Here is a 72,089-nt window from a genome sequence, read left to right on the forward strand (position 1 = left end):
GGTCAGCCATGTGTTTGTAATACGGAAACATTCTATAATTTTTGTAAAAATGATTTATATTACTGTTTGGTTTAATTGCAATGGGCCTGCAACATGAGGAGATTCGAGAGAACAGACAATCGAATTACAATCATTTAAACCGTGATGTGTATTTCTCAATGAGCTCTGCTTTAGGTGGACATGGAACAGAGGCAATGTTGGGTGGCAATGCAGTTGTCCCCTGCATAGGTTCGTTCACCACTCCATGTATGTGCCTATCGAGGACATCTACGATAAGTCTCTCAATAAACTCATATTGCATATCCTCAAACACTGGTTTGATCACCCATTGTTTACTTCTTTTAGTGAAGGCCTTATTGTAGCGAAGCGTCCCTAAAGTTCCGGTCGTCCTACTTTGTTGACGGCCAACATTATGGTTATGTGCCAAGACCGCTAGAAGAGTCCGATTTATCATGCCTTCCATGCCAAAATGCAATCTTTTGGGCCTGTACTTTAGGCACATATTGTGGAACACCTCCAAATCTCCTGTGTGGCAGAATTCCGTGAGTCCCCTCAAATCTCTTGTTATAGTTTTATCAAATACAATCTTTTCAATGGCCTTGTGAGTGGGTGATGAAGGAATCAACCACTTCTTCTTCCGTGCCTCCTCTGTGGACAAATGGCCATGTTCACATTTGTGGAAATGCTCATTTGTCGACCATCGATGTACGTTGCTACAGTGCAACATTACTGACCGCCATTTTTCCAGTAGAATTTCCAACGACCCTTCACATGTTTTTGAGCTCCACCAAAGATGGTTGCTGATTGACTTGGACCACTGTGAAATACCTTGCATATCTTTTTTTTTTCCTGCAGCCGACAATTTTTTATTGATTGATTTTGCAAGATGCCAAACGTCAAATTGGTGATTTATATTTTTGTACTGTTCTCTCATTGTCTTGGCAATTGAAACGTGTCTGTCCGTGGCTATCAAGTCGATCACCATTCCCCGCGATTGTAGTTCTTGCAATGATGCTACAAAGCCAACTTTCTCCATGGCCACTGAGGATGTACTTTGTGACACCTGCACGACCACCGAACTCACAATTTTCTTACTTTCCATGTCCTGAAAGTGGTAGGTGCAGTACTTGGCTGAAAATCCTGGACTGTCGCATTGTCCATCACCGGCTAGCCTGAAGCGTTTGCCCGCGAATGTACTTTCCATTGACATTTTTTCCATTCTCCAAGCTTCGCTGATGGCTGGAAATAGATAATCGGTTTGGTATTTGTAGAACTGACTTTTCGCAATGAAATGGATTCCCACAAACTGAAAGAAATACTGTAACTTTTTAAAACTTGAACCACTAAAAAGTGCGGCCGCTGCACAAAGTAGATTGCCTGCTGGCAGTTGCCCCAGCATGGGTTGTGCAGACCATGCGAACGGATGATATTGTGTACAGGTGGCATGTATTTTAAGGTTAGTGCCTCGAATTGCACGAGTCACATTAATCAATGGCTCCCCACATACTTCCCCACCAACCCAATGCCCACATTTCATCATCATAATAATATCCATCAAACAGCTATCGAATACAATGAATTTGGCCTCTTTCCTTATACTGTCACTCTGCATCCCAGCTGGTTCGGCCTGTAACGTTGAGGACATGTCACTCGCATGAAAGGTACAATCTCTGATATCGTCTTCCGCTATGCTGAGTGATATTGATGGTGTTTCATTGTCGTCCACTTCATTCTCTTCCATTGCAACATCTGTTCCTTGTCCGGAGATGGGAGAAAAAAACAATGTCTTCAACTTTCGCGTGCTCTTATTTTTTGCGGGTGTGGATTCTGTGAATTGATCTACGACTGCATCCAAACTACCAGGAGGACATTCACTATCAATGGCTGGTGGTGGTATAGCTCCGTTGTCAATCACTTCATATTCTTCCCATTGGCACGATGCATCTCCAGTCTCAAGTCCCTGCCAAAAGGTTTGACAAGCAACATCTCTCGTTCGCTTCACTGTCTGTGTAGATCTAGTTCTTACACCCACTCGCAACTAGAGGACAGATTAGAAAAGGGATGTTCAGTTTAAACACAACTTACAGTATTGAACTATTGACAGTGAAAGACAACATAATATAGTGAACAGGACACTAACCTTCTTTTGCTTTCTTTTCTTTGAAACTTTCTTTCCTCGAACTTCAACATCTGGACGCTGTTGCTCCGACTCGTGTGTGCATGTCTCCACTTCCTCTCGCGCTGCAACGACTATACTTTCATGATAAGCACATCCATCACTCACTGAGGCTCCATCGACTCGCTGAAACATAGAACTTTCATTAGTATGTATAATAATATTGAAAACACAAAATGTACTTGGGGACCAATACCCATACGTACATCTCAATAGCAAAACACGAATGAACGCATTGTGTAGAACATTCAAACGACAATAGTTCACGCATTGTTGATCTAGTTAGATTGAACTGTCAAGATCCATACCTCGGGCTCCGCATAGACTTCCATTGATGATATTATTGAAGATGAGGCTTCAGCAACTCCCTGAAACACAGTAATTGCATTAGTATGGTTTTGTATTTTGTTTAAAAGAACATAAACTTTCTGCAGGCGTCAACGGCTCATCTAAATAGACCTGCACAAATGATCAGTTGTCTAAAATAAATAATGGATATCTAAATATGATTCGATTTGCTCCATCGTTGGAAGTGTCACCACCCAGAGATCTGCATCAACTACTAGGGGTGATGTTCTTGTTGAAGAAGCTCCGTCAGCTCCCTGAAACATAGTACTTGCGTTAATAAAGAAGGAAGTATAGCGGATGTAATCACGTCATTTGATCTCGCATGATTGATCTGTCAGTATCCATACCTCGAAATGCATAAGAACATCAAGGGACGCTGTAACTGCGGTGCACACTTCTGCAAGCTGTTGCGCCGACCCGTAACTGCATGCTCCCCCTTCCTCTTGGACTAATGCTCCATCGACTCCCTGAAACATAGGACTTTCATTAGTAATGAACACAATATTGAAAAAAGAAGACACATAGGAGGGCGACGACAGAAGGACATACCAATGGCTAAAAACGAAAGAAACATTGTGTGTAACAATCACGCTACAAGAATGCAAGATCTGATGATCTCCATCGATGGAACTGTCCGGAAACGTACCTCGAGCATCTGAGTGACATCTACGGTTGTCGTCAATGCGTTGGACTCCTCAGCATCTCCCTGAAAGACAGTACTTGCATTATTTTGGATAACAATAATTATAACTGAAAACAAAGACTAGAGGACGAGTACTGTGGTGTACCATTAGGTAAAATAATTACACGATCAATTAAAACTATTGATTTACATGCCTAAAACAAGTCAGTGTCAGAATAGCTAAGTAAGATTACCCGATAGGCGCTTGAAGTGGCTGATGACTGCAATAACGACACGGATGGAGAATCTTCAGCCTTCATATTGAGTGGATACATAAATGGGGAAATTATTGTTAGCTAATGCTACACACTACCGCAATGCCGAGAGATAAATACGTAAACTTGACTCACCAGTGGAGGGATGTGGACGAATAGAGTGGGAATAGCGGTTGAGAGCAATTTTCGCCTCGCTCGCGGTGTTTTCGTCCTTATTAGCAATGATGTGGAGTACATGTCTGGGCTAAAGTGCCTGCTGCAGATGCGGTATCGATCACCCCTCTTGTCCGCAAAGACTTCTAGGACTCTACTTTCTATCTCAGAGGCTGGATATCCGCAATATCGGACCCATTCTCTTATCTGATCTATTGTCTTAGGGAAAACATGCATTATAGTACCTTCAGATTTGTTATGGGTCTTCGAAGGGCAACCGCCAATGGAACAGGCAGGCATTATGGAAAGTTCTGAAAAGTAAAGATCAACAATTCTCTATGAATACCAATGTGTTAAAACATTAAATGACACATAAAAGGTTCAATGCAAGGTCCGTTTTGGTTCTTGGAACTATACACGTTATTCACATGCGGATAAGTATTTCAATAACTTTCAAAAAATAGAAAAAGTAATTTGACTAAACTCAGAACATGTGACTAGTTCCTTGCATGTACTGTCGTGAACGAAAAGAAAACATGGATGCAATTTGATGACTACTAGCAAATAGATATAAATTAAAAAATTGGACGCAAAATGATTATGGTACATGGACTTACCTTGACGAACAAACAGTTAGATGCAGGGATCAGAGTAGTTTCTTGTCGTAGAACAGGGAGCAGTTCACAGGTTGCAAACTGACGAGTTTGCTCAAAGTGGTCACGGAAGTTCACAGAGACGAAGAGCAGATAACCAGCACCTTCACGGGTTGACTAGCAAAGCGCAAAGAAGTTCTCATTAGAAATATGAAGTGGGTTATAAAGAATTCGAAACAGGGGTGTGTTTGTGAATGAATGACGTGTATATGTCGTGGCATTATGCGGTCTGCAGGGGGCCGTCCAGCGTGAGGGGGGATGCTTGGCAGGAGACACGGGGTCTGTAGGTAGACATGGGAACAACAACCCATGCTCTATAGACCACTTTGAAGTGTACATGGTCTTTGGCACCTCTTGGCCTTTATCGCTCCCTGACAGCTCCACTTGCCAGCACAAGTACCCCGGTGCGAACTGCCTTTGATAGGGCGGGGGGTGGATCGGGGCGGTGGTCGTGCAGACAAGACACAGGAAGACTCGTGAATGGAGACACACTTATGTGGATTGCAGGGGGCCGTCCAGCGTGAGGGGGGATGCTTGGCAGGAGACACGGGGTCTGTAGGTAGACATGGGAACAACAACCCATGCTCTATAGACCACTTTGAAGTGTACATGGTCTTTGGCACCTCTTGGCCTTTATCGCTCCCTGACAGCTCCACTTGCCAGCACAAGTACCCCGGTGCGAACTGCCTTTGATAGGGCGGGGGGTGGATCGGGGCGGTGGTCGTGCAGACAAGACACAGGAAGACTCGTGAATGGAGACACACTTATGTGGATTGCAGGGGGCCGTCCAGCGTGAGGGGGGATGCTTGGCAGGAGACACGGGGTCTGTAGGTAGACATGGGAACAACAACCCATGCTCTATAGACCACTTTGAAGTGTACATGGTCTTTGGCACCTCTTGGCCTTTATCGCTCCCTGACAGCTCCACTTGCCAGCACAAGTACCCCGGTGCGAACTGCCTTTGATAGGGCGGGGGGTGGATCGGGGCGGTGGTCGTGCAGACAAGACACAGGAAGACTCGTGAATGGAGACACACTTATGTGGATTGCAGGGGGCCGTCCAGCGTGAGGGGGGATGCTTGGCAGGAGACACGGGGTCTGTAGGTAGACATGGGAACAACAACCCATGCTCTATAGACCACTTTGAAGTGTACATGGTCTTTGGCACCTCTTGGCCTTTATCGCTCCCTGACAGCTCCACTTGCCAGCACAAGTACCCCGGTGCGAACTGCCTTTGATAGGGCGGGGGGTGGATCGGGGCGGTGGTCGTGCAGACAAGACCAGTTTGCCGCAGGGCCTCACCAAGGAGAGGCCATCTAACTGAATGTAAGAGGATGGCTGCAGGATCTACTACATGGAATGCAGGGGGGTGAGTTTATAAATACCTCACCCTCCCAGGAGAATATACACTAGATTCATTTAAAAAATCAAAACAACCATTGTTAAAATATATGTTGGGCTTTATTTTAGATTTTAATTAAACATAAATAATAAACATTACACATTGTAAAGTTGAGGTTGCAGCACATCGAGGGAAAATCCGCGGTATTGTCCACTGTCACTGGGGAAATGTTGTCTAATGGCAAGTACCGCACAGGCAGGTATTACTCTCCGAACGCGGTGTCCGAGCCTCCCGTGAAGCCACCAAGTGAAGCAACGATAGGCCACCAGCCTGTACCACCTGTGAAAAAAAAAGATGCAAACTGTATTAAACTGACCAAACTTTCTTATCAATGTCGATTCAGGTAACACATGTCATTTTTCTTAGAAAAAAATTATATCTAGAAAATGCACTATATGGAACAAATTTACATGCGTTCGAATGATATGTAAATGTAATTTTATATGTGGGAGACGACCATGAAATAGTGGTGGCATCACTGACATCACAAACAGAGTATACTTACTCGTTACTCGGATTACGCGGACGAACAGTGCCGCGAAGTTCGTGCATAAGCACCATCATCATCCTCAACACGGTCCGTGAGAGGCAGGCTTCCCTGAACTCTGGCAGCTCGGTGATGCATTGCGGACTTTGCTCGCCTTCCTGCAGACTTTGCTCGCTTTCCGAAATGTAGGCCAAGCACCCGGAATTTTCACGGCAGCAGCAGTTCTCCTCCTCAGTTGGCATTAGCTCGCACCGATTGCACGTGCACCAGGTGGAGACGCCGTCCATGCGACATGGTCCAGGCTCTTCATCCGTTGACTGGTCCTCCCAACTGCCGTCCGAATCCCCATCGTTTTCGCGTGCTTGACTTTCCAGTAGTTCTTCCTCGGTGTACTCGGGCTCGTACATATACGGCATTATTGTGGCCATTTCTAGATATAATTTTTTTCTAAGAAAAATGACATGTGTTACCTGAATCGACATTGATAAGAAAGTTTGGTCAGTTTAATACAGTTTGCATCTTTTTTTTTCACAGGTGGTACAGGCTGGTGGCCTATCGTTGCTTCACTTGGTGGCTTCACGGGAGGCTCGGACACCGCGTTCGGAGAGTAATACCTGCCTGTGCGGTACTTGCCATTAGACAACATTTCCCCAGTGACAGTGGACAATACCGCGGATTTTCCCTCGATGTGCTGCAACCTCAACTTTACAATGTGTAATGTTTATTATTTATGTTTAATTAAAATCTAAAATAAAGCCCAACATATATTTTAACAATGGTTGTTTTGATTTTTTAAATGAATCTAGTGTATATTCTCCTGGGAGGGTGAGGTATTTATAAACTCACCCCCCTGCATTCCATGTAGTAGATCCTGCAGCCATCCTCTTACATTCAGTTAGATGGCCTCTCCTTGGTGAGGCCCTGCGGCAAACTGGTCTTGTCTGCACGACCACCGCCCCGATCCACCCCCCGCCCTATCAAAGGCAGTTCGCACCGGGGTACTTGTGCTGGCAAGTGGAGCTGTCAGGGAGCGATAAAGGCCAAGAGGTGCCAAAGACCATGTACACTTCAAAGTGGTCTATAGAGCATGGGTTGTTGTTCCCATGTCTACCTACAGACCCCGTGTCTCCTGCCAAGCATCCCCCCTCACGCTGGACGGCCCCCTGCAATCCACATAAGTGTGTCTCCATTCACGAGTCTTCCTGTGTCTTGTCTGCACGACCACCGCCCCGATCCACCCCCCGCCCTATCAAAGGCAGTTCGCACCGGGGTACTTGTGCTGGCAAGTGGAGCTGTCAGGGAGCGATAAAGGCCAAGAGGTGCCAAAGACCATGTACACTTCAAAGTGGTCTATAGAGCATGGGTTGTTGTTCCCATGTCTACCTACAGACCCCGTGTCTCCTGCCAAGCATCCCCCCTCACGCTGGACGGCCCCCTGCAATCCACATAAGTGTGTCTCCATTCACGAGTCTTCCTGTGTCTTGTCTGCACGACCACCGCCCCGATCCACCCCCCGCCCTATCAAAGGCAGTTCGCACCGGGGTACTTGTGCTGGCAAGTGGAGCTGTCAGGGAGCGATAAAGGCCAAGAGGTGCCAAAGACCATGTACACTTCAAAGTGGTCTATAGAGCATGGGTTGTTGTTCCCATGTCTACCTACAGACCCCGTGTCTCCTGCCAAGCATCCCCCCTCACGCTGGACGGCCCCCTGCAGACCGCATAATGCCACGACATATACACGTCATTCATTCACAAACACACCCCTGTTTCGAATTCTTTATAACCCACTTCATATTTCTAATGAGAACTTCTTTGCGCTTTGCTAGTCAACCCGTGAAGGTGCTGGTTATCTGCTCTTCGTCTCTGTGAACTTCCGTGACCACTTTGAGCAAACTCGTCAGTTTGCAACCTGTGAACTGCTCCCTGTTCTACGACAAGAAACTACTCTGATCCCTGCATCTAACTGTTTGTTCGTCAAGGTAAGTCCATGTACCATAATCATTTTGCGTCCAATTTTTTAATTTATATCTATTTGCTAGTAGTCATCAAATTGCATCCATGTTTTCTTTTCGTTCACGACAGTACATGCAAGGAACTAGTCACATGTTCTGAGTTTAGTCAAATTACTTTTTCTATTTTTTGAAAGTTATTGAAATACTTATCCGCATGTGAATAACGTGTATAGTTCCAAGAACCAAAACGGACCTTGCATTGAACCTTTTATGTGTCATTTAATGTTTTAACACATTGGTATTCATAGAGAATTGTTGATCTTTACTTTTCAGAACTTTCCATAATGCCTGCCTGTTCCATTGGCGGTTGCCCTTCGAAGACCCATAACAAATCTGAAGGTACTATAATGCATGTTTTCCCTAAGACAATAGATCAGATAAGAGAATGGGTCCGATATTGCGGATATCCAGCCTCTGAGATAGAAAGTAGAGTCCTAGAAGTCTTTGCGGACAAGAGGGGTGATCGATACCGCATCTGCAGCAGGCACTTTAGCCCAGACATGTACTCCACATCATTGCTAATAAGGACGAAAACACCGCGAGCGAGGCGAAAATTGCTCTCAACCGCTATTCCCACTCTATTCGTCCACATCCCTCCACTGGTGAGTCAAGTTTACGTATTTATCTCTCGGCATTGCGGTAGTGTGTAGCATTAGCTAACAATAATTTCCCCATTTATGTATCCACTCAATATGAAGGCTGAAGATTCTCCATCCGTGTCGTTATTGCAGTCATCAGCCACTTCAAGCGCCTATCGGGTAATCTTACTTAGCTATTCTGACACTGACTTGTTTTAGGCATGTAAATCAATAGTTTTAATTGATCGTGTAATTATTTTACCTAATGGTACACCACAGTACTCGTCCTCTAGTCTTTGTTTTCAGTTATAATTATTGTTATCCAAAATAATGCAAGTACTGTCTTTCAGGGAGATGCTGAGGAGTCCAACGCATTGACGACAACCGTAGATGTCACTCAGATGCTCGAGGTACGTTTCCGGACAGTTCCATCGATGGAGATCATCAGATCTTGCATTCTTGTAGCGTGATTGTTACACACAATGTTTCTTTCGTTTTTAGCCATTGGTATGTCCTTCTGTCGTCGCCCTCCTATGTGTCTTCTTTTTTCAATATTGTGTTCATTACTAATGAAAGTCCTATGTTTCAGGGAGTCGATGGAGCATTAGTCCAAGAGGAAGGGGGAGCATGCAGTTACGGGTCGGCGCAACAGCTTGCAGAAGTGTGCACCGCAGTTACAGCGTCCCTTGATGTTCTTATGCATTTCGAGGTATGGATACTGACAGATCAATCATGCGAGATCAAATGACGTGATTACATCCGCTATACTTCCTTCTTTATTAACGCAAGTACTATGTTTCAGGGAGCTGACGGAGCTTCTTCAACAAGAACATCACCCCTAGTAGTTGATGCAGATCTCTGGGTGGTGACACTTCCAACGATGGAGCAAATCGAATCATATTTAGATATCCATTATTTATTTTAGACAACTGATCATTTGTGCAGGTCTATTTAGATGAGCCGTTGACGCCTGCAGAAAGTTTATGTTCTTTTAAACAAAATACAAAACCATACTAATGCAATTACTGTGTTTCAGGGAGTTGCTGAAGCCTCATCTTCAATAATATCATCAATGGAAGTCTATGCGGAGCCCGAGGTATGGATCTTGACAGTTCAATCTAACTAGATCAACAATGCGTGAACTATTGTCGTTTGAATGTTCTACACAATGCGTTCATTCGTGTTTTGCTATTGAGATGTACGTATGGGTATTGGTCCCCAAGTACATTTTGTGTTTTCAATATTATTATACATACTAATGAAAGTTCTATGTTTCAGCGAGTCGATGGAGCCTCAGTGAGTGATGGATGTGCTTATCATGAAAGTATAGTCGTTGCAGCGCGAGAGGAAGTGGAGACATGCACACACGAGTCGGAGCAACAGCGTCCAGATGTTGAAGTTCGAGGAAAGAAAGTTTCAAAGAAAAGAAAGCAAAAGAAGGTTAGTGTCCTGTTCACTATATTATGTTGTCTTTCACTGTCAATAGTTCAATACTGTAAGTTGTGTTTAAACTGAACATCCCTTTTCTAATCTGTCCTCTAGTTGCGAGTGGGTGTAAGAACTAGATCTACACAGACAGTGAAGCGAACGAGAGATGTTGCTTGTCAAACCTTTTGGCAGGGACTTGAGACTGGAGATGCATCGTGCCAATGGGAAGAATATGAAGTGATTGACAACGGAGCTATACCACCACCAGCCATTGATAGTGAATGTCCTCCTGGTAGTTTGGATGCAGTCGTAGATCAATTCACAGAATCCACACCCGCAAAAAATAAGAGCACGCGAAAGTTGAAGACATTGTTTTTTTCTCCCATCTCCGGACAAGGAACAGATGTTGCAATGGAAGAGAATGAAGTGGACGACAATGAAACACCATCAATATCACTCAGCATAGCGGAAGACGATATCAGAGATTGTACCTTTCATGCGAGTGACATGTCCTCAACGTTACAGGCCGAACCAGCTGGGATGCAGAGTGACAGTATAAGGAAAGAGGCCAAATTCATTGTATTCGATAGCTGTTTGATGGATATTATTATGATGATGAAATGTGGGCATTGGGTTGGTGGGGAAGTATGTGGGGAGCCATTGATTAATGTGACTCGTGCAATTCGAGGCACTAACCTTAAAATACATGCCACCTGTACACAATATCATCCGTTCGCATGGTCTGCACAACCCATGCTGGGGCAACTGCCAGCAGGCAATCTACTTTGTGCAGCGGCCGCACTTTTTAGTGGTTCAAGTTTTAAAAAGTTACAGTATTTCTTTCAGTTTGTGGGAATCCATTTCATTGCGAAAAGTCAGTTCTACAAATACCAAACCGATTATCTATTTCCAGCCATCAGCGAAGCTTGGAGAATGGAAAAAATGTCAATGGAAAGTACATTCGCGGGCAAACGCTTCAGGCTAGCCGGTGATGGACAATGCGACAGTCCAGGATTTTCAGCCAAGTACTGCACCTACCACTTTCAGGACATGGAAAGTAAGAAAATTGTGAGTTCGGTGGTCGTGCAGGTGTCACAAAGTACATCCTCAGTGGCCATGGAGAAAGTTGGCTTTGTAGCATCATTGCAAGAACTACAATCGCGGGGAATGGTGATCGACCTGATAGCCACGGACAGACACGTTTCAATTGCCAAGACAATGAGAGAACAGTACAAAAATATAAATCACCAATTTGACGTTTGGCATCTTGCAAAATCAATCAATAAAAAATTGTCGGCTGCAGGAAAAAAAAAAGATATGCAAGGTATTTCACAGTGGTCCAAGTCAATCAGCAACCATCTTTGGTGGAGCTCAAAAACATGTGAAGGGTCGTTGGAAATTCTACTGGAAAAATGGCGGTCAGTAATGTTGCACTGTAGCAACGTACATCGATGGTCGACAAATGAGCATTTCCACAAATGTGAACATGGCCATTTGTCCACAGAGGAGGCACGGAAGAAGAAGTGGTTGATTCCTTCATCACCCACTCACAAGGCCATTGAAAAGATTGTATTTGATAAAACTATAACAAGAGATTTGAGGGGACTCACGGAATTCTGCCACACAGGAGATTTGGAGGTGTTCCACAATATGTGCCTAAAGTACAGGCCCAAAAGATTGCATTTTGGCATGGAAGGCATGATAAATCGGACTCTTCTAGCGGTCTTGGCACATAACCATAATGTTGGCCGTCAACAAAGTAGGACGACCGGAACTTTAGGGACGCTTCGCTACAATAAGGCCTTCACTAAAAGAAGTAAACAATGGGTGATCAAACCAGTGTTTGAGGATATGCAATATGAGTTTATTGAGAGACTTATCGTAGATGTCCTCGATAGGCACATACATGGAGTGGTGAACGAACCTATGCAGGGGACAACTGCATTGCCACCCAACATTGCCTCTGTTCCATGTCCACCTAAAGCAGAGCTCATTGAGAAATACACATCACGGTTTAAATGATTGTAATTCGATTGTCTGTTCTCTCGAGTCTCCTCATGTTGCAGGCCCATTGCAATTAAACCAAACAGTAATATAAATCATTTTTACAAAAATTATAGAATGTTTCCGTATTACAAACACATGGCCGACCCATAGGGACAATAAAAAAAAGGCACGCAGACAAGATGCCCTTACACTAACTGGAGCTAACTAGAAATGTGTGCTCGCTCAAAGTGAAGGTCAGCTGCTTTGATGTTTTGCTCGGGTGGCGGAACGGCCCACGACCCAATATAAGGTTCTATTGTGATTTGACCTTGACAGGCCGGGACCATCCTGAAAGACTAAGAAAAGATAATGAATAAAATTTCAGAAACGAAACGATGAGCCACGTTCATTAGAAGAAGTAACGTCGGCAAAGAAGGAGTGGTGTTTCGGGTCTGCCCTACACAGAGACACAATGGAAAATGCAAATATAATGTAAGTAACTTTTGATGAGTTTATACCGCAATTTCATTACTATACAGTGGCTTTAAAGACGGGTTCAGTTGTACTTGTTCGTTCTATGTGGCATAGTGTTTTCTACCGCGCACTATCTGGAGGAGAAACATCTGCTTTTACTGAAGCACCTCAAAACCTTCCTCTTTGCTTCTGCTTTCTCTCTCCCTCTCCCCTGCTACAACTGGTCCACTGTCTGCGACCTCGGTCCTGGGCCCTTCCACTCTCCACCTGCACTGCCTCCCTGTCAACCCCTGCACTGGGGGACTGTCTCAGTATCCTACAGCCCCCCCTTCCCAGCACTTGTTCTGCACTTACCTTGCACTTGCCACCAGCTGGCCCTATTTATTTATTATTTTATGCTACTTACCTTGTACTCCACTCCCCCCCCTCCATGCCTCGCCACGCCTTTAAACACTTGTGTACACCCAGTAGCGCTGTCCTCGCTATGAAATGAATAATTTTAATAAGGATCTGATGGTGAGACTAATTTCATTTTTTATGTTTTTAGGTACATCATTCACTACTGTCTGTGTCACGAGTACCAGACACCGGCGGACGGCTTCTACAGCCGCCAGTTGCTTCTCCGCGTGAACAACGTTACCACCCTGACCATTTTATGGGACGATCGCCAAGTACAAGTATGCCCTTACGCGGTACTAACGGTTAGATGCAACATACCTACCGTTGTGGTGGCCTAGTGCCTCGTTGTTGGAACAGCCATGCGATTATCAGTGCGACAGAAGAGCTTATTTTTATCGTAAACCAACACCCTGTGTACTGCACACGAACATCGCTTCCCTCAAGACGAACTAATTTGGATCGAGAGCAAAGAAAAATGCAAATCGCTGAATATTCTCTAAACATTTGATGTCCAATAAACGTACTTTGCCAAATGTACAATCTTGCCGTTTGCTTTTAAACCACGGTTTCACATTCCGAATTGTGGTGCTGTATTGTGAGATGCTCTAAGACCCTGTGTACAGCAAAGGACCATCGCGTTCCTCAATACGAACTTTTTGGAACATGAGCAAATAAAAATGCAAATCGCTGAATATTCTCTAAACATTTGATGTCAAATAAATGTACTTTACCACATTTACAATCTTGCGGTTTGATTTCAAAGTACAGTTTCATATTCCGAATTGTGGTGCGCTGTATTGTGAGCTGATCTGTGTTGATTTCCGGGGTCTGTGTGGAGTCGCGTAGAAGACGCCTGGGCGCGTTTGCCTACGCAGCTCAGTCACGTCACGGATAGAGGCGGGGAATATGAATGTTTTGATAAAGTCTGTTTCAGGGGCGGGGGATTTGATTTAGTGCCGCAAAGGCAGGTGAGCCAGGTCGATGCGGCGGAATGATAGGATTATCACAAAATGGAGGCTGATTTCGAGTGCGATAATGGGCGAAAAGTCGGGTAAGGTCCATAGGAAAGTTTCCTACGATCTACCGATTTATGCTTACAAACACATGGCCGACCCGTAGGGACAATAAAAAAAAAGTCCCGGAACTATCCTTTAATTAAAACTTTTTTTTAAAAGCTCAGGGGAGCACACGCTCACCATGCGGATAGTCAAATTATCACAACCATGGATAACCACTTAAAGATGCTTTGGGGAAGCATTTGGAGGCTGACAATTAAGTTTTCCATCTGCAAGCAACATGCAAAAACACAATATAAATGTTTAGCACAGATTATGATACTCCTGGTGGACTCCACAGATTGCACCTTAACAAGTTATATTAGTGCTGCAGGTTGTACACGGAGATGGGTCATTTATCCACATATGGTGGGGATTCTTGAAGCCAAAGGACTTCTGGTTGGAGGTAAAATCAGTGTTAAAGGAGATAGATATGTGGCTCTTCAAACCCAGGGTCTTTTCAAGTGACACTTTAGTGACCTGCCCTGAAAAAGGCTATTAGACTCCATCACGCGGACGCTGGCGTAGTGAGGCATCTCCTATTGGCGGCAAAGTTGACGATTGTCTCACTCAGAACATGAACCCACTGAGGGGTATATTTGGCTACCATGTGAATAGACTGTGCTGGCCATGTAGAAACTGACCCACTCGCTAGGGGCAGGATGATCATTATAATATAATGTGTATTCTATAAGTCTCTGCTAGGAGTGGCAGCAGGCATTTTATTGGAGAAGAAACTAATAGTTTGAATAATTAAATTTTGCATGGAATTGCTATTGGAAATCTAATACAAATTGCCCGGTAAAAAAAGAGGGTTTGCTTGAATGGTTGCTCCCACACTGGCTGCTTCCCACCAATAAATTGGCCTCTGTGTCCGCACGCTGCTGCCTCTCATCAATAACATGGCCTCTAAGTGAGTCACAAAGCATTCAGTTCTTTCATTCTGTGACTTGCCAGGCAGCAGGTTAAATGGCCAGACAATTAGTTGTATGAATATGAATCTGAATGTTTAAGTTCAGTAAAAAGCATCAGGGGAAACAGTGCATCCACGGCGGTCTCACTTAGATACGACACCAGCCCATTCATGTGCACCTTTGTTAACCTGCTTTTGGTAGCTCTGTGGCACATACAGTAAGGTGAAGGTTTGAGTGCTCACAAGTGACACATGAAAGCATGTGCCTGTATTTCGGCATATGGATAAACACATATTCTCTGAGTATGGATTCACCAAATCAGTCCTGGACATCTATGGCTAAATGGAATGACGGCCTGCTGATGTGTCTGTGTGCCGGACACATTGGCCCACATTATAAGTTTGCTGGTCCAGAAATAAGGTGCCGGTAACCTTTTCCAGAATGGCAAACTACAAGTCTGCCGGTAGGGGCACTGAACTACCGGTAGGCCTGACCGGCAGATAAATCACTGAGGCGGCACCATTAGTAACGGTGCCGGTGCTTCAGTGTTCCCATTCCCATCCTGTGGGACTCCATGGGAATGGGAACTTACCCTTCCTCCATCTCCCGTAATATCCCGGTATCACCAGGATATCAGGCGGTGGAAACGGTAAGCCGAGGTTGCCAGTACCGGTGGCCTACCAACAACCTAAGGCAGTAAGAGCAAAGGAGTCCTACTGGGCCTTCCCCAAAGCCCTTAAGACTCTTTTGTTTGTCTAAACTCCCTGCGTCACCCCAAACTGCCTATTATATGACTCATATGACTACAGTTATTCCATATGTAACACAATGTATGCCTCCATGCCTCGCCTACGGACTTCATGTAACGCTTTTTTTCCAGCGCCCTCATGCCTAAGGGCTTGTGTGCGCAATACAAATGCAAAAATTAATAAATAAATACACAAATAAACCTCATAATGAGGACCATAGTCATAGAAGGCATGGTCTGCCTTTTATGACCAGGGTATGCCTCACAGAGGCAGGAAGAGGATCGGAAAAAGAGGTATGGGGAGCATGGGGTTAGGGGTGGGGAGCCCCCCATTGATGGCACAGAAGCGAGCGGAGCAGTGGTGATGGGATGGGTGAATCGGGGAAGGGAAAGGAAGGGTGAATGTGATTTGTGATGTATCAGGGAGAGGTGGGTAATGGGGGTAAAACACCCCATAACAGAAGGTGGGTGGGAGAGGAAAGGGAGAAGAGGTAGATTCTGCGGGTTATGCTACGCGGGCGGGGCTGCAGCAGTGGTGTTCAGTGGGAGGGATTTCACGGACTAAAATTTGGCAGGTAAGGGATTTGTGATTTGGGAGTTGGCAAAAACACATAGAGCGTAGCATACACATTCGAAGATATAAAATCAAAGAAGCATGGATAAAGCCAATGCTTTGTGCTTCTGCAGACGCTTAGGCGTGCATTTGCCAAGCAGGTATCATTTGTCTGCTATTGACATCCTGTGCCTACGTACTACCATTATTTATTCTAGTACACACAGCATAGTAGAGGTATTGCTGTCAAATACCTGTTACTACCATACAAAGGCCAGGTACGCATAACAATGACAGGTTTGGATACTCACCCCATCACAGGAGACTTTACTCAAATGCCACCTGCCCACATCATTGACCAAGTTTTATAAAGCTGGCTTTCAAAATGAAAAATCAATGCCCACTTCTACTATTTGTAAGGGCATACCTTGGTCTCACCCTGCCCTTGATGTCGGCCTTCCATAGCATATTGTGCTGCACGTATTCTGGGACGTGGTCGCTTTTAGGGAGCTGCCTGAGGGGTAGCAGGAGACTGTGGGTGCCTTCTCACTTCCCAAGATCCAGGCAGGGTTTTAGAAGAGTCTCTCCCCCACAGCTCCAATATCCTCCAAAGACTTGTGCCATTGCTTCAAAACAAAACCCTGCTTCTGGTTTACGGAAAAAGAAAGGGTGGGGTACAGCCAGACAGGGGGGCTGGAGTCTGGGCATTCCCAGAAAGAACTTCCCACGGCTCCATCAGGTAACAAGAGAATCCAACTCCTCACAACCGCACTATCCAGCAGGGAGAAACACCATTCCTTCAAATGAAACCAGCAACCATGCACCCCAGAGAACAGAGGCGAGGTAGACCAAACACCGGACTTGAGGGGGAGAAAATGCATCCTGACCCTTCCTCCATGAACAAGTGGTACCTTCATGCCCTGAACCAGAACTGGATAATGGAAAACCTCACCCACCACATTCAGCAGCAGGACTTTCTTATACAAAACACTTATTTCCTCTTAAAACTGCACAGGAAACACCAGTTAAAAACTCACAGGGAAATGTGAGGCACCCAGTCACCAGCAATTCAAAATACCTGCATAGAAAGCAATGAATCTGGGAGTGAGGGTAACAGGCTCTCCAAGCACATGTCAAAGTTCCAAGATGTCAACAATTCATTTCAAAGCTCTCCATCCTTACTTCTGAACTGCAATGTCTCCCTCCAAATATGATCACTGCAGGGAACCACCTGTCCACCCCAACCAATCAGGGCACAGACACCTGTTCCAGGTATTATAGGCTCTTTCCACAGCCTGGGTGATGGGAAGAAGGACTGAAGATGTGTCTGGCAGAGCAGTGAGAACCAAGCCCTGTGAAGGTCCATGCAAGCTTAGAGGAGCAAGAGGTTGGGCGGTAAGAGGCGTGGAGAGGCTGCCAAGACCAGGGGCCTTATTATGAGTATGGTGATGTGGTAAAAATGGTGGTAATGCAGTGGTAACGGAGTGCTGCATGTATTCTGGAGTTACCACTGCATTACCGACGCATTACCACACCATCAAACTGAAGGTTTGGCGGTAAGGCAGAGGAGACACTTCCAATAGAATGCTGGGGGTAAGTCCTCCACCTTAGTGCCAAACAACAGCCAAATCAGCAGTATTACCGCCAATGGTAATACCGCCAAAATCGCCATGGAGTACTATGGACTACAATTAATTTGGACTAACACGGCCTACCACCACTTGAAATCCGGTGGTAATACTGCTGTTGGTAATACCACCAGTGGTAATATCACTGGACCAAGTGGTGGTAATGGTAATACTGTTTGGTGTTATTACCGAAGAGATACCTCCAAACCTTTAATGAGGCTGCAAGGCTTTACACCCTTTATATGGTGAGAAGGGCACACTATCACTTACCGAGAGTCCTGGGAGGGCACCTAGAACCAGGAAAGGAACTAGATCCTGGAAGAGAGAGCGTAATACAGGGAGAGAACTAGATCTGTGAGCGCAGAAGATCCTAGGAGAGAGCCAACCGCAGGAAGTCATAGGGGTTGAACCAGAGCAAAGAAACCAAAGAGCCTGATGGAGTCTATATAGTCTAGCCCTTGGCCAAAATCAGAGATTATTGAGGAAAGAGGCGTGATGCCAGCATGCTGTGGTAGATATCGAGACGATTGGAAAGAACCCTAAAATTTGATTAAAACGAATTTGAGCCTGTTGTGGACTCCAATTCACTGTATTTGGGTTTAGCATATCCTGACACTGTTTTTGAAGCTTCCCCCTCTTATGTGTGAGCTTACACCCTAGGGACCTCATTATAAGTTTGCCGGTTCGGAAACAAGGGTGTCGGTAAGCTCACCAGCACCCTTGTTCCCAGACCGGCAAACTACATGTTTGCCTGCGGTGGCCGTTGCACCCGAAAGGTCTGTCCCAGCGGGGCTCAGCAGCCACGGTAGGCAGAGCCGTCACAGAGGCAGAGTGCTTCCGTGTCCCCAATCTATGGGAATGGGGACTTACATTTTACCGGCGCCCCTATTCCCGTTCCACCGGACTTGTAATCTCCCAGTGGCAACGGGAAGTTAGACACCGGTAATATTTTACGAGTCCGGTGGCACCCCGCCGGTAACACCGCCAGGGTTACCGACGGACTCGTAATGAGGCCAAGTCATTTAGGAGTTTGCGCAACCCACAATCCCGGAAGTACAGCATTGGAGCTGTTGGAATCTTGGAGACAAGGGGTAGAGCCCCAAATTTAGAAAAGGTCATTACTAGGGCTATCCTTCCCTGCAACTGTACTTGCTTTCATCACTTACTTTTCAGTGCTTGTATGGTTATAACAAGTGAGCCATCCTGCTCTGTTTTGGCTCCTTGCTAGTCCCACAGGGATTTATCCACCCTTCCTTGTGTTCAAGGTAGAGGTGTTTGACGTTATGTGTGTTCTGTGGCTTTCCAAGATCATAACAATTCATTTGCTGTGCAATACTTTGCATGAAGGATACACAACACAGTAAGTAAATAGTTAGCCTTCAGTCCAGTCGATCTCAACAGCACTGTACCATGATAACTGCTGGCAACTAATGGCTGTGCCGCTAGTCAGCCGAAACATAAAACAACATAATGAGTGTTGTATCTTTGTTCCATGCTGGTAGCCAAAGGCGGTTCTGCGCTATTAATTAGACATTTTTCAAGCTGTGCCATGTCATTTGCCGGCAGAAGACCCTGTGACTTGGCTCCACAACAATTCTTTACAGCAATTCAACCAGGGAAACAGTACATATATAGAAGATATTCATTGCCAGGTTGGAGCTTGGACAAGCGCCACATTGAATAAAGACAGATACAAGGTATACATCCCAGTAACATAACATAACAATACAGATGCTTGCATGGGCGTCATTTTTAGGGGTGGGTGGGCAGGGGTGTTTGTCCCCCCCAACTTTCATGGCACACCATTTTGTCCCCATTTATTTGGCTGGGGCACCTTTTCTTCAGATGTCATGTCCCAACCAACATTTTCAGCAAAGTTACTCCACTGGGTGCTTGCTTTTTCAGTACACCCCTATAATATTTCAGGAGAGGACTGGTCCAGAAAACTGGATTTTTGACTAGTTATAAAATACCCTTTTACTAAGCAGCGCATTGGTAGCCATGGGGAACTGGCTGAGTCCAAATTCGTACATTTACTCAGTGCTCAATCTGACTCCTCCTCAGTGACAAATGCGCCGAGGGAAACTGGCAAGCACGGGCCAAATAACCCCGCCGGCTGTCACGTGGGTGCAACTCTGCCTCTCCAGCCGTTATTAAAACTGCTGGCTCTTTGGGTAGGAAGCATTCTGTTTCTACTGGCTCCGGTACAGCGACTTTGCCAACCTCTTATCTCTACCTGTGCCCACGCCAGCTTTCCAGTAACCCTAACAGCAGCCATCAAGGACACGTGGCACTTGTGAACCAATCCATAGCTGCTGCTGGAGAGGCAACTTGCACTATCACTGCCTACCATTACCTCAGCAAAATTCAACACTCACCTTGAGCCTCCTTGACACCTTCCTTACAAAAGACGTCGTTTTCCATTGAAGGGGCAGGGCTCAGTGCAGAAAATCACTGCGGTCAGTGCTCAATGATGGTCTTGCTTTTACGCACAGACGTGACACCACGTGACACGTGTTGACTCTGAAAACAAACAACGAGTAAAATGTAAATGTACAGCACAGAGCGTAGAATCCATCTCCTATGGCTGCTTCAAAGTCCCTATCCTTGTTCATGGTTTAAGATGTAAAATGATATTTTGTAAAATAGTTCATATTCATAATATTATTTTCGCCTTAATTGTAGGACCCTTTGGGCTATAACACTTCACTGTCATAAACAGTTAACATAAAAAAATCGCTGAAGGAAGTTTTCAAACCCACCTCACAAGGATGCACCCTTTTTTTCAAAGTTGAATGTTATGTTATGTTATGTTATGTTAAGTTATGTTATGTTATGTTATGTTAATGGGCATTTGTATAGCGCCTTTCACCATTGGTATGGTCTCAACGCATTGTAGGTTGAACGCCCTCGGGGGCTGCAGTCCAGGTAAGTGCAAATGGTCATAAAAAAAAATAGCGTATGTGTGCAGCTAGGCCCGGATTTGTTTGTTTGTTTGTTTATTCATTTGTTATGCGCACCAGACTCGTAAGTAAAAAGGCGCAGCAGTATGAAGATGCAAAGCTTACAAAGTTACGAAATATACACCAGATACAGTACTTACATGCTTACAAAATATACAAAATATACACAATGTGCAAAATAGGAGCAAGAACTAAGAATGGCCTATGTAATTACAGAGATAAAATAGTAGACAATGTACAGAATTTTTTTTTACAGGAGTGATACCCTTCGTATATCACTTAAGCTCACAGGTGGGCTAGATTACACATGGTCTTTAAATGTTAAACAGTGATACAATATTAATGCAGGGTGAAACGGTCTCTTTAGATGTGGGCTAAGTACGGTCCAGAACGGGTGCTGGGAGGCTAGGGGTCAGTAGCGATGATGTGTTTTATTACATTTTTTCTGAAGAATAGGTATGGTTGGTCTGCTCTCAGTTCTTGATGCAGTGAGTTCCAAAGTTTAGCTGCCTTTACAGTGAAGCTATTACCACCGATAGTTGTGTGCTTGTATTTAGGTATGGTCAGACAGTTGTCATTCACAATTCTGGTGGGTCTGATCGAGGTTCTTCTCTGGAGTTAATTATAAGGTAGCTGGGGGCTGCGTTATTAAGGGCTTTGTGAGTCAAGGAAAGCGTTTTTAAATGTATTTTATTGGACGTGGATAACCATTTGTACTGGCGTCTCAGGGAGGAGATACGGGTTCTTTTATTTATGCCTAGGGCTGCTCTTAAGGCATTGTTCTGTAATGTTTGGAGCTTTTGGATCAGGGGAGTTGCTAAGTCTGGAAAAGACCCGGGGCTAAGCTGATGTCAGAACTGTTGGGACAGGGGGCTAGCTAGTCTTTTGACTGTAGCTCCTGAGATTCTATCCGGGGCTACAACCAAAAGATCAGGGGCTATAGCCCCCTTAGCCCCCCCCTAGCAACGCCCCTGTTTTGGATGGTAGATTTATTGGCACCACTGTATAGGGCATTACAGTAGTCAATTCTAGAGAGTATTAGGGCTCTGGCCATGATAAGGCAGCTGTCATCAGAGAGGAATGGTTTACCAGCTCTGAGTAACTTGCAGGTGAAAGCCGTAGAGGAGGTAAGGGATTTGACCTGTTTATCAAAAGACAATGGGCCTCATCACGACTTTGGCGGTAACCCTTAAATCCGGCGGTCGCGCTATTACCGCCGGATTTAAGGGTCCGCCAAATCAGGACTTCGGCGGATTTCGCCCCAGCTCTTGGCTGGGGGGAAATCTGCCGAAAATGTGCGCTATTACCGCCGGCGGGAAATCCACCGGCGGTAAGAGCGCGAATTTTCCCCATTGAGCCAATGGGGAATGGGGCATTCCCGAATGGGCTCAATGGGGAATGGGGAATTACATTACCGCCAAACTTGTGATCTGGCGCTATTAGCGCCAGGGAGTTCGGCGGTAGGGCTAATACCACCGGCGTTACCGCCAAAGTCGTGATAAGGCCCAATGTGGAGTCCAAGTAGAATCCAAGGGTTTTTACCTCCTTAGAGACTTTGATGGTGTTCCCGTCAATATTAAATGAGGAGAATTCTTGGCCTAGTTTTTTAATATTAGCTTGTGAGCCCTTAACTCAGTCTTATCATCGTTCAATCACAGGCCATGAGCGGCCATCCATGCTTGGATGATAAGATATACTTTGTTCACCAATCCCGTGTCCAGACTGTGATCCCCAGAAAACGGGAGGAGAATCTGAGTATCATCTGCGTAGTTGGTGTAGGTGATACCCAGATGGTCCAGATCATCGAACAAGGGCTTGGTGAAGATATTGTAAAGGGTTGGCGAGACGCAAGAACCTTGAGGAACACCACAGAGGATGGGTGTTGGGTCTGCGGCTGCCGAGGGGGAGAAGACTCTCATAGTTCTCTTGCTCAGGAAGGACTCAATCCATTTGATGGCTCCCGTGGAGAAGTGGGCCGCAGAGTCAAGATGTCAGCATCGTAGGGGATAGCTTCATTCTAATTGTCGTTGCGTTGTGCAAGGTGGTAAAGTTTATGTGTGCAACTAGGCCGAATTGATTGTGGGGGATAGCTGCATACTAGTATTCGATGTGCTGTGCAGGGCTAATCTTCACAATTATATTCAAATGTGATGCATGGCTAACCATCACAAAGCTATCCAAATGTGACGCATGGCTAATCTTCACAATTCTATACAAATTTGACACATGGATAATCTTCACAATTCTATCCAAATGTGATGCATGGCTAATCTTCACAATTCTATCCAAATGTGACGCACACCTGCTATTGTATGGAGCAAAGTTCGGCACAATGGCCAAGTATAGGGCCACCTTAGACAATTAGGCTAAAAGCAAATATGGCTACCTTGCACAATCAGGCCAAATGCAAAATATGGCCACCTTACACAATCAGGCTGAATGCAAATATGGCCACCTTACACAATTAGGCTAAATGCAACATATGGCTACCTTAGACAATTGGGCTAGCTGGTCAAGTGGCACAGCGAGTAGACCGCTCGCTTTGACATCCGTGCAGAGCCTGCTAATGCAGATACGAATCCCAGCAGGGCCAAACTCAGCCGTTCATCCTTCCGAGGACGATAAATGAGCACCACACATCATGGGTAATAATAAGCAGCGCTCAGATACCCGAGGGTTTGTAGCGCTATATAAATGCGAAATTATTATTATTAAAAGAAAATATGGCTACCTTCCACAATTAGGCTACAGCAAAACAAGGCTACTTTAGACAAAAATAGTCATCTTAATGTCTGTCTAAAGAGTGTGTGTCCCCCCTCTCCCATCACCTGACATCCTTTGGGCCCCACTAGGGGGAACCCCCACAGTTTGAAGACCATTGCTTTAAACAAAAGAGAGCTCATATAAAAAAAATAAAGCATGCATCACAGCCATCTTTTACCCTCCCCTTCAGCTCTTTGGTGCTGGGCAGGGAATATGCTTTGCAAAGAATGAAGTTCAAGGTGGGGGCTCTTGTTATCAATCTCAATGATCGATACACCCAAGTAAATCACCCACATGAGTTTGCATTAGCTGTTTGGGGACATGTGACTGCCACAATCAGGTCTGTGGCAGTGACTCACGCCTGTAGCTCTTCCAAGCACATTTCACACTGGCTGTGAGGCTCATTTAATTTGTGATAACACCCCAGAAGTAAATGTTTACAAACCATGAGTTACATACACTCATTTGGACAACCTCAGCCTTTGAGAGTGAGGCATTGACTGCCCTACCTGAGCAGAAAACTACCAACTGGTTACCTGCAGGTTCCTTTCACAGCTTGTTCGATTATAAACTAGCGCAAGTCTCTTGCAACTTATACTCAGGAAAAATAGTGCCGGGTTCAAATTTGTGGGGGGACCGAGGGAGCCCCAGCAGCCCCTCAACTCGGGGCATTTATTGGAGACTGCCAGGCCAAAAACCTGACTGAGGGACATTAATCTGATATTTTGTGGTATCAGCAAAGATGAATTAGAACCCTCACATTCAGTACCACACTGGTAAATACTGATGGATGGGTGCTCAGCCATCCTCCATAAGAGAAGTCGGCCAGCTTGTGGCAGATACTAAAAATACACTTTTAATGAGAAAATAGGACATCCTGTCACGCTGTTGTAAAGGTGCAGATACAACACTGCCAAGGGGGTGCACAAACCTATTGCGCAAGTAACGTGGTGACGTCACTAGTAACATGGTGGGTGACATTGGGGGTGAAGACGTCATTGAATGCAGAGCTGCTTGCATAAAATGACATAGAAGCAGGCGCAGCATGAGAAGTCCCAGGGTGGAACTCAAGGAGGTGTGGGTGCTTTACGGACCTTATGAGGTAGTTGCATAGAGTGGTCACAGGGTTGGGGGTGCAAGAGGTTATACAGGGGCTGCTTATAGAATGGGGATTTTCTTCAAGCAATCTATGAACAGTAGAGAAGCCATTTTGGTTGTACACCCACATTAAGAAAGCAGTTCTCGCAGACAGCTCATAAGAAAAGATCTGCATTCTCATGTGCGACAAGCAGCATGCATTTTGTAAACATTCAGCAGAAACAGTGTGTTGAAATGCTACACGGCCGAAGGTTCCCAGGAGAACGCAGCCAAAGCAAAGTTATTCTAAAAGATACTTTTGAGGCCAACGAGCAGGGCACCTGGATTCATGAGGAGAATTAGCAGAGAAATAGAAATTAAATACCATTAATTAAACTCCAGCCACAGTGTAGTTAGACTACACTTGGCAGCAACTCATGCAAAGGGATCTGGGGGGGCAAAGCATTGGGATTGGGGCTCTGGGTCGCAGACCAAGAAGCCAATCAGCATATGGAGGGTTTGGTGTCCCTAGTGTGCAACATTTTGCAGCGTCCTTGCTGATGTCCGCGGGTCACATCATTGGTCATACTCAGTGTGAATGTCTCGCCCCTTGCCATCTCAAGCTATTTTGCATATTGAACATTGCCAACCAATAGCAAACTATTGTTTTATTGACTATTCAGTGCAATCACGTAAATGATGGGCAGTCTGGGAAAGGTTGTGATGTCATGAGGGGTGATAACATAATTATGGTCAAAGGTTGTAGCAACCAATTAGGACCATTTAACATATATTTGGATATAGGGGACTGACATAGTCACAGCAATCAGCGTGTCTGACCTGCCTTAAAAATGTAACCAAAAGGTGTTTGATAATTTTACAAATTTTGTATAAAAAGTTCAGCCACAGTGGCCGGCGTTGGCAGCTCACTTCATTCAGTTCGGTTCCACGGGGCTGTCTGAACTATGCTTCCCAGCTGTTTGGGTCCAATAAATGTGTGTTCATTCTTGCTTTGTGTACGCTCCTTTTTTGGATAACTTTTTCTTCCCTTGGATTACTCTTGGCGGAGGTTCCCTGGTACGTTGCATAGCCCCCAGCTAGATCCACTGTTCCCTCTGTGAGATGAGGGTATTCTTGACGCACTTCCGGGAGCGTGGGGCAGACGGGCTGACACCAGTTCCAAGTGCACCAACGAGGAGGCCCAGCAGACACCGAGTTTGCAAAGATCTGCCTGGTCCAGAGCACCAACTGCGCTCAGGTGGATGTGCAGTCTGAAAGGGGAAGACTCAGTGCAGAGAGGACTTGAGGACCTCTAGAGCATGTCAATGTACCCTTGCATGAATGTGCAATGTCATGCACATGCTCACGTAGCATTGTTTTTACTGGCATAGGACTTAACCTACAGGGGGAGGACGATTGGCCGTAGTAGGCATAGATATTAGTTCCACCCCTCTGATAGGGAGAGGGTGTGTGGCGGGCACATCTCTGGTATAAGAGAGGAGTGTTTAGATGGTGGCAGACCTCCATGAAATGGGAGTGATACGTAGTGCAGGCAATTGTATACTTGCGTCATTCTTTATGGGGATTGAGAGATGGTAAGCACTGATTTATTGGTGTGGAGCGCGCAAGATAGATTAGCAATGTTGTGGTATATTGTGTTGGTGGAGGTGGAAGGGCTGGCGCAAGAGTGTTGCTGTAAATAGTAGTGCTTGGTGGTTTGTTGAAGTAACTTAGTGGCCGAATGTCTAATCCCCTATATTGCCAATGCTGTAGTTTAGCAGTGTGTGCAAATGTATATGTGCTTTAACAGAACACAATAAGTCACTATGCCCTGAGATCCATATTAAGGATGGCATTGAGTGCCTACACTGCAGGACAGTATATAATGCAACATGTTTGGTACAGCTAACACCATGAAGATGGGCAGTGAAGTTTCTATCTAGTGCCATACTTTGGAGAGTGTGGAGAGGTGCAGTTATTTAGCTTTTAGCCGTATTGGCAATGAGAAAAGAAGAAATAAGCATGTGGTTAATGGCTCAATTGCATCATATAATGCAACGGGTGAAGCTCATGTCAGACAGTATTACAAATGTTGATAACAAGTACTATTTATGCACTGCTGAAGGGAACATACACTGGGAAAAGAAACATATTTACAGAGGAGGACTACGTATACTGAGCAGTGGTACATTCATAGATGAGGCAAAATACAGTGAGGCTAACCATACATACTAAGCAGGGCGATGCGGCATGCAGTTGCAGTGTATATGGACTGTGGAAGGATACTGAGCGGGGACCTATGCAATGAGGTGCGAAAAACACACTCAGGGGTACATGTGCACTGACTAGTCACATCTCCCGCACTTATCCCCCCCTTCTTTTGTCTTCATGCGCAATGCTCTTTGATGACCTGACAGTGGTGTAAATTGGAATACAACTAACTAAAATAGCATGTCTTCCTTGGGCAGCAGCAATCTATTCCCAAGAATTCATGGTGAAATCCTGTAATGTGCACATGCACGATGCATTCTTGTGCAAGCAGCTCTACTGATCTGATCCTTAGAAAGGTTTGCACCAAACATGTTCACATTGAAGCCAAATCCTTCCAGTTCCTTTACATTTTGGTGTGCATTGCCCAAGAAGAGCAGATGCCTTTTGAGAAATTGTCAGCACTCAAATTGTGTTGAACATTGATAACCACTCTTGTGCCACTTCAAACCCTCTTACTCCTCATCTAGTCAAGCCTACTGTCCCTTTAGTGGCCTCTCATCTCGTTGAACCCTTCAACCAGTCCTTCAACTCTGCTTTCTTTACCTCTATTTTAAAAAACAGCCATGGTCATCCCTCTCCTAAAAAAGCATGGGGCTGATCCGAACTTGCCGGCTAACTTATGCTCTGTGTCTCTGCCTCCGAATTACTCTGAAGTGCTGGAAAGGATTGTATTTAGCCATTTTACTAGTTTCTTAGACATACCCAACCTTCAAGACTGCCTACAAGCAGGTTTCCGCTCCTTTCACTCCAAGGACACTGCTCTCATGAATGTCTCCAAATTCATCGTCTCTGCTAAGCACTCCAAACTATCCTCTATCCTAATTCTTCTTGATCTGTAACCTGACCTTGATACTGTTGATCATGCTAATCTCCTTAATACTCTGGGCCTCATTAGGACCCTGGCGGAGAGGGTATTACGCCAGCGTAGTGCATGGCGTACCTCTCCGCCATACTACGAGTTCCCGTAGCGCCATGGCGGCCTTTTCCGGCTGGTTTTACCAGGCGGAGAAAACCATGGCGCTACGGGACCTCGTTGTTAATTACGCCACCGTATTTTACGGTGGCGTAATTAACTCCTTCCCCACTCCCATTATACCCTATGGGGCGAAAATGGGAATGGGGAAGGGCAGAATGGGGATTGGGGATTTACCGCTCCGCCGAGGTCGGAATGGGGCGGTAAATCCGCCAACCCCCATGGCGCTATCGGCGGCTTTCCGCCATGCTTCGCGGTGCATTTAGCACCGCGAAGTCCGCCTGGGTCGTAATGAGGCCCTCTCTCTCTTCTTGAGATTTGTGATCAAGCCCTTACCTGGATTGAATCCTACTTACCTACTTAACTTTGTGCCAATTCTCCATCTCCTTGAACAACAACCACTCTCAATTACATCCTCTAACTGTTGGTGTTCCACAATGCTCCGTCTTGGATCCTCTCCCCTTTACACTCTACACCTCTGCCCTCAGGGTTCTCATCTCCTCCTTTGGCTTCTCGTACCAACTCTTTGCGGACGACACCCAAATCGTCTTCTCTTTTCCAGAACTCTCCTCTGATCTCTCTATCACAATTTCCAACTGTTTCTCTGCCATTAATTATTGAATGCCTTTGTACTCTCTGACGTTAAACACTTCCAAAACAGAGGTGCTCTTCTCCCTGCCAAATACACTCGCTCATGTCATCCCCTGCCGATCCATTTCCCACCTGACACTCTCCCGTACTCCTCTTCAACTAGAAACCTTGGCTTTGTCTATCTCTCTTCTCACACCTTCTCTACTTTTATCTCGAAAACTGCAACTGCGGCTCGCTTCAACCTCCTAAATATTAGGAAAATCAGGCACCTCATTCCATTCAACAATGCCAAGCATCTCTTAACCACTCTTGTCTTATCTAAACTGGAGTATTATCCCAGCATCCTTTTCGGTCTCCCTAGCCATGATTTCTCTCCTCTCGATAACATCATTAACTTAACTATCAGGATTATCTTTGAACTCCTACAGTTCAGACCTCCTTCCTCTTACCATCACCAAGCTGGATGACTAACGATGATAAACAGGGACAGATTTAAATGTCTTCTCCTGGTTCACAAATCTATCCACGGTAAGGCACCACCGTGCCTTTCCTTCTCTATCCAATACAAGCCTTCTCGTAATCTCCACTGGGCCTCCTTGGCTAGCCTTTTGGCACCTCGTCCTCCCTGTGCTTCCTCTCACTTCCACTCCTTCTTTCCACCTGCTCCACTTGCATGGAATTCTCTTCCCCTGGACATTAGAGAAACAGTCCACACAGATTTGTTCAAAGCCAGACTGAAAACCTACCTCCTCGCCTGCTGGTTACCCTCTTAGCCTACCTCTCATCTGCCTTCAAGCTAAAATGTGTACCTCGCCGCAAGCCTACCTCCGTCCCTCACTTTCTCTGCCTCCACTCTAGCACTGTATCCATCATGGTCACATCCCTAACACAGCTGGCCATACCACCTACCTGCACTTAAAAATGTCTAATGTTGATTGTCCTCAATCTGTGTATGTCCACACATGATTGTCCCCAGTGACTGTTCTATTTACTTCCCATCACAACCTGGTCTGAATGTCACTCTAACTCTGCATTGTAAGAAGTTCTATGCTTCCTGTCAAATCTGATATCTATTGCAAGTTTTTTTGCGATCAAAGGAGCATTGTTCTTCCCTGTATAAATAAATAAATGTGTTTTGGTGCGCTTTGGAAACATTTCTCAAAATGGCAGTGATCTAGCAGGGTGACCCTCAAGACCATGTCGGATCTGCACAAACCAACCTAACACAACACTTGAAGGGTAAGCCTGGCATTAGCAGTCTTGGTTGGGCCTATGGGCCATTAACTGCTTATGTGCTCTATGTGTGCAGCTTCATGCAGGACAGGGACCACCATCTAACATCCGGATGCATATGTAAGTGTAAATCTATAAGACTGGTGTCTAGGGCACACATTCATTACTCCTTAAGTTCCACCTCTAAAGGAAAAGGGCAAAAAGACATTGCGCCTCATCACGAGTTTGGCGGTAGCCCTTAAATGCGGCAGTAAAGCTATTACCGCCACATTTAAGGGTCCGCCAAATCACAGGTTTGGCAGCATTTACCCCCATCATTGAGCTGGGGGTAAGTGCGCCGGGAATTTGCTGATTTTTGGCACAATTACCGCGCAGTAATACCGCCGACAGTAATCGCGCTGAAAATTCCCCATTGGGTCCAATGGGGAATGGGGAATTACCGTTCTCCCAAACCCGTGATCCGGCGCTTATAGCGCCGGGGGGGGGGGTTGGCGGTAACGCTAATAGCCCTGGTTGTATCCCAGTGGTAATACCGCCAGGATACCGCCAAACTCGTGATGAGGCCCTATAGACTCCTCAGAGTCTTCCTCATCTGTTGCGCAGATGTTGCTCCTCCCAGAAGAAATGTATATGTTCCACAGTGGCAATGAACACGTCAGCAAGTGTTTCTTGATGTTAGAGCGAGTTCCCAGGGCTGTGCTCTGTATAGATTGTAATGGAAGAATGATAGTGTCTGCAGGTCGATAGAGTGGATGCTCTGGCCCACTCTTTGTAATCAGCCTAGCAGAGAAATCGTTTGTTCTTTGCTTCGACTCAAAGCCTTTCTACTTCTTCACAAATTAGGAGGTCTAAATAGATCAAATGGCTCTACTGTTATTGCTTTAAATCAGTGGTCTTCAAACTTTGGGACTGCCCCCCCCCCACCCGCCCCCGGCGGAAGCCCAAAGGATGCCCAAAGGGGGACAGGTGGGGTTCTCTCCCTAAAGGGAGTACAGTGACTGCTTTCAATATAAAATATAAGCAGATATGCCATCTACGGGAGGCCCAGAAACAACGTTTTTACTCAAGGAGGGGGGCAACAACATGTTTACTCAAGGGGGGGCTCAGCATAAAAAAGTTTAAATAGCACTGTTTTAAATCCTCTGGTTAGGAATAAGTGAGCTATCGGGACGGCCAGGTCCGCTCTCGGGAAAACTGACTGACAATACCTATGTATTTTTATAAAATGCAAATATGTAAATAAAATAAAACTGACAACACCTTCAGAATATCGCGATATTGGGAATGCACTTGGAGCTAATACACCTGTAAATGTGGGTTTCTTTTTTCTGTTGCACATTCATGTTTTTTTTTGGAATTAGGCATTCCCTGAAAATAAAATAGCACCCCATCCTACACAGAAAGATAATGTGAGCTTGGCAAAGACATGGCAAATGACATGCCTGCTAAAAATACATCGAGTGCTTCATGTCTGTCTAGACAGGAACTGAGTATTTGGGCACAGGGAAAACATGAAAAGAGGGACTACAGGAAAGAAACCTAAAAGAAAATTACATGAAAAGCACTCGCAGATGTGGGCGATAAACCTTGTCCTGAAAGGTCATTTGATAGCAGTTAATTGTTTTCCCAACGTTCATGTTTCTTTCTCAGTGAAACCCAATAAAAGAAAGTCATTTCATGCAACTTTGTCGAATAACGAAAAGATTCAATAGAAAAATGAAGGAAACAAAATGGAGAACGACCCAGCAGCAATGGTGCATGATTGTTTCGTGTTGTTTTCAGAAAAATAAAATCATACATCTGGAGTACAATAAAGGGGGTCATTAAAGGTTAGGGTGTAATGATGACTGGTTTACCGTTCACCATTATTCACTAGTATCCCCATGTGAAGTTTATCACATGCACTATTTATTTTTAAAAAAATACAGCATGCAATAATTAGGGCATAGTGTACGGCTCATAACTAGCCCATATCCCTTCACTTGCATGATAACTGTTACAGGGGCTTCCAACGAGATTGAGAACCTGAGCCTTTCAGGTGCTTATATCCCCAAGACCTCTTGTGTATGGCAACATTGTTATTGTTGTTATTGTTATTTTGCATTTATATAGCGCCTTATATACCATTGGTATGGTCTGAAGGCGCTGGTAGGTTGAACGCCCTTGGGAAACCGATGTTCAGATCAGTAGAGAGAGTAGAGAGTCAAAAGGTGCGTGGGAGCACCAGGTATGTGTGGCAATGCCCAGAAGGGTCACCATTGAGCCTTCAATGCATTTTCTTAAAGGGAAAGCAGAAGAGTGAATCACTGCATTGTGTTTGGCTACGTCTTGCCTGTCCATCCTGTCATTATGTGAGAGATGCAATGTGGGTGTGCATTGTGCCTGTGTCTCGTAGACTGTAGGGTGAGTGATTTGAATAAGTGTTCTACGCGGCTACCAGTTGAGTCTGAGCTGCGCTTGTGTGAGGGTGGCAGGTGGGCGTCTCCACTTTCTTCATATCCATAAGAGTAAATGGAACCAAGAGTAAGTAACTCACCAATGAAGGCCTAACCTGTTATTTACTCGTGCCTACCTGTGTCATGTATGTGAACAAATCAATTGCAGTCTCGGGAGGATAGCTAAGGCACCACATGCTCTCCTTGGAAGCAAGACGACACGGAGCAACACAGGTTCGATCCACGGGTCCGCGCTTAGAAACCTCCGGGTATTAAGCGCGTTATAAATAACATTATTACACTGGTGACACGTTATGAGGAACGGCCATGAAGTGTGTTGAAGAACCCAAAAGAGAGAAAGCAGACACCCACCAGCCCACGAGAGTAGATCCCATATGGGCTGAGCAGTGTTTGGGTTGTTTGCAGACATGATGATGTCTGAGGCAGTTTCTAGATATGTGGAATCCCAGTTTGAGAGTGGGGGTACCAGCACTGCAATGTATTTTGGGAATGGTGGGCTAAGTAGCAAAACACAACTTTGCAAAATTGACACTTAGGCCCAAAAATGTTGGGACAGTGACAGAGAATTGCTCACTAACACTTGATGGCTGCCATCTTTGATTGACACTTTTTGTTGTTGTTGGCATTCTGTGACTGCCGCATAAGGGCAGGAGTGTAGCTCTTTGCCGTCAGCTGTTGCTTGGGGGACTTCAAGTTGTCATACGACATGGATGGTTTTAGAGGTGAAGGCGGAGTTTCAATTTGCAGGGAACCAAGGTCATATCTCTTTGCGGCTGGGATCACTTACCTCAAGCAGAGCTCTAGTTGCTGGGCCCTGGTTCAGGTACGGTATCGGTGGCACAGCAGAGCAGCGCAGCCCCAAACTCCGGTCCATCCAAGGAGTACATGATGATGTCTTCAGAACTTCCAGCCCATGTAAAACCTTCCTTTTTCACTCTCTTTTTCAGTCGGGAAATTTGTCCTGCAGTTATTCTCATTCCTCTGGGGAACAAAAGGTGGAACTCTCCCGAAGGCGGAACGTTTCTTCTGGGGTATTGGTGTTAGAGCGAACAGATTTCTGATGACCTTTGCTGTGAGATAAAAAGAATCTCGGATTTTGCTTGTTTTGTTAATCCAACGTGCTCTTGTTGGGAGTGTAGGAGCTCTTGTACCCAGCGGAGGGCCAACAGTGCAGTAGAGTGCCTGTCGCATGGCAGCTTGGAAGTGTTAAACACTGTAGAAGGGTAAATCAACTCGACACAAGCAAAGGTGCTGTTCCCACAAGCTTGCGCATTGGGCAGCGGGAAGCTTAGACTGGTTCCATGCACCCCACTAGTGCTGGTAAGAGAGGTATTTTTTTTCTTAAGGATCAATACCCCAAGAATTATCCCTCAGAGGAGACAGTGCAGGGATGAAAAACCTTTTTTAGTTTAGTCATTGGGCCTCATCACGAGTTGGGCTGTATCCCAGCTGTAACACAGCCCGACTGTAATAGGCCTAGCACCAACTGGTCTGGCGGTATTACCGCCGGATCACGGGTTGGGTGTTAACGGTAAATCCCCATTCCCCATTGGGTCCATTGGATTCAATGGGGCATTTTCAACGCTAATTATTCAGGCTAATACAGCCGGCGGTAATACAGGGGATTTTCACCTCCAGAGAAAGACTGGAGGTAAAACAGCCCAGTTAGCACCATAAGGCCAGCCCTTAAATGCGGCAGTAATACCGTTACCAATGCATTTAAGGGCTACAGCCCAACTCCTGATGAGGCCCAATATGTTTCGTTCAATTAGACGAGATCCTGTTACGTGTTTGATAGCTGCTGCAACTCAGCATTTGGGTTAGAAAGGTATGCAGCTGGAGACTGTGTGTGTCTCGTGTGTGTGCAGGTTTCCTGTATGTAGATTCATGATTTGTTTGATGGCTTAACGTAAGCCTTTGCGTAGTGTAAGGTTCAGGTATTAATGCTACCGTTAGTGCATTTCACTCACATATGTGTACATTATTTGTTTGTTGAAAAAGAGATTGTTCTCTCATTAGAGAGCTGTTTTGCATTTTGTGGACCCTTTAAGGCAGGTGCCGGTCCAAAACCTTGTTAAAAGTATAAGTCCTAGTTTCTTAATATGCTAAGTTTTGTGTGAGGACCTGCAACGCTACCTCTCTTCCCTGAACGCTCTCAAGTCCACTCTGCATCAAGCTAAAAGGTAATTCTGCCAAACCCTCATTGACTCGCACTCCAACCATCCTCGCTGGCCGCAGGGCACCCTAAACTCACTCCTCACTCCTCCTAAGTCTATGACTGTCAACTCCACTCTCACAGCTAATGACCTTGCATAACACTTTTCTACAAAAATTTACAAAATTAGAGACTCTCTCCTGACCTTCCTCACACTCCCTCCTCTTAAATGTTACACTTTGCCTATTCTACCATCATCCTCTGCCTCCATCTCCCACTTTAGTCACACTAATATTAATACTGATGAAGTGCTATCTCTATTGATGAAGGCTAACCCCTCTTATGCCCCATCAGACCCTCTTGCTCCTCGGCTAGTCAAGCCTATGGCCCCGATAGTGGCCTCTCATATCGCTGAACTCTTCAACCTGTCCTTCAACTCTGCTTGCTTTCCCTTTGTTTTCAAAACTGCAATGGCCATCCTTCTCCTAAAAAAGCAAGGGGCTGACCGAACCTACCGGCTAACTTTCACCCTGTGCCTCTCCTTCCACAGTGCTCTAAAGTGCTTAAAAGTGTTTTTTTCAGCAGTCTTATCAATTTCTTAGACATCCATAACCTTCAAGAACCCCTACAAGCATACTCCTCTCACTCCACGGAAACTGCTATCATGAATGTGCCCAACTTCATTGCCTCTGCTAAGCACTCAAACCTATCCTCTATCCTAATTCTCCTTGACCTGTCTGCTACCTTTGACACTGTTTAGAACTCTGATCTCCTTAATACTCTCTTTCTTATTGGGATTCAGGATCAAGAGCTTGCCTGGATTGAATCCTACCTTGAACCTCACCAATTGTATGTCTCCTGGAGCAACAACACTCCTCAACTCAAGGCTCTGTTTTGGGTCCGTTCCCCTTTACACTCTATACTTCTGCTCTTGGGGCACTTATTTCCTTCCCTCCAACTCTTTGTGGGTGACACCCACATCTTCTTCTCTTTTCCTGAATTCTCCTGTGATCTCTCTATCAAAATGTCCAGCTGTCTCTCTGCCATTAAGTATTGGATGGCTTTGCACTCTCTGATGTTAAATTCTACCAAAACAGAGCTACTCTTCTTCCCTTCCAAAAGCTCTCTCACTCATCTCTTCCTCAGCCTATCCAGTTCCCACCCGACACTCTCCCCTACTCTTCTTTGGCTAGAAACCTCAGGGTCATCCATGACTATTCTCACAGCTTCACTACTTTCATCTCCAAAACTGGAACAGCAGCTCACCTCAACCTCCTTAGAAAAATCAGGCACCTCCTTCCTTTCAAAACCGCCAAGCATCTCTGAACCAGTGTTGTCTTCTCTAAACTGGACTATTGTGCCAGCATCCTCTTTGGGCTCCACCAACTATTATTTCTGTCATCTCGACAAGATTATTAACTTCGCTACCAGGACTCTCTTTGAACTCCCTCACTTCCCTCTGACTTCCTCATACCATACTGGATGGCTGATGATGCAAAACAGTGTCAGATTTAAATGTCTTCTCCTGGTTCACAAATCTATCCACGGAAGTCACCACTGTATCGATCCTCCTCTATCCAACTCTATAAGCCTTCTCGTAATCTTCACTTTGCCTCCTCGACTACCCTTGTGGCTCCTCGCCCTCTCTGTGCTTCCTCTCACATCTGCTCTTTCTCTCTTCTTGCATGGAATTCTCTTCCCCCGGACATCTGAGAAACTTTTCCCCACAACCTCCACCTATGGGTCCTTCACTCCAGTCTCATCAATCACATCTTTTGAGGATGCAAACATCACAATTTGGCAAATCATAGCAGTGCAACTCTTCAGTGGAGTTCAAATACAGTATTTGAGTTGTTTGAGAAGCTTTCTGATACTGTTCATATACGAGGTAATAGAGACATATAAAGATCACCAGGAGAAAGTATATAACCAGGAATATGAGTAGTACAAGGAATGCTACCTGAACATTAGAGGCTCCTAAAGATCCCAAGACATTTGCAACCCAGAACCAGATGGTCTACACTGACTCTGGACTTCCATGAAGGGCACTTACTGGGTGGGGTATTTTGGCAACAGTATCAGTAATATTACTGCTATGGCTGGGTATAAACATGCAGAATTCACTCTTTACAATTGCGCACATGATGTCTTGTGATGCTAGAAGGATATCGACCATGGATCAATGACTACTTGTTCACGGGACATTAGTGTCAGGGATGCAGTAGCATTTGCAATATCTTCAATCAATTGAGACAAATTGGTTGGTCGCTCTCTGCTTAATTTCACCCCATGGACTGGTATTAGGTAGCCCAGTAACATACCCTTCCCACTCTGGGCTTTTCTAAGTTTGCGTGTGCACCGGAAAAGGGCGGGTAAGCCAAATGGCAGCAGGACATGCAGCAACACTCTGCCCTGTTTACGGGCAGCCAAGGGTATGCTTTATCCCCACAAATTAAATATATTCTGTGATATGTGATGTGGCTAGATTGGTCGAAAGAGAAATCGGGGTCAAACACAAATGTGACATTGTTAATTACTAGACTGGAATTGGTCAAAAAGTTAATATCGACATTTACTTTTTCTCATGATTAGTACACCCTGGTTGGTGTAACATACAAGGCCAGTAGCCTGAGAAGAAAGGTGAAACACTGCTGGTCTCCTCAACCCCCCGTTATGGGGTGGGAATATTCTAAGGACCAGTGAACACCATCTGGGAACGAAAACCATTACAGGGTATGGGGTCTCAGGATTGGGTAACCAACATGAGATTCAGGCAAAAAATCTCACAAATTTAAAGGAATTGGTGCTATAAACTTAGAGGACAAGTCATTTGGAAGGTGTGCACAAATCCAACCACCTGAAACATTGACTATGCGTGAGTATTGTGAAGCAAGATGAAGGTATGTGTTTTCACTCTGAATCCAAGGGTGAGAAGAGGGAAGGTCATGATTGACATGTTGGGATTTAATCAAAGGCCCCAAAGAAATGGAACAGAAGGTTCCACTGGAAAAATGACCTGCCAGCCTTCAAAAACCTCCACACTAAAACTGGGCCTATTATGGCAGACTGTGGGGGTTTCTGCAAGTAACACAAGGAAGTGCCATGTGAAAAGGTCAAGCATTGGAAATCGAAAGGCCAATCTTTCATTACAAAAGGAAAGGTCGAATTGAAAAGCAGAATTTTAATTCACAGTGGCAGAAGAAATTTAAAGGCCCTTTGTATATCAAAAGCAGGATTTTCAAACACTGACACTAAAATTGCTTTGCATGTGCATTTGAAATTTTAAAGCAAGGCATGAGAACAATGTTCCACTGATAAAGATATCAGGGAAAGGACTTGGTGTGTATTGACAAGATGTAATGTAATAAAATAAATGTTATGCTTCACATGCAAAATACCGGCAACAATTAAAAAGAAAAGGCTACTTCGTTTCCATGGGTCACATGAAAATTTAATTTGGGACCGAAGCAGACCTTTTTGCTTGTTGTTGGGCAAACTTCATAAAGGACTCCCCCACTGCAGGCCTGCAGGGACGTCATTTCACCAAAATGCCAGGGGTAGCGGAAGTGATATCACACGACCCTTGACCCCCTGATGACATCACAGGAAGTGATGTAATTTTCCCCCACCCAAAGTGATATTGAGACCTTTCACCCATTGACAAAACAGGAAGTGGGATCACATAGCATTGTACACTACGAGAAATATGGTTACGATATCACTATAATGTGATGTACATTTCATTCATACAAGAATGGATCGCCATATGTATCGTTAAGATAAGCGTGAATAGGCCCGGTATTGGTACTCATTTATCGACCTCAGAAGGATGAAAGGCTGAGTTGAGGCATTTAAGAACAGACTAAATCAGTGACTCACCCCCTGAAGTGTGCCTGAAATAAACCTTTAATGAGTCTAGCAATTATTGTATAGAATTCCAGAAAGACACATTATTTGGTATTCCTATTCCTTCTCATTTAGGGTCAGTGCTGAAAGTGTTAGACTTGTGGCACTCCTGTTCTTATTTTTCTTCTTTTTTTAAGGGGCCTGAACAAGAAAGCCAGCCACTCCAGAAGCAAAGAGCCACATGGCACTGGTCACAGCTCAGGAGCTTGCATTACAAAAAAAAAACCTCTCTTTTTTATTTTGTTTTAGAGGTTGCAAGAGAGACCACAGAAGGCGCAGACCTCAGAGGTCACAGTTGCGACCTCTGGTGACCCCCAAATGACGTCCCTGCAGGTCTGTTGGCCATCGGGAGCTGAAGAGGGAATTCTTTTGAAGCTATTGCATCCCAGCTATTTACAACTGGAATAAAGTGTGGCCTGCCCTTAAGGGTGTGGAAACAAACTTCCCCCATGGCCAGAACTGTTGTCTCTGAAACTCATTTCTGTGCAGTGCAAATGGCCTAGCCAGCTTCTAACTGGAATGTAGGGAGGAGCTGTGAAAACATGGGCTGCAATCAAGGGAAGCTGAACTCACAGAAATGCAAGAAAATAGAAGGTGTTCAGATCAAAATGTTGGTCAACTTCAGATAACATGACAGGATGCCACATGTCAGAAGGGCCTCCTGACATCACAGCACCGCCTAGTTCATTATCTGCAATGGGGATTCTCTGTGTAGCTGATGCATCCCAACTATTTACAATCAGCAGCCCATCAGCTTCAAAAGTCAGAATGGCAAACGGCCAGAAGAAAGAAGAGTAGATTTGCATGCATATGAAGATTTCCCATTAGTTTGAATGGATTATTATAACTGATGCATTTTCTCAGCAACCACAAGTCACACTGCATCAATTTAGGTGTCATTTTCACGACAATTTCAAGGCAATTATGTTGAAACAAAAATGAGGGATTTGGAGAGTAAATTGTATGGTGACAACTATTATGCTTTTTGTATAAACAGCGGGAAAATAGCCACACACCCATGCGACATGGTGCGGACCCAGCTGTCATTTTATTTAATTTGCCATGATCAGCTGAAGCGGAATACATATACATTATGGCAGTTACTAGTAAATTACAAAGTTTTGCCATATAGCTACTTTCTGGCAAAAGTTGACATAAGAAAAAAAGGGGAATTTTAAATGGGAGTTGCCAAATTTCTGTTCTAGACTCCTGAACAAATCCTTAGACAGGGGATGAGCTTGGGGGTTGGAGAGAAAAATGGAAAAAAAATAAAAGGTGTGAGAGTCTTTGCAGGGCGCTGTCCTTATTGAAATCCTGATGGTGTCATCACTGGTATATAAAGCGGATGCACTATGAGGGAAGGGGAGAGCAGCCAAATGCTACCAACGAAAGAGCTGAAAAAAGATTACCAAGAGGGACAGCTGCTCAAAATTACCAAAGGAGATTTGCTGAAGTTGTGTCTGGGTGGAAATGTTGCTGGGGGAATAGAAAAGCAGAGGCTGTGATTCTTCGCTGGACCCAGAGGTTGAGAAGTGCTGTGGGATCCAATTGACTGAAGTGCTGTCTAGAATCCTGTGTTTCCCTAGAAACGGAGCTGCTCTGTACCTGAGTGCCAAGCCCAGAGATTTCCAAAAATAAAATTGGTTTTCCAACATAAGGTCAGCGGGGGAATCTATTTAATTAACCCATTCCCATTCATTGGTGGGTTCTTTTCAATTAGTGGGTGGGGAGCAAACTATGTAGATTCTTAGCCTATTTGACTGAATATAATGTAATTAATTCCTATTTAGCGCAAAACACTCTGTGGTGATTTTTTGTTAACATTCGAAATTAACAAAGCTCATTCGCAGTGTACCCGTAAAACTATAGCCTGTAATTTGATTGAGCATTTCTATTTGTCCTGTTGACCCCGACATCTTTACGGAAGAGGGGTGTCTTGTTCCTAAACTAGAACAATCCCTAAACTGCCCAACACAGGCCCTTAAGTGGAGAATGTCTGAAAATTTAAAATTCCCAAATCATTCCGCCTTTTATTTAGGTATTGATATTCTCAACCGATTTGGAATCAATTTTGTCCTAATTAATAATAAAGCCTGGTCACGACAGGGGGGGGTAGCCCCATGGGCTTTGACTACGCTGAAAAAGTATTCCGTTCAGCTCAATTAATGCCTGCCTTGTGTGGTTGAAGTTCAAGCGTGAGAAGAGGTTAGCATCCCAAGACAGGTGCGACAATTCACTATTCCCCTCAAAATTAAGCGAGGACGGACCCTCAAACATGAGGGCGCCTATATAAATTTGATTTCCCATTTCCAAAAACAAGGTTTGAAAAAACATTGAAAAAACAGGTATTTTACAGTCAATTAACAGAACTTAAACAGCACGTCAGAGGAAAAGCAGAATAACAGGATTGCCAATACTGCAACACTATAGGAGGGGCTACAGAGCATCATTTACGGAAAAGTGGATTAAAGGAGATTAACAAATTATCAAGCAACGGTCCGTCTGAAAAAGAGGCGGTTTAGCCTTTAAAAAGACAAGTAGCTGAAACACGTGTTGGTAAATAATGTAATAATGACCAAATCAAGTGTTGATACACATTCAATTGTAATACTAAGGGCACTAGCACATTGAGCTAATAGTAATTGTTTGTATAAATAAGAAGATCTCCCATTAGTTTAAATGGACTATCATGTTATGTTATGTTATGTTATGTTATGTTATGTTATGTTATGTTATGTTATGTTATGTTATGTTATGTTATGTTATGTTACTTGGCATTTATATCACGCCTTATGTATCATTGGTATGATCTCAAAGCGCTGGTAGGTTGAACGCCCTCAGGAACCATAGTTCTGGTCAGTAGAGAGAGAGAGAGTCTTATGTGTGCAGCTGGTGTAGTTGCTGGATGCTAGCTGCTTCGTAGCGATAGGTGTGGTGCTGAGGAAATCAGTTGGACACCCAGACTGGGTTCTGGCTGTGTTAGGCCTATCATGACTGATCCATTTTCTCAGCGATCACAAGTCACACTGTGCCCATTTATGTGTCATTTTTAAGACAATTTCAATGTGTTTTTGTTGAAATAAAATATGTCCACATGCGATTCAGGGAATTGTAATGGCAAGCTAAAATGTGTTTATGACTGCTCTGAGCATGTGCCAAATTTAAGAATTGGCATGCTGGTAGAGGGTCAAATTAGGTATTTGCATGTTCATAACTATTATGCTTTTTTTATAAACGGTGGAAAATTGCCACATGCCCATGCAACATGGTCCGAACCCGGCTGCCGTTTTATTTAATTCCCCATGATTAGCTGAAGCAGAATGTATATACACTATGGCTACTTTCTGGGTCAAGTTGACATAAGAAAAAAAGGGGAAGTTCAATGTGAGTTGCAATATTTCTGTTCTAGACTCCTGATCAGGCGATGGACTTTGAGGGTAGGAGCTTTGCTCACTTCTATGATAACTGCCCAGTAAAATGTATATCTTGGTCAATGTCTATGATGAGCGGGAGATCAAATTGAGTTATAAACTCAGAGAACAGTTTCTTTGCAACAGTAATAGCATCTGCATTTATACAGGGATAGGCTTCAGTCCAACCTGAGAACACATCAGTAATGACTAAACAATACTCTATCAGTTGGCACCTAAGGAGCTGTATGAGGTCTGTCTGCATGTTCAGAAATAGCCTTTCTGGTTTCGTACGTGCAGACAGCTTTGTTTTCACTGCTCTCCCTACATTATGGTCCAGTCACACTGCACAGTTCTCACAAGCTTGTGCAATTGTTGCAAAACTGGAAGCAAACCAGTCCTAGTTCACACAGAGAATCATAGCATGTTTACCTGATGGGCACATTGTGGGCTTCTTGAGCTAGGTAAGGTAGGAATGATTTGGGTGCCACCAGGCTGGGGAATGCCAAAGTGAGTCGCTGCCCAACTTACATAGTAGCTGAGTCCAGGTCCCCTTTTCTACCTCTGGGGCTTGATCTTGTAATACTGCCAGGCTGGAAAGAGAGGAAATCCATGACTGTTGGACTGAAATACAAACAAGAGTTTCAATAGGACCTAGAGCCCCCTTTAAGGCTACCAAATTAGCTGCTTTATCTGTTTACAAATTTACTACAGCTGTAAAGGACTGTGAAGGATTATGTCCCCAGCACTTGACTATTGTGAGGGCAGCCAGGAGTAACAAGGCATGTACAAGGGCTGACACATACTTCCATTTGAGACAGGGATACCAGTGAAAGTTAAGTAGTTATGCTGTCGCCAGAGGACACCAAAGTCGTGCACCACTCCATGAGCATAGCCGGAGTTGGCATAAAGATAGCTGAGCTATCTTTGGGTAGTATACATGCTTGAGTGAGAGCCACAAGTTGTGCTACCTTGGCCAACCATGCAAATGGTAATCTTTAGACTTAGAGGATGGCATGTAGGGTACATATAGAATACCCAGAGACAAGTTCTCCAGTTCCCGGGCAGCAGAGACATGAACCGTCCACGAAGAGTATCATTTCAGGGTTCTGCATCTGAGTGTCTTGTAAATCTGCTTGGGGTGATAAAAGGGTGTCAACAACCACAAGACAATCATGCAGTTCCCTATCCTGAAGCATGGGCAGCAAGGAAGTAGGACTTAGAATAGAACATCGACTGAGGGTAACATTGGAACAATTAATACATTTTTCTTCTACCACTGCAGCAATGGTGCACATACATGCAGGCAATCCAGCAGCCACTGGATGTATGGCAGCACTGTGATAAGACACAAGCTGATGTTTATCGCTGTGCAGTTGTGTCAGGACAAAACTGTCACATTCATCACAAAACAACACAAATGGCTTCTTATAACCGGCAGCCCTAAAGTCAAGAGCTCTTGCTTTATAGTGACAAAGGTGTCTTCAGCTTCCTTGGACCATGGCAGGGGTTCAGCGTTTGAATAATGTGTGAGGATCTGAATGGGCTTAACTATGGTGGCATACCCAGTTATTCATTGCCTGCAGCAACTTACTATTCTGTTTCCTTGTTTGGGGCATGGGAACTTTCTGAATCCCCTTAATGCGATCCCGGGATAGGTGTCTGTGTCCTGCGGAAATCACTTGTCTGAAAGTATTGCACACAGGGTAAACACAGTTCTAACTTGTCTTTAGACACTTTGTGACCTTTCTCAGCAAGAGCTATCAACAACCTGATGATGATTATAGGTTATTTATAACACGCTTAATACTCATAGGTTTCTAAGTGCGGACCCGGGGATCAAATCTGTATTGTTCTGTGTTGTCTTGCTTCCCAGGTGAGCATGTTGCCCCTGAGCTATTCTCCCGATACCTGAGAGGATCCTTCTCACAATTTTCCAAGGAGGGTCAAGCTAGTAACAGATTGTCCACATATTGTATTAGGAAACAGCCTCCTGTCAACGCTAGTGAGTCTAGATCTCTCTTCAGAATTTGGGAGAACAAAGTGGGACTCTCTACATACCCCATAGGAAGTCATGTGAATTTGTACTGGGTGGATTTATAAGCAAAAGCAAACAAATACTGACTTTCAGGATGGATAGGCATGGAGAAGAAAGCAGAAAACAAATCAACACTAGTAAAATAAGTGGCTGATACTGGGATGCAAAACAAGATGGTAGCTGGTTTGGGGACCACAGCATTAAGGGCCTGATTCACAGAAGCGTTTTATAATGGTGCAACTCCATTGGAAAACGCTCTGCAAATCAGGCCCTAAATGTGCACAGCACTTGGGTAAAATGATAAACCTTTTTACCTGGACTGGACCTTCCTCATCCTGCTTAGAAATGAGATACTGAGGCACACAGGGCAAAGCCTTGGCTGGGTTCATGGTCATGTTGACTGGCTCAGAATTGAGCACGGATCCTGCATTATTTGCATGGATAAACCCTTGCCTCCAGTTTTGTTGGGTACCGAATTAAAATATGCACCTAGGTTAAAAAACCTTGATTGCAAATGGCATATGGCAAATGGCAGAACGATCTGGTCTGTGAAGGCCAAATCTGAGCCAAAGTGCAGGCCATATTTTGCTCTTTGCGCCTACTTAGACAAGCTCTTCCTTTTGTTCCTGTGAATGATCATGCGGTAGTAGTTGGAGCATTGGTAAATTTCAGGCAAAACAAGTCCAGCGACTTCAAAAGGTGCAAAACGCTGGAGTCAGAATGGTGTTTGGAGTAAGAAAATCCACACCAATTTCTGGGTTACAGCGATCTCCTCATTGGCTAGCTGTGAATGACAAGATTAAGTTAGAGATCCTGGCCCTCATTCTGAGTTTGGAGTTAAGTAACGCTCCTTACCGGCATGGCGTAAATAGCATGTCCGGGCAGTCATCAGTCCACTAATAGAGGACTATTACGACTTGGCGGGCACAAGCTTTACGCCATGCCGGTAAGTTCATTAATGCCATGCCGTCAAAGGCACCTAAAATGCCCTTAGTGGCATCAAGCATAGCGCAGATAACACTACCAACAAGGTCCAATGTGGCATTAGCGGTGACCATTATTAGCGGTCACCGCTAATACCAGTCACTGCTATTAACAGTCACTGCTAATAAGCGCAACCGGAAGTAGCGTCATCGCACAGGAACGGGAAGGAGCACGGCGGCCATCTTTAAAAACACAATCCATTGCCATCCTCACCACACAGGATCCTTCAGTCTTTGCTGTTGTTGTTAAAAGAACCACCTATAACACTACTATGCCCAAGGCCCTGAAGAACGGAGCTGTGGGGAACACCCCACGCACGATCAAAGACTGCCGCAAGCACAGGGACGACCTGCGATTTAGGGTACGAAATATCCTCTCAGTGAACCGCAGCCAGGCAATGCGAGCAGGAGGAGGTCCCAGTTCCCCAATCAAGTTCACCCCATGGGAGGACATCTGCGCCAGCATGATAGGAATGGAGGGGATCGAAGGTGTTGCCGAGATGGAGTGTGGTGCCACAACATCGGGCGATGAAGGTGAGTGTCCAAAGTAAACACTGTAATGCCAAATCTGATGAAAGTCAACCAATATGTCAGTTCAAAGAGTCAAGCCATGGTCCAACACACACACACTCCCAGCAAAATATGCGGACGCATTACAGACACATGCAGATGCCTGCTGCAAGGCAATATCGTACATGACACATACCACACAAAGATTTAAATGCCATGAGTCACACAGCGTGCAGGCCCAAAATACTATGCATGTCAGATAGCACTGCTCTTGGGCAACATGAGTGATGCCGACGTATGCCTGCATAAACAACCCATGTATCAAAGAACGTGCTCATCCAAACACAAATGCCTATTACCCCCAATTGTGTGGATGAGCAATTGTCCTAATGTATGTATGATGCCTATAAAAACATCACTCATGCCGTCCCTCTCTTCGACCCCCACAGGCACTGACCATGACAGGGATGGGCAGGACGCAACCCCTACACAGTCCACACCCCGGAAGAGGTCCCGGGATGACAGCAACCGCCCTTTGACCTCGAGGGGACAATGCAAGGGGCGCCGTGCACCAACAGGCAAGCCACCCCAGGTACCCATCACACCGGTGCCACCAAGGCCCGTAGAGGGCGAACCACCACCGCCACCACCACCCATTGGCCATCCTGATGATCCATGCGAGGCACCACAATCCGAGGAGTCGAGTTTGGCTGGGGAGGTGGCAGTCACAGCACCCCTGGCTGTGGAGGACCCACAGTACGACATATGGGTGCCCATTGAGGACGATGTTTCGGAAGTGGTCCGTACCACTTCCGAAACACTTGTGTATGAGCGCGATAGAAATAAAATATCAATCAATCAAAAAACCCCAAGTCCACCGGTATCCCCCCTAATATCGTCCCTCGATTCAGAGCACGCCACCACCACCCCGGAGCAGTCTGGTCAGGAGCAGACCGAAGGGCACTTCAGTTCAATTCTGACAACTAGGGAGGCTGTGCAGGCTGGGCAGGACAGCCAGGGGCCCACTACCTCTACAGGTGCACCTGCAGGTCCGCAGCGGTCTGACCTGCTTACTGCCCTTGTGCCGGAGTTTATCGAGGACAACAGACTGGCCAGACAGGAGTGGTGTCAGGACTTAGCCTCTCTAGGCAGGTCCATCACGGACAACACTGCCTCCATAGCCAAATCCTTCGCTGACAACACCAGTCGCCTCTGCGAGGAGGTCTCGGCCCTCCGGCAGGTCTTAGGCCGCATAGCGGATGCCATGGAGGCAGGGCATCCCACTACACAATCAAAGCAGGCGGCCACACCATCTTCCTCAAGTTCGACACAGACGAGCCTGCACCGCAGGTCGGCAGGTACCCTGCGCTGGCAAGATATGCCACCCCCTGGACAAGGGAGTGCCAATTGATCGTCAGGGCAGCCTCATGTAGGCATTGTAGACTCGATGGGACATGTGTGGGGGAGTTGTGGAGGGTTGGGAGGAGGGTGTTTGTTTGTTTATTTATTTATATAGCGCACCAGACACAGGGGTATTCGGGCGCCAAGGCAGAAAGAGGGTTGTTCAACTTAGTTACATGTTACACATAAACAGGGAGTACAGCTACGGTTACAATGCTGTAGACATGAAGTGTCAAAAAATTGTATAAGTATATACAGTAAATTTACAAAAATGCCGATGTGACAGATAAATAGAGCAGCGCAAATATACAAGATATACATGAGATCCAAATGATAGTAGGGCGAAGTTAAACATCATGATCTTTTAGACATTGGATCAGATTGGATCTGAATTGCTGTTAAGGGAGATCTTCCCTTAGTGCAGTTGGAAGGGAGTTCCACAATTGTGCCGCTTTAACAGCGAAGCTACTTGTAGAACTCCTTGTTCCCCACAGATGACCATGACCTCAGGTGAAGTTCCAGTAACTTCTTTATTTAGTTCCATTACATTATGATGGTCATATAATGTCAGGTACATCTGGGTTCAGGGCAACATACACCTGCATCCTCCCAGGTAGGCTTACATCTCCCAACTGACCACATAGAACCCCAGTCACACATAAACATTCTAACCCTTAACACTCCATTGTCAATCAATACACTGACCAAAGGTTCCATTAGGATGCAGGATAATACCAAATCCCTACATATCTCCCTTCCTTAGGGACATAAAAACACAAGTAGATAACTTAACCATAATGGCTAATAACAACACGCACACAAACAACCCCCCGTTCAATGCACTTGCCTCATCACTCCTAACTGAGAACATTCTGCTAGTCTCATTACATATTCCAAAATAGTCCACCCAGCCGTGGGACACAATTACAATCAATGCCCCTTCCTCTTTCTACCAAGTGAGGAAAAGGCACCCAACTGCTCAAACATCCTTACTAAAACTTTTACAAATAGAGGCACCCATACCTCTCTTCCTAAACTTGACTTCATCATCCCACAAAAGAACACACACACATCTCCCTCACACCCAACAATGCCACACTTCCTATTGTAGTCCTCCTCGTGCCTGTTCTGTGGGTTTCGGACAGGGGTGAGGAGCCACGGCTTCAAGGGATAGCCACTATCACCTACATGAGAGGCAATTAAAGGTAAATGTTAGGCTATTCATGATGGACAGCTGTACTAGTCACACATGCCCGCAGGTTATCTTTGCCCACATTCACATGTCCCTGGATGTATTGACGCCATTTTCAGTCCCTCAATGCGTCCTGTGCCATGGACTAATGGTGTGTGTTGCATCTTCGAGATGATACATGGTGTGCACTGACCTCTTGTTGCACATGCATCGTGTACGCATACAGCTGTGTTAGTGTCACATTAGTGAGGTATTGTGTTCTGTGAGATGTACTTAGAGGGAGCATTGGCAGTAGTCTGTGCAATATTGGGCAATCAGCGCTGATCATTCCCATGGTGACATGCAGCACTCGTGTGGGTGTGCCGGCCCTGTGACAGACAGTGGATTCCCTAGTAGGTTCAGTTTGATGCACTCACAGGGATGCTTGTCCTGTGTGGTGATATGCTGGAGACTGCAACATATTGCATATGCATTGCAAGGTGCTGGATGGCGTTACGGAGGGTGACGGCCGCTGATGAGTGGTGCACGTGTTGTGGGATGTGGGGTGGTTTTCTGTTAGTCATGTAGTGATAGGTGTCGGCCTTACTTCATTCATGTGGGATTTGGGTGTCATGTACCGTTTGTGATGGTTTGGGGCACAGTGTTCGGTGATGTGCACATCGTTCAGTCACATCAACATTAACGGCATGGTGGTGTGTGCATCTCTCCACCCATTTCAATGCCATGTGCCAGTCCTGTAACTTACCAAGCAGCCAGGCACGTTGTCCAGCATGTCGCTCCATGTAGCGTGGTAGCATGGAGTTCCGCAGGACCATAGAGTCATGAGTTGATCCGGGATATCAGGCACAACAATGTGTGATGATCTTGCTGGCGTTGCATACCATCTGCACATTGATGGAGTGGTATTGCTTGCGATTGCGGTACACCACCTCCATGGCATGCGGGACCACCAGCTCCATGTGGGTGCAGTTGAGGGCATCTACACAATTTGGCATGCCTGCCAGTGCGTACAAAGCAACTTTTGTATCAAATATCTCCTGGGGAGTCCGTGATAGGGATATGTAGTCCCTTGTGTGCTTGAGGAGGGCATCCAGCACTTGATTCAGAATCTGAGAAAATAAGGGTTGTGATATGCCATGCATATGCCCCACTGTGTGCTGGTAGGTGCCTGTGGCAAGGAAGTGGAGCACAGACACTACCTTCAGTAGAGGGGGGATGGCGGTGCGTATTTCAATGAGGCTCCCTATGTCGTCGTGTAACAGGTCCAAAATGGTGGTGATGGTGTCCCGGTACAGACGGTACAGGGTGAGGATTTGCTCAGGGGTTAGGTTGTAAGGACTGGCTCTGATGCGAGGGATTGGGGGCTGCGGGCGTGGTAACGGTGGCTGCACTGGTGAGGCATGCTGGGCCTGTCTCACCCTCCTTCTCCACCTGCGTCTCCTCTGTGGTGCCGGCTGTTGTTGTTTTTGTTGATGTTGTGGCAATGCAAGCATGTCCTCCAGCTCCAGTAATGCTACAACTATTGGAATCATCTTGGTGTGGGAGGGGGTGTGGGGTGTGGGTGTGCTCCTTTTGTACTGGGCCAGACTCCTTTGCCTCCACCTGTACTGATTGTGTGCACCTGTGGCAGTTGGGAACACTGCTCAAGGCATTTTACGGTAGGTCGGCGTTGCCAGTATTTACGGCATGCCGGTAACCACTTTTTCTGCCTTCATGAGGATGTTATTTGCATGTCCGCTTCACTTGTGATCTACTCCAGTTTACGGCATGCCGCTATTGCTGGCATGGTGGGTCGCGTGCCCGTGCCCAGGCCGCTATTTACGGCACCGTACTTTACGATGCCTCTGATAGCGGTCGGGATGGTCAGAATAGCCCGTAGCGGTAATTGATGCCGGTATTCCTTTACCGGCATCATTGTTCCCTTAGCACCAACCTCGGAACTACCCCCCCCCCTTTGTCTAATATACAAAAGTATTAATAATCTGGTCCCGGCGTATCTGACTGAAAAACTACATTTTTACAAATCAACACGGGCACTCTGATCTCAGGACAAGTTACCTTTGGCTGTTCCTTCCTCGTCCTGTGTTTATAGAGATTTTCTGTATTCAGACCCAAAGAATGGAACAGTCTCCCATGGCAGATTAGGAAGGTGGAGACTTTTCCTATGTTCTGCAAAGTGGTAAAAACCTACCTGATTAAATAAGAATTGGAACTGCTACGTATCTGTTCCTGAACTTATCTTTCTATCAGTGTATTGATTATCCAAACTTGCCACATTGTTTTACATCTGCGCATAGATTCAATTTAGTTTGTACTGTGGCACATTATACATTTCTCAAATCAAATCAAATCATTAGACCATCATTTGGAAGGCCCCTGGACCAACAATCACTGTTGCAATGGGAGAGAGGTGGTCTGGTCTCTTGGGTCCGAATGTGACTCTTTCGCTAAGATAGCAAAATCCTTGAGTTCCCTGTGAGCTGGGATATTGAGATATATACCATCAGGGGAACAATAAATAGAGCAGCTGAATGTACACAATAGATCTAATCCTAACAGATTGACCGGGGATCATGGACTCAACAGAATGGTATGTTTGACGGTAATAATACCCAAGGTAGCAGTAAGCTGTGGTAACACAGGGTGTGGTATGGGTATACCTTCAATACCTACAGCACTGACAATTTCTTCAGAATGCACAACATGAGTAAATTCAGAGGCTTTCAGTGCTAAGTGTGATGCTCAACCAGACATGAAAACTTTTGACCAGCAATAGTACAATCCACAAACAGAGCAGTGGGATTAAGCGTAATAAGCACTGCAACAAGTTCAGGGACCCATTGGCGTTCCTAATGAGCACTCTGCTGTGAAAGCAGAGGAGGCGGGGGTGCTGCCAGACCGATCGGTGTGGATGGCTGGCCGCTCCATCTGTCATTCAGTGGTCAGTTCAGACACTCAGCTTTCCAGTGAACAAACTCCTTGCAGAAGTTGTACTGGACATTACATACTTTCATGTTATGCCTTTCATTAACATTCCCCTGGTCACCTTGTTGGGTGGGCCTCGTCCCCTTCCCTGTCCTCTTCCCTACCCTCCAGACATTGATCAGAAAACTCCTCTGCCCTGAGAGGGTTGCAGTTCCTGAATTTGTAACGTCTTAGCTTCACCACTTTCCTTTTGCCTTCCACCTTTTCATGAAAATGCTATGAAGCCAACATAACCTCTGTTAAATTCTTTCCTTCCCAGCCAATCAATTTTGACTTGATACCTTCAGCCACCTGCAGCTGTAGACCCATAACAAACAGTAACACTACAGCTGGGGAGCTATAACAGTCGCATAAGTAATTCCTGAATATTGACCAAACTCCAAAACTTAACCATAGCTACACGGCCGCTACCACAAGCTGTGTAAAACATATTAAAAACACAAAAAGATTATATATGGCCACTTGGATTGTTTCTGCGAAGTTTGAGGCTGTGTCCAGGGGGGAAACTATAGGGGGTCACAAAATGTGTGGTTTTCTGCATAGACGCAATGGAAAAAAGATTTTGCTCACGCCTACAGCCCAAACCGCAGGATGGATTTTCACCAAATTTGCTTCAGGAGCGGCGGCCTCGCCCCGAAAGCGTGCTTTTGTAAATGTGTATATTTGGTGTAAATTTGGTCTGCGAACACTCCCCTGGACCCATCAGCGGCTGGCATGATGTCTGAGGACATCAGACACACCCACTGATTGGATGGGGAAAAATGTGAGCTGCGTCAGATATTTTGAAACGGTCGTCATGTTGGATTTGTGAACAGCAGCCATTGTACGCGGAAATCGCAGTAAAAACCTATTAAAAACACAACATTGCATTTGTCAAACTAATGAAACAATTTCTGTGGAGGTGAGGGGTGATGAGGATGCGATGGAATACGGCCATTTAAGCCAAGAAAAGGGTGGTTTTTCTTCTATAAGTCAGCGAACCTGTCAGTTGTACGGGAAATCCATGTATTATTTTTGCATTATAGGGTTGGTGAAAAACAGTTTTTGGATGGCATATAACTTTGGTGTTACTCAATAAGACTGCATGAAATTATGTGATATCATTCTAGATTTGACTTTGAATGATGGTTCTACAAAGTCTAGTGCTATTTTGTCAAGAGGGAACAAAATTTGAGGTGGATCCAAAAATATGTGAAAGGCTTATACATTTGGTGCCATTTGACAAATTTGCACAAACGTTTGCAAAAATATTTAAGACCCAGATTGGAATGTTTTTGCAAAGTTTAGTGTGAATTTGTCAAGATAGGGCAAAATGACAGGGGGTCTCAACGTTTTTAGATGGCTTATAACTTTGTTGCCGTTTGAAAATGTGCACAAATGATTTTACAAAGATTATACACCCAACCTTTAAGGCATGGTCGAGTAAAAATGTTTATTGTCGTTACGGGTCGGCCATGTTTTTTTAAGCCTAAGTGGCTCGATTTTAGAAAACTTTCCTATCGACCTTACCCGAGTTTTCGTCTATTAAACGCACGCGAAAACAGGCACCAGGGAGCCGCCATTTTGTGATAATCCTATCACTTGCCGCATCACCCTGACTTACCTGCTTCTGCGGCACTAAATCAAATCCCCCGCCCCTGAGCCTAACATTATCAAAACATTCATATTCCCCGCTTCTTTCCGTGACGTTACTGTGCTGCATAGGCAAACGCGCCCAGTCGTCTTCTACGCCACTCCACACAGAACCCGGAAACCAACACAGACCATCTCACAACACAGCGCGCCACAATTCCGAATATGAAACTGTACTTTGAAATCAAACAGCAACACGGTACATTTGGTAAAGTACATTTATTTGACATTAAATATTTAGAGAATATTCAGCAATTGCAATATGAACTCCGAAAGCCATTTATTGTCTTTTATTTGTATCCGCAAATCCGGATAAGTTTATATTGAGTCACGCGCTGTTCCTTCATGGTACACAGGGTGTTGCTTTTCGTTAAAAGAAGCACTTTGGAAGCATGTTGAACCGCAAGGCTGTTCCATCAACTAGGCACTAGTCCATCGTAAAAGTTGATATGTTGCTTCTTGCCACTAGTACAGCGTAAGGGCATGTGGGCCCTTGGCGATCGTCCCATAATATGGTTAACGTGCTCCAGTTGTTCACACGAAGCTGCAGGTGTCTATTGAAGAATCCGTCTGCCGGTGTCTCAAACCGATGACAGTAGCAGAACGGGATCAAATACATGTTATGAAAACAAAAAAATTATTTTATTTATTACGGCCGATCAGAAACTATTTGCTTGCAAGGATAGTTCAATGGAGTATGTTCGGCTCTAAAATCAATGCGAAAAGTAACGAAATAAATCGAGGCCAACACACAATGAGAAACGACAGTTAGTCTACATGCGTGTGGAATGATATGATATATGATATGGCATTTGTAACACGCCTATACACAAGTGTTTCAAGGCGCGACGAGGCAGGGGGGAACAAGGGCAGACAGACAATGATCCTACTAGGCCAGGTGTCTTTCAGATCGCGCAAGGGGAAGGGGAGAGGGGGGTAAAAGTGCTGTACATGGTTAGTAGAATACAAGATAAATAATAGGGCCAGCTGGTGGCAAGTGCAAGGTAAATGCCAGGAGAAGGGGCTGAAGGATACAGAGACAGTCCCGTAGTGCAAGTAGGCAGTGCAAGGAAAAGTGGCTGGGTCAAGGACCGAGATCGGTGAGACCTGTGGACCTGCATTCCCATGTGCCCACTACAAACACGTTTTCCTTGCGTGTCCTAGCACTTCATTCATTCATTTATTCATGTATCCATTCATTAATTCTTCATTCCGGTATAAAAGCGTCTAAAGATTTACTCACATTATATTTGAAATTTCCATTGTGTCTCTGCGTAATGCAGTCTGTAAATCCGACAGTGCTCTTGACAACGATTTTTCGTGTACTGAACTAAAATGAAACTCGGTCTAGTTTCAGAATTTTCTGCCTTATCGTCTCTTACGTTATTGCGCACCCCCTTCAAATGAAGTTCTTCAGGCATGGTCCCTGTCTCAAGGTCAAAAAACAATAGACCCTTATACTTCCAGTGTGACTTGTGGGCCTCTTCTGGGCGCGAGCTGAAAATCAAAGCCGCTGTCCTTCGCATTCTTTATTTGCAACATCCCGTAGTAAAGGCATCTGTGAGAACTTGAAGTTTAGAATCCCTCTATGTAGTGCGCCACAATGTGCAAATGCGAACTGGCTTCTCTCCCAAATGCCACGGCCCGCTTGGCGCGTTCTAAGGCCCCCAATTTTGTCCCCGTTGTCTGCGAGCTTTGCAGCCCTAAAAAATCATAACTATGGAGACATTTAATTTTTGGCGGAAGGTCAGGGAAAGTATAAAGTACCACAGGAGTTGAGTTAAAAGTGACATTTATTGTTTATTTGTTTGTTTTATTATTTGCAATACGCAAGCCTCCCCTCCGTTAACAGTGCGCAACAGTGTGCAGCATTTACATTTACATGAGATGAGACATGAGAAAAATATATACATACACATATATGAGGTGAATGGAGAGAATTCAAAGATGACACCTAGCTTGTTTGCCACCCATGATGGTGAAGGTAGGGGTTAGGGTTACAGGTACACTGTACAATAACATTTATTTACAAAAAGACAATCGTATTGCAATTATTTAAACCGGGATTTGTACTTCACAACCAGCTGTGCTTCTGGAGGACATAGCACAGTTGCAATGTTCGGTGGCAATGGATCACTGCTCTGCACAGAAACGTCCAAAATTCCATATCTGTGCTTCTCTAACACAGCAACAATAAGGCCTTTCACAAAGTCGAACTGCATTTCATCATAGACTGGTTTGATCACCCATTGCTTACTTCGTTTTGAAAACACCTTAGTGTAGCGAGGCATCCTTACTTTACCCCTAGTCCTAGATTGTTCACGTCCGACATTGCTGTTATGGGCCAAGACCGCTAGTAGAGTGCGATGTTTCATGCCCCGAAAGCTAAAATGCAATCGCTTTGGCCTGTACTTTAGGCACATATTGTGGAACACCTCCAAATCTCCTGTGTGACAGAATTCTGTCAGTCCTCTCAAATCTCTTGATAGAGTTTTGTCGAAAACAATCTTCTCAATGGCTTTGTGTGTCGATGAAGATGGAATCAACCACTTCTTCTTCCTTGCCTCCTCTGGGGACAAAGGGTCATGTTCACATTGGTGGAAATGTAGGTTTTCTGACCAGCGGTGAACGTTGGTACAGTGGTGCATCAGTGACCGCCATTTTTCTAGAAGTATTTCCCCAGACCCTTCACAAGTTTTTGAGCTGCACCAAAGATGGTTGGTGATAGCTGGGACCACTGCAAAATACTTTGAAAACCTTTTTTTTCCTGCAGCCGAGATTTTCTTACTGATTGATTTAGCAAGATGCCATACGTCAAATTGATGATTAATAAGCGGGAACTGCTCTCTCATTGTCTTGGCAATTGAAACATGTCTGTCCGTGGCTATGAGGTTGATGTGCATTCCCCTTGATTGTAGATATTCCACTGATTTTATAAATCCTAGTTTCTCCATGGCCACTGAGGATGTACATTGCGTTACCTGCACGACCACCAAACTCACAATTTTCTTACTATCCATGTCCTGAAAGTGGTAGGTGCAGTACTTGGCAGAAAATCCAGGGCTGTCACACTGTCCATCGCCGGCTAGCCTGAAACGTTTCCCTTCGAATGTACTGGCTAGAGACAATTGTTCAATTTTCCAAGCATCACTAATGGCCGGAAACAGATAATCACGTTGGTATATGTAGTACAGCGATTTAGAAATGAAATGGAGTCCCACAAACTGAAAGAAAGCCTCTAACTTTCTTAAAACTGGAGCCACTAAAAAGTGATGCAGCTGCACACAGTAGATTGGCTGCTGGCATTTTCCCCAGCATCGTTTGTGCAGACCATGAGAACCTATGATTTAATCGACAGGCGGCATCTATTTTGAGGTTACTGTAACGCTCACCTGGTTCCCACGGGGGCGCTGGTCTAGTCTGGGTTGCTCTGGCCTCTTCTAGCGTGATGCGCAGGACCCGGAACACCGATTGGACAGGACCTCCAAATCGTGCTTGCCTGGCCCGTAGGAATATCCTTCTGCAGATGAGAAAGGGGATTAACAGTCTGCAGAATAGTGTGCTAGCTCCCCCCTTTCCCCTTTTGTTCCTCTCTAACTTCCTCCAAACCCCGGTTTAAGCTCACCTTATGGTTTGGAAGGATGAACTCTCGATCCTGCTTCTGGTGCAGGGGCGCGCGTTCGTCCAGTTGCTTCACTGGTTTTCAGAATGGCGCTGGCAAAATCCACTTGACTTTCCTGAGCGATGCGCCGTAAGTATGAAAGTTCAAAGTTCAAGTGAGGCCCCCTTTATGTTGTCTTTCTAACCTGTGATCTGTCCTTTATTTCAGGTGTAGAATGAAGGCGATGCGCTGAGGGGTTAAAATGCCGAGGTGAGCAGTGATGAGGGCGATCCCTCTAAATATCCTTATCATTCCCCAGAAATGTCTCTTGTCCTTTCCCCATAGGGGCCGGGGTACGGTACCTGTCAACGGGACTTTCCTTCTGTGTTCCTTCTGCTCACCCTTTTGTTTCTTGCTCGCTCCCCTAGGTGCAGAGATGTGGCGTCCGATGCTGACAGCCGCGATGGAGCCGGGAGATGTCTCGAGGACAGGTGAGTGAAGCGTGGCGCTGCAGCGAGCAACGGGATGCTTTTAAATGGAAGTCTTTCTTCAGGGATGCTGGCGAGAAGATTCCGGATGCAGGTAAGAAGTTTGAAATAGTCCTTGGTTTTCACCTTTCTCTTCTCTTCCTTCCTTGCAGGTCTTCCAGGTTCGAGGCGGGCGTGGCTGGAGTCCAGGAGCAGGAGCAGACACGGTGAGCGTTAAGCTGCAGGAAGCAGAACAACGCGAAGCATGAGCTGCTGTCTGGGTGTGGCTTAAATAGCCTCCAAAGAAGTCCCAGGTATGTATCCTTCCCCAACCAGGTATGTATCCTTCCCTGGCCACGCCCAAGTGAAAAAATAGTCCCTATGAAAAAATAGTCCCTTTCAGGTCTCAGGGAGGCTTGAAGTGTGCAGCATGGTCTGCATCAGGTAAGTGCACAAAACACCTCCCTTTATGAGCCTGGCGCCTATGGCGCCAGGACTGATGTCCAACATGAGCCTGGCGCCAAAGGCGCCAGGGCTGAGTCCAAAGAGACCCTATAAGGGGCCGCTGGGCTTTTACCCGAGGGCATGATGCCTGCTTCCAGGGGTGCTGGGCCTGGCCTGGTGCTCCGGGGGTTGGCATCATGACAGTTACTGCCTTTTATTTGACGAGTTACATTAATCAATGGCTTCCCACATACTTTCCCTCTAATTGAATGCCCACATTTCAGCATACTTATAATTTCCATCAAACAACTGTCGAATACAATGTATTTGCTCTCTTTCATTAGACTGTCATCCTGCCTCAACGTTGTTTCGGCCTGTGACGTTGCAGAGATTTCAACACATTGGAAAGTAATATCGCTGCTATCAAGTTCTGATGCGTCTATGGATGCTGCGGCTGGTTCATTCTCTGTCATTTCGACATCTGCTACTTCAACATTGATGGGAGAACACAACAATGTCGACATGTTTTTGGGTGGCAATTTTTTGGCGGGTGTAGATTGTGTGAATTGATCTGCAACTACTTCAGAGCTATCTTCAATACATTCAATATCATCTTCGTGTGGTGGTGCGGTCGCACTGTAGCAATGGTCCAAAGCAACTTTGCTGTATTCTCCAAACACAGTTAATTCATGTTCTGGCCATTGGACATTAGCATCTCGAGCCTGAACACGCCTCGCCTCAATTAATAGTTCCTCCATAGTGTACATGGTCTGGCAAGCAACATCTCTCATTCGCTTCACTGTCTGTGTATATATAGTTCTGACACCCACAGGTAACGAGAGGAGAGATTGGAAAAAGGATGTTCAGTTTAAACACAAGATAAAGTGTAGTCCAATTGACTGGAAAAAAACATAAAATAGTCCCCAGCACAAACATTTTTTTAAAGTTATGAACTGTTTGTAACTAACTTTTTTTGGTTTTTTTTCTTTCCAACTTTTTTGACTCGACCTTCAACATCTGCACGCTGTAGCTCCGATTCGTTTCCGCATGTCCTCCCTTCCTCTTGCGCTGCAATGACTATATTTTCTGTATCTGCATAGACAGCACGGAATGAGGCTCCATCGTCTCCCTGAAACATAGTACTTTCATTAGTATGTATCAAAATATTGTTAGCATAAAACACACGTGAGGACGAACACACAGGTACATCTCAATAGCCAAACACGATTTAAACATTGTGTGCAACAATCAAACGACAAGTATTCGACCAGTGATGATCTATTTCGATGGAACTGTCAGTATCCATACCTCTGGCTCTGCATGGACTGCCATGAATGGTTGTATTGGAGAGGAGGCATCAGCATCTCCCTGAAACACAGTACTTGCATTAGTATGGTTTTCAATATTGGAAACATAACACACACTTGGGGTCAACGGCACAGGTACATATAAAGAGATATCCACAAATGATGCATTGTCTAAAACAATCAAGGAAAACATAAATATGCAGATTTCATCGATTTATTTCTCCGATTCCTTTACATCTGCATCATCAAAATGGGATGTTGTGATTGTAGTGGAAGCTCCGTCGCCTCCCTGAAACACTGTACTTGCATAAGTATGGTTTTCAATATTGGAAACATAACACACACTTGGGGTGGAACGCACAGGTACATATAAGGAGATAACCACAAATGATGCATTGTCTAAAAGAATCAAGGAAAATCTAAATATGATCACATTTCATCGAGTTATTTCTCCGATTTATTTACATCTGCATCATCTAAATGGGATGTTGTGATTGTAGTGGAAGCTCCGTCGCCTCCCTGAAACACAGCACTTGCGTTGATAGGGAAGAAAGTATAGCAAATGGAATCACGTTATATGATCACGCATGATGGAGCTGTCAGTATCCATACCTCGTGCTGCTGAAGAATATCTATGGATGTTGCAAATGTAGTGCGCACTTCCGAAAGCTGTTGCGCTGATTCGTATACGCATGGTCCCGCTTCCACTTCCCCTGGAATTACTTGAATGTCAGGCTCCGCATAAAGTGCAGAGGTTGACGCTCCATCAACTGCCTGAAACATAGTACTAGCATTAGTGAGGATTACAATAGTGAAAACATAACACACACCTGGGGTCGACAGCACAGGTACATATCAACGGCTAACCACGAATGAAACATTGTGTAGGACAATCAAATAACAAGAATTCCAGCTCTGATGATGACGCTCAATGGAGCTGTCAGTATCCATACCTCCTGCTGGTGAAGAACATCTAGAAATGTTGTAGATGTGGCGGACGCTTCAGCATCTCCCTGAAAGACAGTACTTGCATTAGTATGGATAACACTAATTATAACTGAAAACAAACACCAGTGGACGATAACTAAGGTGTATATCAATTGGAAAGCACTAACCAAACATTTGGTAAAATAATTACACGATAGAATAAAACTATTACTTGAAATGCATAAAACAAGTCTGTAGCGGATTAGCCTAGTAAGATTACCTGATACGCGCTAGAAGTGGTTGATAACTGCGACCACGTCAAGGATGTAGAATGTTCTTGCTTCAGATTCAAGGGATAGTCAAGAAGTTGTAAAGGTAAATTAATGATTGACAATGAAATGCCAATATTAAAAATAGCCATGTAAGGCGACAGAATACTTGAAAAATGCTCAATACAGCAAAGTTCCCTGTTCCCATATATATACATTTCGTTTGTGGGTTATGAAATTGAAAAAGAATATATTGATAAATTTCATTATTCAAAAAGCTATACACTCATATCAATATCGAAATTATTACAAGGGATAGAACACCTACAATATCAATTAATCCATTCGGCTACCTACACACTACCGCAAGGCCTAAAGCTAAATCCGGACACTTGACTCACCGTGGCGGAATGTGGACGAATAGAGTGGGAATAGCGTTTTCGAGCAATTTCTGTGTCGTTCGCTGTTTATTCTTCTTTGTTACCCAAGATGTTGTGTACATGTCCAAGGAAAAGCGCCGGCTGCAGATGCGGTATCGATCACCCCTCTTGTCCTGTAAGACTTGTTGGACTCTACTTTCCAGCTCATCATGTGGATATCCGCAATGTCTGACCCATTCTCTTATTCGATCAACATTTTTCGGGAATACATGCATTGTAGTGCCTTCAGATTTTGCATGGGTCTTCGAAGGGCAACCGCTAATCGAACAGGCAGGCATTGTTGATAAATCTGAAAAGCAAATATCGACATTATTATACAATCTTCATGAATAAAGATTTGATACAAAAGTAAATGAATCATACAATGATCAATGCAAGGTTTGTTTTGTTCACCGGAACTATACCAGTTCATTATGTGCGGCTTAGTATTTGCATAAGTTGCAGAAATGTATAAATGATGTGACCAAAATCTGAACATGTGACTCGTCCCTTGGATGTTCTGTCTTGCACGAGAAGGAAACATGCTTACATTATAGACTGGACCCCAAAGAATGCAATTCGATGACAATAGACAAAGATGAAAATAAATAGATCTATTGATGACATAGCAATGGAAACTCAAGTCAATAGCAATGAGACCAATGAACATAGCACTATTGTGTACTCTACTCGCAAATAGATAGAAATTTAAAAATCTGCGAAATATGACTAGGATACATGGCCTTACCTTGACCAACAAACAGTTGGATTCAGCAAGCAGAGCAGTATGTTGCAGGAGAATAGGTGGGTGGCCACAGGTAGCACACTGATGGGTTTGCTCTAAGCGGTCACAGAAGTTCACGGATAGCACGACGACGAGCAGATTAGCGTAGATCTCAGTGGTTGCCAGGTAGCACGTTCAGGAGTTGACTTGCAAAGCCCAACGATGTTCTCATGAGACATATCAAGTGGTTTATAAAGTATTAGAAACAGGGGTGTGTTTGTGAATGAATGACGTATGTATGTCGTGGTTTTAGGGGGGCGGCCTGCTTCAAGGGGAGGCCTGGCTGGAGACACGGGGTCTGAGGAGGCCATGTGAGCGATGGCCCCTGGGCGTGGGATACTTTTTGAAGTGTACATGCTGTTTGGCACCTTGGCCGTTCGCGCCTGTGACAGCCCCCCATGCCAGCGTTCATCCCCGGGTGTGAACCGCCTTTGATAGAGGGGGTGGGATGGAGGGGCCGGGGGCATGCAGATAAGGCACAGGAAAGACTGCTGAATGGAGACACACTTATGTGGATTGCAGGGGGGCGGCCTGCTTCAAGGGGAGGCCTGGCTGGAGACACGGGGTCTGAGGAGGCCATGTGACCGATGGCCCCTTGGCGTGGGATACCTTTTGAAGTGTACATGTAGTTTGGCACCTTGGCCGTTTGCGCCCCAGACAGCCCCACATGCCAGCGCTCATCCACGGGTGTGAACTGCCTTTGATAGTATATCCTTGCTTATCAATAACAAATGCCACAAACCGGAGATTCTTGTGAGCACAGACCCACACTTCAACCGGTGTATTATAGTGGTCAAGACCCTTAACCTAAGGCCTGTATTATCCAATGGTAATTGTTAGTATAGGTATATGTGTGACTTTTATAGAGACATAACCTACTGAAAGACTTTGAACAAGTGTTATTTAGTGCATGCATTATCGAGAATATGTTATGTTAGCTTAGATAGATAGTGACCACCCTGCTTCACAGCGACCAGACCTTCACCCATTCGGAGCACAGATGTCTGACGTCCATCCTTGAATGGAGACACACTTGATTCATTTAAAAAATCGAAACAACGTTGTTAAAATATATGTGGTGTTTTATTTTGTATCTTATTTTCATGACACAAAAATACAAGACTTTAAAGATTATACAGGTCAGGTTGCAGCACAGCAAGAGCAAATCCCCTGTACTGACCGCTGTCACTCGGGAACGTTTCTCTTATGGCACGAACGGCACAGGTGGGTATCACTCTTCGAACGCGGTGTCCAAGCCTCCCGTGGAGCCACCATGTAAAGGAACGATAGGCCACCAGCCTGTACCACCTGTGAAAAGGAATGAAACAAACTGTTTTTAAAAGACCAAGATAAGTTTAATAAACGTTTGTTGTCAATGACAATTCTTGTAACTAATGGCATTCTGCACGGACAAATGCTATCTAGACAATGCACACTATTGAACGACTTTCATGTGTTACTATAATATGAATATATAATTTTGGATATAGTAGAAGAACATGAAATAGGAGTGGCATGACAAGCAGAGTATACTTACTCGTTACTCGGATTACGAGGACGAACAGTTGCGCGAAGTTCGTGCATAAGCACCATCATTATTCTCAACATGGCCCGTGTGAGGCAGACTGCCCTGAAGTCTGGCAGCTTGGTGATGCATTGCGGTCGTGGCTCGCCTTCCGAAATGTAGGCCAGGCATCCCGAGTCTTCTCGGTAGCAGCAGTTCTCGTCCTCGGTTGGCATTAGCTCGCACCGTTTGCATGTGCACCAGGTGGAGACGCGTCCATGCGACTAGGCCCAGGCTCTTCATCTGTTGAATCGTCCTCCCAACTGCCGTCAGAATCCCCATCGTTTTCGCGTGCTTCCCTTTCCAGTAGTTCCTCCTCGGTATGCTCAGGCTCGTACATGTAGGGCATTATTGTAGCCATTGTGTGGTAAACAAAAGTAAAATAATTTACAGAGATGGCACAGGTGTTCACACGGGCTACAAGCGGCGAAGGTAGCTGACCAGAGCACAGAAACGAGTCACAGAATACTCAAAGTAACACAGAGAGAGGAATGGAATCGAAAATCTGCTGCTGTGTGTTGGCGACACGTCATTAGCTGAGGCGCAGCGATTGTTGACACGAGACGTGCTTTGGCGTTGGGAAATGGGCGGTACGAGTCTGCTGATGACAGGCTCAGGGGCTGGGGATTTGATTTAGTGCCGCAGAAGCAGGTCAGCCAGCCGGCAAGTGAAAAGATTATCACAAAATAGCGGCTCCCTGGTGCCCGTTTTCGCGTGCGTTTAATGGACGAAAACTCAGGTAAGGTCCATAGGAAAGTTTTCTAAAATTGAGCCACTTAGGCTTAAAAAAACATGGCCGACCCGTAGGGACAATAACATTTTTTACTGGACCATGCCTTTAAATGTTTCTGCAAAGTCTAAATGGATTTTGTCACGTGGTGCTAAGTTATATGACTATTTTACATATGTAAATTTTGAAACATGGACGGATTTGCAGTGAACTCGTGCAAGGAACATTGGCAAGAATGTGAAAGTATGGTTTTACAAATATGTCAGTGTTTTATTTTTTGAAAAGTGTCATAATGTAGGTACAACAACTTGTACTATACCTTTAGTGACTTAGTTATAGCGTGTGGACATGGGCAGTGGCCAGATTGTTCGAGTCATGGCCAAAGGTCATGACCTGGACAATCTGGCTACTGGCCATGACCAAGAGGGACTGGCAGGGGGGTTAAAGTGGGCATGGCAACCAAGGACTGGCTATGTGGTAAAGTTTTTCGAAATCGGAATAGGTTTCAATGGGAAAACAATTACTTTCGGTGACTGAGGTATAGCCTGTGGCCATGGGCAGTGCCCAGATTGTCTGAGTCATGGCTTAAAGCCATGACCTAGACAATCTTGCGACTGGCCATAACCACGAGGGACCGGCAATGGGGTTAAAGTGGGCATGGAGGATCAAGGAGTGCACCATTAGTGCAGTTACGTGAGCAGACGTTGCCCCTCGTTGTTTACTCGAACACGTTATTATATTGGATTTCAATACAATTGTCGAGGAAAGGAGAATACTTCTTCTGTTTTTATTCTATCTTTGTGGGACTTGGCTGGCTCCGCCCCCTTGCTTTCAACCTCCCATAAAAAACTGGGCCACGTACATCTGTGTGCATGCATCAAGGAGTGCACCACAAGTGCAGTTACGCAGTTGAGCAGGGGGCAGTGAGCAGCTGAGTATCTAATACCTATATTTTAATTTGTCACAAACAAGTAGTCACGTTTATTTAAGTTGATTTAGTTCCTATTCATCATATTTGTTATTGATTATATTATTTTGTCATTTATCTAAAACATCATTTAAATGCATGTCACATAAATACACCTTGAGAACAGCTATGCCTCAAAGCATTAAGCCAGTGAAATTAATCTGCACACCTAATGCTACACCCTTAAGGAAAGCATTTATCGAGCTGCTTAATTGCAGAAGATTCCAGTGTGCCACTGTTGACATCAGGGGTTTTTATAATCCCAAACTCGACTGAGGGATAATAAGTGAGGTTGCACCTTTAGATACACTACCACTTGTGCAAGACTGCATTATAATCGCACCTAACAACCAAAACCCTTGCATGACAAACGGCACTAAAATAACATATTCTCTTAGGATCTCTCTCCTGCCAGGAAGTGCCTAACTTCTCGTTCACAATTGAGTGTGATTCCATGTAAATTAACAATGAACACTTCCTTGAGCATTGACTCTGATTCACCTTCCATTCCCGCAATTAGAGCAAACTTGTCTGGTCCAGCTCCACTCACTCACTGGCTCTACCTTGCACATGCCAGAAACTCAAATTACGACCATTGAGCAAAATTGCACCGAAACTCTTGTAGAGGAGGAGCCAAGTACCCCCACTCCACCTACCCTGCCTACATTACTTGAGAAGTATGAACCAAAGTATGTGACATATACTACACCAATCAGAAGGCAAGAAAAACAGTGATCTGTTCAGTACCCATAAGAATGCCTATACCTAAGAGAATATGGGAAGTAAAGTATCCATTAAGGAAACCATACCTACATCCAAGATAATATGATGGTCATTTGAATGCGATTCCTGATGAAACAAAGAAACTAAATGACCAGGATGAATGGTGACGTCATACGAAACTGAATCGATTCCATAGATAGAAGATAATCAGACCTGGAAGGCAGACAATTTATGAAGAATGACGAAGTACTAAGGATATGTGGCATTTTGGGATCAAGATGAAGAAACCTATGCCACAAACGTGAGGAAGATATTTAGTTAGTTTAAACGTGTACAGATGCAATGAAACGCAAGCATCAAAGCAATCAGGAAGCTAGCCAAATGCTTATAGTAAATAGATTGCGGCAAGCACCAACATATACATATACCTCATAGATACATATGGATTGAATAAAAAATGAAGGTTCCACTATGTACATACCAGTTTTGAAAAATGAGGAAGGCCTCAAATTCAGTGTTGCAGTTACAAAAGCAATTGAATTAAACAGAATATATTTCAGCTAAGGAGTTGGATGAGCCAAAGAGCCAAGGTCTTATCAGAACTAAAATGTACTGATATTAGATACAATTAACGTGAAAGAACAGAAGCTCCTGTTCAAGAAGGTCAAGTATAAACAAAGACGTCAGAGGACTATAGGAAAGTACAGTTAAATACCCGAGAAAAGCTCAATTCATGGTGTCCAGTCACGTGATGGAAGAAAGCTGGACACATGAGAAGATCACACCTAAGCACGAAAGCCTTACAGTACCCATACTCCTTAAAAAATCCCAGAGAATAGTACAAACTCAAGGCCAACTTCAGGCACTAGTTGACACTGAACCGTTGAGGTGATGATGGAGTGTTCTTTTAATTAGTGGGAAGCTGGTATCGAGACAAGCTCACCCGCACCTGGTTGTTCAGTCTGCATGCTGCTCACGTATATGGAAAGTTATTGATGGGGGTTAGTAGCCAACCAATTGTAGAGGCCCATGTAGTTGGGGGTCCTATAGTTGTATATCCAATAGGACGTTGCACATTTAGTGATGTTCATAGTGGCAATTTTTAAGGGAGGGCATAGCTGTCCCACCTGTTGTTGACTATCCAATTATTTATCTCTGTTACTCTATACAGATATTACACCTATACATAATAGTTCGCTTAGAGACAATCCCGCTTCACGATAGGTTTTAGAAGCTTGCCACGTAGGATGACGTTGGTAATGACGCAGGTCTACACGTCAGTAGTGACACATTTGGTCTATAAAGAGATGTTTTTTCTTAAATAAGTTGAGAGAGTTGAGTATCAAGCGATTGCTGATGTTCGTTGTACTCCCTGTTTTACTTACTTACATTAAAACAGACAAACTTTTTGCCAACTATTTGTGTCATCTGAATTATTGATGTTTGATTAAAATCTGCATCCCCATCCATCTCAAGGGTATTGCTACTCATCTTAAAGGGCTGGAAGTCTCCAGTTCACTCTGTTCATTAAAGCTATACCACCCCAAACAGATTGTGGCGCTCACTCCTCTAAAATGAGCAGACTTTTTCCAAACACTTCAGGTAAAACTGTGTGGAATGCTGCGTGTACACACTTCCCCTTGAGGCAGGAGATAGAGCGTACACCCGTGTCTCCTATGAAGCAAACCTGTCATCCTCGAGACCATGTGTCGCTGGCCTCACACATTTCAAATGATGTACCATGGGTTGCTGATACTCAATCACTGCACGCAAAGATTCCTCCAACTTTAAATCTGTCACATTCTCCAATACTTTACCCTGCCTATGACGCTTCATCAACATGCACATCAGTTTCTTTTGTTCATCCAACACCACATAGAAACACGTCAAAATCGCAAGAGCTCACCCCTATGCTTGAGCTTACACTAGGGGCCATGAACACGGCTTTAAGGTCATTAGCAAAGCTCTTTGAGACTCTTGATGCCAAAATTGCACACCAGACTGGGCTATTAATTACGTTAACAACTAAATAATCGTGTGTGCATGAATGCAATCCAAAAGCTTCCCACGATTTGGGAGTTGCACTATCCGTTGTTGAACTTAAGGATCCAATAGCATCCAATTCCAACTTAGATGCTCAAGCACTTTTACTGCATCCACTGTCTCAATCTGTCAACTCAGTGAGAAAGGAATTTTTGCAACCAAAAGTACCAAACCCACCAGTTCGGACTCCTGGGTCATCAAAGGCTCCAAACACATCAACTTAACTAACCTTTGACATATTCACCAAAAGTAAAAAGGCATCTAACCACATCAAAATGCTGAAGAAGTCAAAGAATCAGTCTTTACCAGCAAAAGCCTTGCATAATGGAGCAAAGAGGTTCACCCATCTTTTAACAACACCTTTAAAAGAATCGGCGAACTCTGCTCAAGTAGCTGTCAAAAAGCAAAATAAAAAGTGCTTACTTCGAAACAAGCAGAAGTTAAGTATCATCAGGATTGTAGATTCTGGCATTGAAGAATCTTTCTCATCTCAACAGGAACACTTGGATGACCTCATACAAGCCGCACATCTCCTCAATAAAACAATTGATCAGGAACAAGACGAGGTTAACCTGTTGGCTCGGAACCATGTGTCTGGTAGTGAACATAATGACATCTTGAGTTGTGGAATGGACAAGGCATCTTGCTCAACTGCCCATCCTCAAGAAGATAATGTCCTTACACTAGAGCAACGGTGGCATGAAATCACAGAAACCCTTAGGCTAACGATTGTTCTTGGAAGATCCTTGACTTCAAAGCTTAAGTTGAAAGCGGGCTTGGTCTCGGCAGATGCGTCTATTCCAGCTCATCACATGGATGTCCATAACTTTAACCTGTAAGAAAGTGCACAGACAAGACTGAACCACAAGTCCAAAACAAAGCCACATGGCCCTATTGAGCCAATTGGCAAGCAAAGCCATTCCTTTCCCAGCCAGTTTAACTTAACGTTACAATGCAGAGGAGAACCTAATCATACAAACGTACTCAACAGGGCTAGTGTCCTTAATCTCTTTAGAGACATTCATGCATTAGAAGATCTACAATCATATGGCATAACATGGGTCGAATTTACCAACAACGACAACCTGGGAATGGTCAGAATTTAGGTACAATCCGGGCTGGTGCTAAACGTTCTGTGGAAAGCCAGAGCGGATTTGTTCAACTTGGGCTTTGTTTTGAATCAAAAAGAAAGTACCTTGCAATCAATTAGAAACAAAGCGATTTCTGTAAATCAACATAATACTGTAGAGCATAAGGACAATTCTTCTCTTACAATTACCTGTGGTAGAGTTGACCATAATTCCATCAGACAGGTAAATGTCCAGAACAACAGAATGCAAGCCCAAGCCAACATGTCCAGGGGTCCACATACATGCACATACATATTACAACTAACTATCCAACCCTAACTCTAACATTACTCTTAACTGGGCCTCTTGGAACACAAGTGGTTACAAACACCTCCTAATTCTTGAAAATAATCCCTTGGTTTACATGCACATTGTGATGCTCCAAGAGACGTGGCATACTGAACCCTCTCTTTGGGAAACCCATTTTGTGATCCTGTCGCCAGCTATTAAAGTCTGCCAAGGTTTTGCTTCAGCTAACCTGATAGTTGCCATAAAATAAAATCTTGGGTTCAGGTTAGAACCTTGGGCTGCTCCGAACAGATTTGTTCAGCTTGTTAAAATTACTAGCTCTGTTGGGGACTTTGCTCTACTGAATTTATATTGGAACCATGCCGGCATTACTGACATGTCCTTTATAGCGGCTGTCACACTTATGCTAAATTTAATATCAGATGATAGTACTGTTCTCTCGACCATCATAGGCGGGGATTTAAACATCTCTTGCCTACCGACTTCCACAAAGCCTTTGACTCCTCTCAAAAAGCAATAACTTGCTCTCATGGCCGAGAGGCAGTTCTTTACCCCAAATGGTGCCATAAAGGGAGACATCCCCACAAAGCCGACTTGGCACAGACATAATTTATCATCTACCTTTGACTATGTCTTCATTCATTAAAACATCTTTATGAATGTACAACGTTTCTTTGTACTATAACAAATTCATAGTGATCATAGTTTACTACGCTTCTCTTGGACTTGGCCTGATACAAAATCCAAAACTTCTTTCTACCCACGGCAAGTAGACAGGGGGAAGAAATTGTTTTAGATGATTTGAGAGAATGGTATTCAACTTACCCATGTCTCTAAGTAAACCACCCACCTATCCTCTGTCAAACCTAGCTGCACTAGAGGGCCGGTATGTATCGGCAATGAATGTTTTCAAGCAGTATATGCCCCATGGCCAGAAACCACACTACAAGCACAGGCATTCATTTGACCCAATAATAAAGCAAAACAAATCTGAATTATGAATAGCTGTCAGAGTCATGGCCTGCGCAAATTCAACCACCAAACTTGTCGAGTTACATAAGCTCAAAATGTGATACAAAAATTGGTTGAAAACACACCGAGCTCACATAATACAGCAAGATGGAGAGTTGTTGCTGGCCACCTTAACGACTAAAAATAGTGCTCAAATATGGAGCACTTTGAACACAGCTTTCCAAGATTTACAGCAGCCCCATCAGATTAATGCTGTATCCGAAAAAGACTGGTACAATTATTTCAAGAACTTGTACGCAATGCAAGCTTCGCATAAAGCTAACAACGACTATCTATGGGACGTTTCAGACACCATTCTCTTCGATAAAGATGATATCTTGACTCAAATCAAACGATTGAGCAAGTAGAGAGCACCAGGCCCTGATGGTCTTACCAATTACATGTTAAAAGAACATCCCGAGACATGGGCAGCTGTATTATCTCTATTATTCACGCAAGTTCTACAGTCCAGGCAAATCCCTCCATCCTAGAAGAAATCTGTGATGATTCCTATATATAAAAAGGGTAATCGGGAAAACCCTGGCAATTATCGACCCATTGCCCTCTGAGGTGTCCCGGGCAAGATTTCAATCATTGGACATTATCGCACATGCTGTCTGACGAATTTCAAACAGGTTTTGTGCCTGAGCCGGTACTTCAGTGAACATATTAGCTCTTTTGCTTATTAAACAACGTAGCAAACAAATGGGCCAAGAAATCTATTTAGCCTTTATCGATTTCAAAACCACTTTAAATTCTGTGCCACGTGAATTATTGTTTGCAAAAATGGAAGAGGCAGCATGTCTGGCGCACATTCTCACCTTGGTCTCCCAGTTCTATACGGGCACTTCAATACAAGTACGACTCACACAAGAAGGAATTTTAACCCACTCCATCCCCACATTTAGGGAACTAAAGCAAGGATGTATTCTGGCCCATGCGCTATTTAACTTCTTTTTTAGCTGATATAGGAAAGAATTTGAGATAAGTAATATCTGATCCGCCCATGATAGGCACTTGTGTCGTCCCCTGGCTGCTATATGCCGACAACTTAGTGCTTATGTCTAAAACTCTGAAAGGGCTACAAAATGTGTTATCTGCCTTAGAAATCTATGCAGCCCAAAATCAGCTTACAGTAAATCTAAAGAAGACTAATGCACCTATCCTTTCTCCAAAATCATCCTTGCATACACGCTCTCAAAAGTGGTACCTGAATGGTCTTCCACTCTGTGTAGCTACCGAATATCGGTATCTTGGTCTCAATACGAACAATAGTCCTCGAGATCTATCCTATCGGTCAGAGCTTAGGAAATAAATTCTTACTGCAGTGTGCCAAGCCGGTATGATACATAGAAAATATGGGAAGTTCTCATACGAACCAATAATAATATTGTACGAACAAAAAGTTGTACGGAGCTGAGACCAAGGAATATGAATCTGCACCATTCTGGGACAGACTTGAAGGTCTGTTCTAGGAAAGAGTACTTTCTCTTCCAGCAAGTGAACCCATAGCTCTCATACGATATTAATTAGGCTTGCTGTCATTAAATGCAATGTACATGTGGAAACTGCTCAGTCTGTACAGGAAATGTCTCTTGCCTACCAGTCCAAACACACTGCTATCTGCAATAGCTAAGTTTATAGCATCTGATTCTTACAAACTTTCTTCCTTCTGGAAAGTGAAAGCTAGAACTGTAACGGAGGAGGCTGATATCTCTTAATATTTATTAATAACAAACCCCTCACGGGCGAAATTGAAACTATGGCTCTACGATTGGCGCCTAACTTGGGATATCTGTATTAAATACAAACATGTAAAGACTGGGCATTTTAAAATGAAATCTTTTAATCAACCAGAAAGATACTGAATCAAATACATTTGTGGCCGACAAGGGAAGTTTGTAGCACTAGAGTCAAACTTACCAACAAGGAGAGGACATGTATATATTGTTATGACAGCTCACAAATAGAAACTCTAAAGCACCTGATGGTCTGTTGCCAAGCCTTGTTGCCCAGAAGAAAGTGTTTTTTGTTTCATCTTCTTAAAGGTTACCACATGTTAACACCAGGTTGATGATTCTAGGAGGGTGTCGTGTTACTGTCACTCTTGCAGCCATTGGGGTTGGATTGTTTAACCTAGTTTGACATTATACACTGTTAGATACTATTACTTGCTCTCTACCATGCATGTATGCATTGTGTTTTGCAATCCTGGTTTATTAATTTTATCATACAAGTTATTGTATGTCAAGTTGCAATTGTACTGATAAGTTTTTATTGAAAATTTGATCCTTTTTCAAATATATTAAATAATATATTTTAAAAAAGAAAGTGAGCATAGCCACCAGGGTGCGGCTATGTGGTAACGTATTTCAAAATTGGGATTGGTTTGAATGGGAAAAGAATTCTGCCTGTGCCTACAGCCTGAACAGGATTGCAGCAAACATTCGGGAGCAGTATTAGCACAGACCTGAAAGCATGGTTTTGCAAATATGTCCTGTTTTTTTTATTTTTTTTTATAAAGTGTGAAAATGTAAGTACAGCAAATTGTGTTATAGCTTTGGTGCCTGGGCAATGGGCCTGGCACTGAACAAAGACAAATGTGTACTCTAATTCTGAAAGCATGCTTCTGCAAATCTGTTTTGTTTTTTACTTTTTTGTAAGTGTCTAAATGTAAGTATGAATAATAGTGATATAACTTTGCTGCCGTAGGTATTCCGCCTGGCCCTCGGGAAGGACAAATGTCTACTCGGATTTGCTTATTGAAGTATGCGTCATGACCGAAGCCCATGCCCCATGGATTGTGGAAACTGGCCCTGCAAGCTATGAGCACTGGCCATTGGTCACATTATGAGAGTCTAATGGACATTGAACTAGGATGCAGGGTAAGTGCAGGGATAACAGGGGTGGTTTGGTGGGGCTGACATCATGGTCGAGCCTCATGCCCTAGGCAATTCAACCATGCCTTGCATTCCCAGCATGCGCTGCTAATAATGACACACATAAGTATGCCTTGCAAAAAATAT

Source organism: Ambystoma mexicanum, chromosome 10, assembly GCF_040938575.1.
Source record: "Ambystoma mexicanum isolate Mex_15411 chromosome 10, UKY_AmexF1_1, whole genome shotgun sequence".
In the NCBI taxonomy this organism is placed as follows: Eukaryota; Metazoa; Chordata; class Amphibia; order Caudata; family Ambystomatidae; genus Ambystoma; species Ambystoma mexicanum.